This window comes from Pseudochaenichthys georgianus, chromosome 8 (assembly GCF_902827115.2).
Source record: "Pseudochaenichthys georgianus chromosome 8, fPseGeo1.2, whole genome shotgun sequence".
Classification (NCBI taxonomy): domain Eukaryota; kingdom Metazoa; phylum Chordata; class Actinopteri; order Perciformes; family Channichthyidae; genus Pseudochaenichthys; species Pseudochaenichthys georgianus.
In genome coordinates, this window is record NC_047510.2 from 26,024,348 (window position 1) to 26,096,436 (window position 72,089).

Below are 72,089 nucleotides of genomic sequence, written 5' to 3' on the forward strand. Positions count from 1 at the left end.
CTATAGTTATTTGGACTGCTAGCAACTCAAATTGCCTTGGAATTGAAATTGAGTGAAGGACTGAGCACTGTAATTTCTCAGCAGTGTATATTGCAACACCACCAGCTCTGCCCTTACGATCTGCTCTGAATACATTATACCATCAATGTGAATAACAGTGTCAGTGACAGACGGTTTTAACCAGGTTTCAGAAACTACAACAATATCAGGCTTAGCAACTAAAAACCAGGTCTTGAAAACATCTCATTTGGGCACTAGGCATGCAGAAAACCCAATCCTTGCCTACAGCTAAACTCATTCGGAGTTGGCAAATGATGCAAGGAAGCAGAGAAACACTCAGGACCAGGGTTAATGTTAACGTTACCAGAGAGTAATAGCAGTAACAATATTAACAGTCTGGAAGATGATTTTTTCACATGGGCTCTGGACGCGTCGGTCCTCAGGGGGGCGGGGCTGCTCCGATCCTTCGATATTAGCGAGTCCAGAGCGAGTCAAAAGGGCATACGGAAGAGCGCATTTCGTGCCATGAAACGTCAGCTTTTGGTAAAAACTATCCGATGGAGTCAGCGCTCCAGAGGTTCCCCTATCCGAAACATTTATAATGAATGTTATCAAAATAAAATAACCATACCAACATTATTTTTGTTTGAATCTTGATTCTGCTCTGTATTGGCAGGGATTCCCGAAATTGCTATTCTCACCAAAATTGATTAAGCCTGTCCAGAGGTCGACAAGGAAATACAGAACGTGTATAAGAGCAAGTACCTGAAGAAAAAGGTACGTTTATATCTGTAATTCAGTTTTTAGAGAGCTGTAATTAAGGTTGGAATATCATTTTGTTTTACACTGTTATATTTTAACAGCAAATGTTCCTTTGATCAGCACTTTCATTTATTAAATGTCAAATTGTAATATGTAGATTGAGGAGTTGAGTGCCGTGCTGGGTTTCCCACCAAGCTGCTTTCCTGTGAAGAACTACCACTCAGAGATTGACACAAAAGATGGCACTAATACACTGATACTGAGCGCACTGAGACGGATCATTACATCTGGAGAAGACTTTGTCAACCATCTGTAAAACTACATTCTGCTGAGGCAGATCTTGTTGTTATAACTGTTAGGATTTGTCTGTGTTGGTATTTTTCTTGTCCTTTTCTATCTTTGGGTTTCCTGTTTTATTTTGTAAAGTGTTCACCCCCGTTTCCTGCCTGTTTGCTTTCTGTCGGTTTCCCTCTCTGATTACCCAATTGTGTTCACCTGGTACCTATGTGTTTTCTCCTCCCTCCTCACCTGTCTCGTGTTTATGTGATTAGTCCTGGGTGTATTTAAGTGCTGGGTTGTCTGTCTCTCTTTGTCGGGTTGTCTTGTGTGATAACTAAGTTCGTCGGTGAGTGTTCGTTTTGTCTTTGTCGATATAGGTATAGGTATCATAGCATTGAAATAAAGGAGTTTTCAAACTTATATCTGCATGTGGGTCCTACTTCCAACACAAAACCGTAACAATAACAACATGTAACAAGTCTGTCTGGAATGATAATTACATAAAGTGGGCAATCTAGCTTTAAGGTTTTCATTTGCAGCCTGCATGCATCAAATCTATACTATACATTGCTGAGTAAAGTATGAAAAGGCTTTCTTTCTCATGTATTTGAGTCTTTGCATTATGATGTTTTTAGGCCAATCTTGTTTTTATATCACCATGTGAAAAGTCAGTGGGGGAACAGGAATCATAATTACATAAAGTGTGCAATATGGGTTTTAGGTTTTCATTTGTAGTCTGGTATGCATTGTATGTAAGGGATAATGTGCAACGAGGCGAATATTAATGTGCTTTTGCTTCCACTAAGAAAAAATTGTCCGTTCCACAACGTAGACTTTACCAACAGCTGAGACTGACCCAACAACAACGTAACTTGAAATGACGGCATCACTAATCAAGGTTTTCTATCACCGTCCAAGTCTTTTCACATTTTCTTTCCATTAACAAGTGTTTAAAAAATGCCAGAGTTTCAGTGTCAGCCTGCTGCCTGGCACTCGTTCACCAGCAGACATCAATCCTCTGTTTATTTGAATTAAACCACAAATCGAAGGCGAACATATACTATAACATTGTTTAATTGTTTCCCTCTCTGAACATCATAATTGGGCTCACTATAGATTTAAAAAGGCTATTATACATTGTTCTTTATGATTGGCGAAAAACTTCAGAATCTGTATTTCCCGCCCGCCATTGAAATGACAGCAAGTGTTTTCACCCAAGAGGGGCATGGCCTTGTGAAGCGAGAAAATACCCGGATGCGTTGAGTGTTCCGTGTTAACTTCCTGTCTGTCTTGTGTTGATTTCCCTGACGTTCATCTGAAACCTTTCCTTCTCCTGCGCATTTGTTCATTTGTTTTATGAGGACAGTTTAGCCATCATGAATCCCAAGTTTCGTGCCCTAACAAAATATTAAAGTCACAAGTGAATATTCAAAAAGTATTCCATAGTGTTTTTCTGATGGAGAAAACTAACGTTTGTTGTCCAAAACTAATGTTCAATCGACCGGACTTCTTTCTGCAAATTGATATTGTACTCCCTTGATTGTCCTTACTTAGCAACGGTCATGTTATTCGTAGCAGCGGTTAGCGATATACGACCTCTGAAATGTCCAAATTGACCCGTAGAGTTTTGTTGATTCAGGTGTTAATTTGTCTTTCTGTCTCCAGGTTATAGATAATCTGTGCATTAGCAGGAAAAATACTTAATTTCGTTGGAAAGTAAAATGGTTTTAGTCTAATAATTTCATATGCAGACCCGCACCTGTCACTGATTGCAAAGTTTTTGGCTTTGATTTTTGGTGTATATTAAACATGTTACTACAGTACTGTTCTGGTAAAGAAAATAATGAATTTGTCGTCGGTCTCCGTCTATTTATTTATTTGTATTTTTACACACAATTTACTAAACAGTAATTTGTTTGTAATTTTGAAAGAGAGGACATTTGAAGGTATGTATCCATGAAAAATAAAAAGTAGGCCTATGCAGAGCTTCAGGGTAAAGGTGCCCCATTTGAGTCTAGGATTGTAAAATAATATAGGCTAGTGTTGAAATGTAATGTATTTAAAAAAATAAAAAAGATCACGTTTGTGTCAAATAATAATTACGTTAGCATGACGTGACGTCGTCACATGATCTGTTCAACGACTCAGCTGTTGTGATGGTGGCTTCAAGTACCGTCGGAAATCTTGCTACCTAGATGAAAAATATACGAGTTTCCAACAAGGAACAGCTCGTGATTCTTTATAAGATCCCAGCTGATGTTATGCATATGTTATCCTGTGTACAATTATAAATGTATTCTGAAATATCAGGCTACTTATACTTATTTAATTTTTTTCTGACAAGTCTCCCGTTTGTTTTGTTACTGTTGCACCAAAAATCGTGATGATTACAACATTACTATTACATATTAGTATAAGATTTGTATATTTTACCACCAGAATATAATAAAAGATGTATATTTCACTTTAGAGCTTTATAATTTGACGTGTGATATCGGTTTTCCAGTAGAACTGTGAAGTAAAAGCTTTTGAGAAGCATTTGAAAGCAGCATGGGACAAGTGAGGGGAAAATAGGAAGAAATCCACGTAGCCTATTTTACATCGTCCAGCCGTATATGTCCTCAATTTGTATTTAAAGAAACGCTGCTTTCAATAAGGCGGATAACATTATTCATAGTGGCGGGGTAAGGCGGAATAGCCCATATTGGTCCAGTTTGCTGAAAGGGAGAGGACTAAAATGGAGCTGGAAGACGGAGTTGTGTACCAGGACGACCCGGGGACATCAGCGGTGATGTCTGAGCGGGTGTCGGGCCTGGCCAACTCCATCTACCGCGAGTTCGAGAGGCTCATCGGTAAATACGATGAGGACGTGGTGAAGGAGCTGATGCCGCTGGTGGTGGCCGTGCTGGAGAACCTGGACTCGGTGTTCGCGGAGAACCAGGAGCACGAAGTGGAGCTGGAGCTGCTGAAGGAGGACAACGAGCAGCTCATCACACAGTACGAGCGGGAGAAAGCGCTGAGGAAACATGCAGAGGAGGTGAGTTGAATGGAGCTGGGGAAAAACGACCCTAAGGGGAGGAAACAGGGGCTGCTTCAGGTGTTTGTCCCTCCCTGCATCCCCGGATTAATTCACCGTATACACGTGGCTTGGCAGCATCCCAACCGTCCTGACACGGTGATGTAAACAAGGCAGTGTCATGGCTAGCTTAAATGGCCCCGTCTTTGTATTAGCTGTGTGTCATAGTGGGATGGGAGTTCATTCTTCCGGACAAGTTACACAAGTGTTTTTCTAACAAGATAATCCCCTCTCTGTCAAATATATCTTTAACCACCAGCTCGCATTTTGCATCAGAGAGTGAAGTAAAGCCTGTGAGACCCTGGCAACTGCAGATGATGTGACTCAGCTTTTTGGAGCATTTCAGTCTCATAAATTAAAAAAACATACGGGGACAAGATGACAGACAGACAAGCAGTCACAATGATGAGAGATTTGCTTATAATAGGAAGTGCTTCACCCAAGATATACCCTTATGATGAGCATAACCTCCACTACCAGCACACTGCAGTCCTAGCAGGTCACCATGTCCACTCTTCACCAAAACACTTAAGCCATATTATCACCTCCTACATGATCACTCAATCATATATGGCAAATGGACTGCATTTACAAAACGCTTTTCCAGTGTCTTTGTGACTCATCAAAGCACTTTTTCGTATATAAGTCAGCATTCACTCATTAATACAGTGGTCCAGGCTGCCATAAAAGGTGTAACCTGCTCAGGGAAACTTTCACACACCATGTCATCGGGAGTAACTTGGGGTGAAGTATACTGTCCAAGGACACGTTGACTGCAGGATGAAACACAGACTATCCAATTGATAGACTATCTCTCTACCTCACACAGCATCCGCCCATATCAGGCAGAAAACTTCACAGTGAACACAAGATTGTATTCATGATAATGTGTCATCTACACTCAAAGCTGGTCACTTCGCTCCCATTGCCCCGAGGCCAGGAGACAGGTCCCAGTCAAACTTGCAGGTTAATGGAGGAAAAAGACGATGAGATCAGTTTCCCTTACTTAAAGGAATATTACACTCCCATAAAGTTGAGACTTGATATAGAAAAAAAGAAGATATAATAAACAATGGCGATATAAAAATAGCTCTGATTTAATGCAGCAGAGGCTCACCTGCCTGTTAGTCCTAATTATGGTTAAAGCTTAACAAGACATTGGATCTAAATCAACTTCATAGCTTGTCTCATTAGATTCACCATAAATGCCTCACATCTTCAAACTTCAAATCTTCCGTCATTCTTTCTGTTATTAATGTGTACTTTCTGATGATTACAGATTGTTATTTATTCTTACTCCTCAGCCACGTAAGACATTATCATAGACCAGTGGTTCTCAACTGGTCAGGCCTCGGGACCCACTTTTTCCTTTGTCAATAGATCGCGATTCGCGACCCAACATTTAGAACCACTCAAATCTATTCAACAAAAAATCATGCTGTAATATATACGCTTTGCAGCATACAATATTAATTAAAGTGAAGTACAGTGCATATATCCCTTATATCCCTTCACAGAACAAAAGAATGCTTTTAAAAAAGGTTTAATGAGATGATGGAATCAAAGCTGAACTGTGTAACATAGAAAGGCCCACATGCTGAAAACCCAACCCCAGAAGGGGGTCTTGGGGATTCTCCCATATTTAGAAATACTAACATATCAACTACGCATTTTGGTACACTCTGAGAAGAAAATAAATAAATCTATTACTACCCGACATATTAATAATATTTTATGCCATTGTTTGTGTTTCACTTTGTTCTGGCAGCTTGCTGCTCCACACAGAGAGAAGAGTAAAGAGGAGAGAGTCTGTGTGAATTACTTTTAATTGTGGGTAAGGGTAGATAGCTCCCATTGTTCTGTGACCTGTCAATCATCAAACCGGGGGTCATATTTCATTATGTGTTTGCCTACTGCATGCACAGCATTAGAAAATCGGGCCTTCAAAATAAGAAGTTTTCTTCACTCACATCTGCGACCCACTCGAAACGGGTCCGCGACAACTGTTACAAATATGAAATCACGTCAGCACCTGCTGCTACACACACATTATGATGTGGAACACCTTCCAACTAAATGGCTGTATTTTGTAGCAAAAGGCTAACTAAAAAGGGGAATTTGTGTGAGTGTGTGTGTCATATGTCAGGCTGCTTGTGTTTTGACTGCAATGGCCACATTCGTGTGATTTACATGTGTGAATCTGCCACATACACACACACGCACACACAGTGACACTGAAGCAGTGTGACAGCCATGGACACAAACACTCATACACATGCAGAATACCACTGATACCTTAATACATCATCGTTTGTTACAGTAACCATGTCAAATATATATGCACAGTGTTGAGGGGGTTGTCCTGGGAAAGACTGTTTGAATGACCACTCCCCTGAGCAGGAGCGAGCAGGGATAGGCTGAGCATGTTGGAGATATTACTTCCAGGTCATGTGATCCTTTGTCAGAAACAAGCAGAACGGGAACTTCCCCTAGCTTGCATTTTGATTCCTTTCCCCTTTTTTTTTTATTTGCCTTGGTTTGAGTGTCAAATTCTGCTGTCTCAGGCTGACCCTGTCACATTTCCAGTGTAGTGTAGGGTGTCCCCGGCCCTTACTCTTTAGGAGGCTGACTCCACATCAGATTGATTGATTCTTCAAAACCTTCTAGACCATTTATGGCTTTTTGACTCGTAGATTTCTGACAAACATAAAAAAGATAACATTTTCAACTTCTCCTCCCGCTCTGTTATTATTGCTCTCCTGTTTCCATTAGTCTCCATTGTAATTTCGAGACATAGACATGAAATGACACATTGCAAATTACTTCATTTTATTAATGACTGACATTACATTTAATAAAGTCTGAAGCATCCGTCATAACATTAAAAGTAATTCACAGCCTTTTCCAGTTTGCCCTTGCTTCCAAGCCTGCTTTGTCGCTGCTTTCTTTTGTAATATAGGTTATCTAAACTATCAATCATCACTTGATGGCGGAATGAGCTCCCCATTGACATCAGGACAGCAGAAAGCCTGCACATCTTCCGGCGCAGACTGAAAACTCATCTCTTTCGACTCCACCTCGAGCGATAGAATTACTAACAAAGAACTGCTAACAGAGCACTTATATACTAATAAAGGACTGGCTTATCTAAAGCCAGTTGAGTAGCACTTGAAACGATTGGATCTTTGAAACCTGATGTACTTATATGATTCTGTTTTCTTCAAGGTTGTGTCTTCCTGGTCGAATGTACTTATTGTAAGTCGCTTTGGATAAAAGCGTCAGCTAAATGCAATGTAATGACTATGGGGATTGCTACTGATGAGATTTGCTGCATATAAATACATTGTTAATCAGCAAATATGAATACACTATGCTGAAGATCACTTTAATCTTGAGCTTAGTACAACATTGTAATGTAACCTTTAGTAGGACAAAGTGTCAAGAGGGAGAGGGCAGTCCTGTTAGGACCCTGGCCTTCTCAAAGGGACAGGATGTGGACGCTGACACATAAACACCGGAAGGAAACACAAAGGAGCTGGAATATCCGGATGAACGGATAAATCTAGATCCCTTCTGTTTTAATGACAAACCAGACATTTCCTTACATCCACCCCGACAACGGTCGCCTACATGTTGTGGAAATGACGTCACAGTGACACATGTCATCTGGGAAATGATGTAATGCACTGTGTCTAATGCTTACTCTTATTATTGATGAATTTGCTGATTGTTCTTTATCCATCAATAGTTTTAAGCAAATGTCAAAAATAAGTTGAAAATGTTTATCAAAACTTCCCAGTTTTTTAAGGTAACGCTGTCACTTTGTTGAGGAGTAAACCACTGCAAGCTAGGTGTGTGGGAGAGAAAGTCCCTCTGTAGGAAGCTTTGGGATTATAGCCATTTCCATGCATATAAAACACTACAGGAAAAGAAAAAGCCTAATAGGGCTCTTTTAAAACAAATGCATTTAGATGTTGGGTTTCCAGTTTGGTGCCAATGAATCTGACCATGTGTGTTTGTGTTTCTGTGTGCGTCTCTGAGCAGAAGTTCATTGAGTTTGAGGACACTCATGAACAGGATAAGAAAGACCTGCAGAACCACGTGGACAGAATGGAGTCCCACTCGCGGCAACTGGAACTCAAGATCAAAAACTACGCAGACCAGAGTAAGCGCACACACACACACACACACACACACACACACACACACACACACACACACACACACCTGTACGTACTCACACTCTCCCTCGAGTGTAACAGGGAGATTATATGATTTCTGTTATTCAAGTCCTCCTAATGCCAGAGTGCATTACCGCCCATCTTATTGGTAGATTAAGGAATGGAGGCAAAGTGATTGGCTCACACAATATGTCTTCTTAGAAAGAGTGGATTCACACAATGACCGGTCAGTCCAGTGTCTAGTGACAGAGCGACACAAAAAGCTGCTTAAAAATGTGCGTTTTTTCACACAAAGCTGTCGAAGTGAAGGAAATGCCAGCATTAAGTTCTTCCATTGTTAAGCAGAGCAGCCATACGTAGCTGAGGGTGTGTGTGCTCTGAAGAATAAGATCCGTGAATCTACACGTTCATGTGCTGAGTGCTCAATCCACCCTCTGCCACTCCCATTGAATAGTCAATCATTCATTACTGCATGGTGCAGCACGTCAGCTTTGTGCGTCCTGAGGCATCGAGGACAGCGTCCACATCTGATGACGGACAATTACACTATAGCTCAGATTTGTTAGGCACAGAGAAGACCAATCATTTACCAGTTTAGTTTTTTTGGAATCGGTAGTTATATATTCATGTTGTTCTGCACTCCCATTGGGCACAATCTCAATTTGTATCATTATCTGTTCCGTGGGATCAGAGGTTGTGCCTGATGTTCACGAGTTGAGATATAGGACGCTGCTTTGTATAACAGATGGATTGAATCACAGTGAGGCCCTTTAGTGGTTTATGAGACAGCAGTAACGCTTCATCATGTTATCCTCTGACCAAGTAAAAGGCGTTCAATAATCTGATGAGGAAGACATAGATACACATCTCACCCTTTTGGCTTCCCAGAAGATGTGTAACAACATGTTAAATGGACTTTCATGGATAATCAGGGAAATCACACCGTTGGCTTTTCTATGGACTTGTATTACAAATCTAAACATCTTTCAGTGTTAAACAGCTTTTTAGGGTAAATTAATTATTCATTAAATCAATATCATTGGCTTAATGTTCAGCCGCACATTCAGCTTCTCCACTCAGTGATTTGCCAAACGTGCAAAGCACTGATGCGAACACACAGGAGGGATTAGTCTCCACTGTGTAAATCCTTCCTTACTTCACTTCAAAGCATGTCTCCATCCCGGGGTAATGCCAACATCCACACATAGGCAATACATCATCACACGACGTGCAGAAGCTTTGGCTGCTGTAATTGATAGTATCCAGCCTGTATGCTGTATATCCGACTGTCGCAGTAGCTCTCCGCCGGGCTTAGGCTAGACCTGACGTGTTAATAAGGGATTAGGGTTCTTTTCATTTCACAAGTGAGCCCAACATTAAACCCATTTGAGTAAGATTACCCCCTCTGCCTTTCCCAGCCCCTTCATGGTAGAGCAGAGTTCTGCAAGTGGGATATGCACACTTTGTAATGCACTACAATGGTACAGCAGATTTGGAGCTACTGCCAGCAGCTGGCTAACCGAACTTAGGGGACAGAGGGGGAAATCAGCATCTCTAAATCTCATTATTTGTCATGTATAAACTTTGTGTTTTAATGGTTTAATCTGCCACGTCACAAAATGACGAGAAAGAAAACACAACCCTTTTTAAAACGGTGCTTATGACACTTTTGGTTTGTGTACAAACAAGATAATGATGTATTATTTGAATTGAACAACAGTTCATAGACAAAGCATGATCCTTGTCATGTGCCTTGTAAATGAGTCGGCCTATCCTGACCTGGGTTGTGTTCTGTCTCAGTTGCCAGGTTAGAAGAACGGGAATTGGAGCTAAAGAAAGAATTCAACTCCCTGCATCAGCGACACACAGAGGTGAGGACCAAGAACAAAAGGAAATAAATGTTGCCGAGTTGTAATTATTGAGCACCTCCATCAACTGTGTCCTCTGGATCTTTGCTTTGACTTCTGCAGATGATCCATAACTACATGGAGCATGTAGAGAGGATCAAACTGCAGCAGATAAGTGAGACTTCAGAGTCAAGCGCTGTCGGCAGAGTCAGGTAAGACGTTGTTATGCTTCATATTGGATGGGTGGTAGAGATGGGGAAGGTCAAATACTTGCTAACCTCATGAAGACGGTTATACAATTAGAGAGTTGGTTGTGGGAGTTGGAAAATACTTTTAATTACAAAAATAATAAGAGGCTTTAGCTGATGTAATGCTTCCCTATTTGTTTTTTCAGACACTTGGTTATTAGTAAGTGCCAACTTGTAAATAACTGAACAAATGTTTTGTTGACATGGACATCTTTCCCTAAATGCTCTGTACAATAAATGCTCTGCTTTTCAGGATGAACCCTTTCTGTCATGGCTCACCACATACAAGCCAAACCTGTGAACAAGTTCATGTCAATTTATAGTAGAACTTGTTTTTGGGGGCGCTCAAATAATTTTTCACTATTATGTTTCACTATTGAATAAGTTTGTACCAATTTTCCAGTTTAGTTCCAGCAGGAGAAAGCATAGTTTTACATTAAATAGTACTACTACTACTTTTATAGTATTTACAGTATACATATCTTTTTTTAAAGTTTATAAAAAGTTATGGTTACCAGTAAAAGAAAACAACCTGCAAATCAACACACTCATGTCCCTCCAGGAAAGATCGGCCTCTTTCTTTGTGCGTCTTCCCGTCTGCTGGCGGCGCGCCTGTGCTGACCCCCAACCCGCAGGCCAGAGCAGAGACCCCGGGCACCGAGGGCTGGAAGTTCACCGACCCAGCGCGCTCCAACGCCAGCCTCAAGGTGGGTGTGTGGACGCACAATAGGTCCAATAGTATGACTTTTTCTAGTGTTTCTCTTTTACGCAAGGAGTTCATTATTGCCTGCATCAGACGAGTTCAGAGCAGCCTGAAAAGTGCAGGGATTTCAGATTAAAAATGAACTTCAGATATGCAGTTTAGTATAGTGAAAGATACATGATTTACTGTATCTTCCTCCTTATCTGTGGTCCAGGGAATCAGATCTGCCTCCTTTCCGGTGAGATGTTGAATTCTGATTGTCCTCTCTGAACTATCATGATATTGAATACAAAATAAATAAATATGCATTACATTTTTTCATCCCTTAATATTAAGTACTACCTGAACCCTCGCATCATTTAGCAGTTTGATCTAAATGAGCAACATACAATACAAAGATGTAAAGAATATGGTTATGTTGTGGCGATCCAGCACTCACAACAGGAAAGAGTGAAACAGAGCAATCAATAAAACACAAACACAGATATAGCTGATCAGTAATTCATATTTAGTTGTTGCAACAAACAAGCAATAATGGGGAGTACATCAGCTGCTGCCACAGCAGCCAATCGCGGAACTGCCCCCCAAGACCAGAAAGATCTCATGTGCTTTATACATGTAAAACACACACGAACACACACTTGAAACAGCATACGTGGCAGAGATGTTCCAACTGTCATATATGTTGCATCCTCTGAGTTCTACATGATCCTAGATTTCATGACCTTGTTTAGCAGCTACCACACATGCCAATGTATACAACTGCTGGTGAAGGGTTTCAGCTGATTGCCTATAGATGGGCCTCCTTCCAGCAAACTAAATGAACAACACACCGTCCACTATACTGTGGCGTACCATGTGACATTAATGAATATACCAGAAATACGCTGTAATAAACATTATGCTATAACAGTTATAGTCCCTTTTTCTTAGCTGAGCATTTCAAGACATCCTGCCAGTGCTAGAATATAGAGCCGTTTTGGCTTTGGATCCATTTAAAAATAGAGAGCCTTTGATAAGGCTCCGGCGTGCTTAAGCGTATTTCAGTAGGCGTCTGACAAGGCCCTCTCTGTTTTTAGACATCCTCCTCTTTAGCCATTGATGAATATGCACACTTGTCTGTTCTCTTGATGCAGCAGTCGGAGCAGATCATTAAATGTTTCACATGAATATTCACAAACAGAATAAATACAATAATCTACTTGATGATGCAGTTGTAAATTATGATACCAAGCTGTGTGATATGATGTTTATTTTCAGTGATTTCAGATCATGTTACAGTGCCTTAAATACTATCGGAAACAAGTCATTATTTAGACGTTATTATGGTTATGTTCTGACAGATCAAATGAAACCGTTTTCTATGCAAAACCGTGACTGGAAATACATTCGACGTGTGTGTTATGTTTGTATCTGTGGCAGTTAAAACCTGGAGGGTGACTATGTTACTTCATCCCACTGCACAGTCTTTGTTAAAACTGGGACATCAGCTCTGTGGCGCAATGCATGATGGGAGTGATGCCGCTGTACGGCTCGCAGCCAGTCACTGAGGGAAATAAGGCTAGCTGGGGTGTGATTAGTTGTTATGTAATCACTGCTTATTTTTAACGGCCTTTTGAACACGAGTGGCTGTACTATGCAGACAGAGACGTCATACTTATATACCAACATGGATGTTCAAGTTAAAGAGACGACAGGTCAATGAGGTGTTTATGCTCGCATGCCAGCCATGATCTAATCCTCATCCACAATATGTGTCATTTAACGAAGAACATCCCATTAAAGCTGGCATTATAATATCGCTTTTAAATCACTGCTTTTTGTCTCATTAAGGGTTTAATGATAAAGCAACGTCAATGAAAGTAGCACTCAAACTTTGTACAAAGGTCATGGGCATTACAAATACTACTGCTTGAGTGAAAACAAATGTATAAAGCCTGCACCACATCTGACGAATGACCGCCGGGGCTGAAGAGTCCAAGCTTGAAAATAGAAAAATCTGGTATATTAAAATGAAACACAAGTGAGACCTCTTTAGCCACTTCCTATCTCTGCTCAAAGCTACTTTAGCCACTACGCAAACAGACATTGATCAACTAATTGTTTCAGCTTTACAAATGTTAACATTGAACACTTTTAAAGTATATGTATTTTAACGGTGTATCATGTGCAGACAATTATTTACAGAATAAATGAATTAACTTTAAATCTCACACACACACACACACACACACACACACACACACACACACACACACACACACACACACACACACACACACACACACACACACACACACACACACACACACACACACACACAATAGTGCTGTTCCAATCACACCACAGACATGCACACTTTGGGGTGTATGCATCTCTGCTGAACTGCTTCTGCACACGTGAGCTTCATTCTTACTCTTCCCCCCCCCCCCCCCCCCCCCCAAAAGCAGTTGGACTTTATCGACCCCCCAAAGGAAAGGGAGGGTAAGAGTGCGCAGGACTCTACTTGGGGGAATTCAAAGGCACACGGCAGCAAGGTAGTTGGATGAGCGGCGGAAGTGCCAGCGGCGTCTGTGTTTGCGTGTGTGTGGGCTTCAGTAGTCGTCCCCCCCCACTATTCTGTTTCATCATTTCAAAAGCTTCGCCTCACTTTGTTCATTTATAGAACCTCACTTCACAGACCACCTGCGCTAGATGGTGCCACATGCAACCATGCCCTGTATGAAGGCCACAATGAGGTCTTTTAAAAAAAACATCAGCTGTGTCACAGATGGCTTAATTGTTAATCTTTTAAAATCAATACCGGCATGGTTGCATCTGGCCGTTGATTTCGTTTTCTTCTTTTAAATGCATGACTTTGAGATTAAACATGCTTCTTTGTATTTGTGTTTCATTCATGCAGATCTTCAACATAGCAGTAGCGTCACTCATTGTACAATAACATGGCATCATTCTTTTTCTGTCACTGCTGGATTTGTGTAACATTAGGTCTTTAATGAGTGGATTTATATTTCAGTTGTTTCTGTTTACTCGTCTGTTAAGTATTATGTGGGTTTGTGTTGTTTTGTGTACTAGATTTAGATGGACAGCTATGATTGTGGTCAAGTCTAACTTCAGTTAACGTTGTGTGAAGCCCCCCCCCCCAATCTGTGTGTGGGCTCTTCCTTGTCTGTGTTCGTGTGCTAACTCTGTGTTGCTAATGTTTTCTCTCTGCATCTGACTTTGATGTAACTAAAACTTTTGTCTTTAATGTTTAATGGTTCTTTAGCATTTAGTTTTTCAACATCCTATTGTTTTCATAAGATCCAATTTCGAAAAAAAAGAATATGTTTAGGGGATTTGAGGTCGATTTTTACTTGAGATACTTATAATGCTTATGCTCTTCACAATAATAATAATAATAGATTTATTTTGTTAGCGCTTTTACAGGTGCAAAAATGTAATGCAATACAATGTAATACAATTGTAATTGTAATACAATGTAAGAGCTGAGAGAAATTGGACTCTTGTGTTTTGTGTAATGCGTCTGTAGTGAACATCTTACCTTCTCTAGTTTGTGTTTAGCGCCTATATTCAATGTTTGATAGTAAACTGTGTTGTTATGTTGTTATCTTTATTCTGCCAATGTTTTTTGTATTTTGTTTTGTAAACGTGTTGGCCCTGTGTCATTAGACCCGACTCTTTGAATGGCTATCTGTGTTTTTCCTGTTGTTATGACGCTTCTTTTTATTGCAGGACGAGCTGTTGGACTTTAACGGATCCAAGTCAGCCACGCCAGCAACAGCTTCGGACATGGAGCGGGCCGATGGGAAGAGTAAGAACATGGAGGTGCAGGCTGCACCGGGGACCGGCTCCATATTAGTGGGTAGGGTCAAACATCATGCATTAGTGAGAGAATCACAATCATTAGTAGGGCTGCTCGATTATGGCAAAAATCATAATCTCGATTATTTGGGTCAATAATTGTAATTGCGATTATTAAATGTGATTATTCATTGATTTTGAAAACATCCATTTATTGGAGAAAATTTTTTTGAACAGTATGTTTTTAACAGTTGATTACCCTGAACTTTAAGTATAATTAAACTGAAAGACCAAAAAATAAAAAAAAAAAATAATAAAAAAATAATCGTTTTATTTCGATGCCGTTGTTTTCGTAATCGTTGCAAGCCATAATCGTAATCGCGATTTAAAATACGATTAATTGAGCAGCCCTACTCATTAGTCATCCATTAGTCTGGTGGCCTTCATTTAGGTCTCTATATTTTACGACATAGGGGTTTGGCATGCAGTGGGTTTTTTATAACATATTGTTGTTACTAAACCTCCTGATCCTGGTGCATGTTTCTGCAGAGTTTTGCTCATGAACCTTCTTTCCTGCTCTTCCTTGTCTCGCAGGTTTACCTGAAAATGAGGACAGCTCAGATATGCAGGACATCATCGAGTCCACCCCTGAGCTGGACATGGATCTCATTGGATACAAGCCTGGGAGGTAGTGTAGAGAACATGCAGTCCGGCCAGGTTTAAGAAAAGCCTTGGCACGTAGCATAACATCACCTCCTGTTCCGTCTGCTCTTCCAGTACTCCGACTAAAGGCATTGAGAACCTGGCGTTTGACCGAAACACAGAGTCTCTGTTTGAAGAGCTGTCGTCAGCGGGCACTGGCCTCATAGGGGATGTGGATGATGGGGCCGACCTGCTGGGTGAGTCACAAATGCATTGAAATGGAGTCCTGTAAGATCCTCTATAAACAATACATCTGCTTTGTGTGGTATAGTCTTTATGAAGTATTTTAAAATCACTGAATTATTTTGAATGTCTTTCTCAGTTTTATGAGTATTTAATATATTAGTTTTTATACAGTTTTGAATGTTTTGAATGTTGTGTGAAGATTCATGTAATGGTGATTTGTTGAAAAGATTAAATGACATCAGGCCTTTTCTCAAATTAATCATTTAAAACTGTTTATTGTGTTGAATTATTGAAATGTTTTACATAGAAATTAACTGAATAATAACTGTGAATAATTCTGAAACATACCCATAAGGCACTTTTACCGACACTCTATGCTTGACTAGCAGCTGTTGCTCTCCTGATGGTACAAGTTTAAAACTCATTGTAACTCCAAGTCTGCTGTTTGCTACTATGCTACACCACTTGCTTTGGTTCAGCTGTTATACGCATTGTTAGCCATGTACCCATGTTAACATCACCTCTCTCTCTCCCGTGTCTCATCCTCTGGCTTTTGTCCATAAACCCAGTGGAGTACTCTGGTGTGTATGACCTCAAACCTTTCCATAGTTTAAAACCTGTGTGATGTCCCTTTTGCCTCTACTCATGAATCACTTTCTGCCATATCCATTGCTCAAAGCTTCTTCTTCATTATGTTAATCAACACTATGCAGACAGTTGGTTCAGTAATGTGACGTTTACATGTTTTTAGCAGCCTACTAATGGCAGTTTGGTGCATGGATGATGGAGTACAATGCTTCCTTTTTCGGCCTAACTTTTCTTTTTACAGTTTCAATTATTTTTGTTTTCCTGTTTTCCTTCTGTGCACTTCTGCAAATGTCTTATCTAACTAGCTTTAGAGACCCAGCAGCATCTTTAGCTGGTGGAGTCAAGAGCTACACGTTTAGCTCTGGCTCCTTCCTCATTTTGGTCATCCCACTGTCTCACACTATATCTGCATCTCTCTCTCTCTCTCTCTCTCTCTCTCTCTCTCTCTCTCTCTCTCTCTCTCTCTCTCTCTCTCTCTCTCTCTTCCTTGCTCTTTCCGCCTGACTTGGATTGCATGGTTTTCTCAGACCTTAGTTTGATTGGTAAGACCCCACCCACTCTATCCATCCTTGTCCTGTCAGTCATGTGACATGTGCTGTGGGTTTGTGTGTTTGTGGTAGATTAGTGTGATGTGAAACCTACAGTGAAAAATATCTCACTTGGAGATATTTCACATACTATGTAGTGTCTTGTTTGATTTCCACCCTTGTATAAATAGTCTGTAGTGATGCATATGAATCCGTAGCGTTTATGTAGTTGTTTTTTTAATGTAATACAACTCAAACTAAATCATCGTCTCTGTTCAGGTATGGGCCGGGAAGTTGAAAATCTAATTCAGGAGAATTCACAGCTGCTTGAGACAAAGTTAGTACATTCACTTTTTGTATGCGATATCTTCTCAATCATTCCTCGAACAAGTGGAAAGTATTTTACGCATGAATTATTTTATTTTTTTTGTGTCCAGGAATGCTCTGAACGTGGTGAACAAAGACTTGATACTGAAGCTGGACGAGTTGACCTGTGAGAAGGAGATGCTGCAGGGAGAGATGGAGGCTGTGCTGCAGGCCAAGGCCAAGATGGAGGACAAGAACAGAGAGGTGGAGGAGGAACTCAAAAAGTAGGTCAACCGTCAGCAGGAAGCCAATATCAGCATATAACAACTGGGCTAAAGTATATTGTAAATGAACAGAACTGGATTCTTTAATTGGATATCTTTCCCTACTTTATTCTTTTCCTGTATAAATGGTGTTTTCCAGAATACGACTGGAGGTGGAGGAAGTGAAAAGCAAAACTAAAGAGGAGGAAGACGTGAGTTGTTTTTGTCTGCAATCAAAGATGTTATTGGGCATGGGACCTTGACTATCCCAGCAAAACAGTTCTTAATTCATCAGGACATTATCCAAATCATTATCAAAACATCTAGAAGATTCTTCAGATGCCAGTAAAACACTGTGATGTCTCTTAACCTGACATTTGTCATGAAACAAATGGTTTAATTGCATCACAGATACAGTAGAACCACACATCTAAAAAAACAATCGGAAATGTCTCAAGTCTAAATCATTTGGTCCCCCTATAAATAAAGGGTGGATGAATAAAATAAAATAGCAACATTTAGTGAGTCTGTAGCAGATGTTCAAGATGTATTGTAATCCCTTGTTGATAAATGTGTTTCTGCGTCGTCACTCACGTGTGGGTTGTATCGTGTTTTGCCACAGAGCGATGTACCGACCGCTCAGAGGAAGCGCTTCACCCGAGTGGAAATGGCCAGAGTGCTGATGGAGAGGAACCAGTACAAAGAGAGGCTGATGGAGCTGCAGGAAGCTGTGCGGTGGACAGAGATGATCCGGTACAGAATCAACAGCCTGCACATTTACACACGTACATCATGATATTAAAGTTTACACTAAGGTTATTATTGGAGTGTGATCACAGACTGTGGTAAAGTGTCTTACACTCATAATGACTTTTCAACACATTAAAACTGGTTTCCTCATTTTGCTTTTGTCTTCACTCAAATTCATCAGTGATCAAACTGACACTATGACCATGAAACATGATTATAATATTTGACGGAATTAAACAAAGATGGTGTGCTTCTGCCCAAAGGACTCATGCAACATGCCAAACAGGTTTCATTCTTTTTCAGACGCCCTCAACTTGTGTGTAATGACCCTGACATTTGGTAACATGATATCATCTTGTCTTTTCTCCAGGGCCTCGAGAGAAAATCCATCACTGTCAGAAAAAAAGAAATCCAGCATCTGGCAGTTGTAAGTCCTCCCAAGTGTACTGTTTCTTTCTTTCTTTAACCATCTTGATCAGGGCTTTACTTTGTTGACAGTCTGTTGAGGTCAACTCCTCCTCTATTATGTCCGTGCAACTATTCAAATATATGTTTCTTCTCTCTTCCTGGGATGTGCTGTTGAATTGGCAGCATTAGGTAAAGATGGTTTAATAAACATTCACCCAGCCAAACCTCTCTTCTCCCCCCCCCCCCCCTTGACACAGAACTGCTCCTCCATTACAAATGGATCCACCTTTGATGTGTCTTTATCCATGACTTTCTCTCTCCGTGCAGTGCATCAGTTGTTGTTATCAAACATTGCTCAGACATGACTCTCCTTGTGCCCCCGGGCTTTCCTGCCTCCCGCCTGCTGTGTGCCTTTTTTTATTTATGTTTTCCTACTCTGTCTGCTCATAGGGAGCTCCAGATGGCCTGACTCTGCAGCAGGCTGAATACATGTACACGATCTGTTTAAAGTCACCTGCCGATCAGGATGCATTTTAATTAGAAGGGATTTTTAATACATTATGTGTCTTTCTTTTACTCGGCTTATTTTAGTTGACATCATTAGGCAAGGCAAGGCAAGTTTATTTATATAGCACTTTTCAACACAAGGCAATTCAAAGTGCTTTACAAAAAATGAAAGACATTAAGCATTAAAAAAGAAAAGCTAATAAAATAAAGAAAAGCTAATAAAATAAAAATATATTGGTTGAAAATAACCAGCTAATACCTCATGTGTTATTTGATTTGACTTTCAGCTCAATTGTCCCTCATAAACTGCTGGAGAAGCATCATTGCTCAGTTATCATTAGAAATACATATTTTTAAGGATACATTTTCGTATAATCAGATCATATTTCCCCACTCATGTTGATAAGAATTTGGAAAAAATATAAATTGAAGGTACATTTAGAACGGAAACAAATATGTGCAATTAATTTGCGAGTTAACTATAGGCCTCTTGCAATTCATCAGGATTCAATATTTGACTCGATTCACAGCCCTGGTGTTGCGACATTGTTTCGATATTTCTGCATGATATAGTTGATGTGGAAACTATGATTCAACTTCCATTATGAAATCATTAATTCAGCACTTTCAGAAACTGCCACGTTTATTTGATTTGTTTATTTGAAACTTGCATTTACACATGCTTATTATACGTGCCAAGTGTAAATCTATCTACTTTGACACTTGAGATACTGGTGACACTTGGTGCTAAAGAAACAACTGGGTTAGTGCTAAAAAACATTGATCATTTCACAGTTAGGGAAATGTGATGGGAAATGTTTAATTATTCCAGAACTCCCAGCATGCATTGTACAGTACATGTTGGTGTCACTTCCTTGGTTGTCTGGTTGGTTGGTGACCCCCCCTCCTTGCTTTGTCCCTGCTCTCCTGTCTGCTCTTGGCTTTCTGTAACTCTGCCACCTGCAGCTTCAGCAGACTGTTTAGCTCCTCCTCCAGTTCCCCCACCATGAAGAAGGTGGAGTGCCAGTCCATCATGAAGTACAACGCCCCGGGCGGCATGGTGAAGAGGAGCAGCACCTTCTCCCAGTTCCCCACGGAAAAGTCCAAGACATTCGACTTCCTCAATGAAGAGTGAGTCAAATAACTGAGTTATGTGTAGACCAGCTTCATTTGGAGTTTATCGATCTGAACATGCTGAGGGAAATTCAGAAAAAGGCCCAATATGTCAAGCGTATATTAACATAAACCTCAAAAAGGTATAGAAAATCAATGATTATATTCCAATTAGTTGAGATTTCTAAAGCAGTGCAAGCAATATAGGTTTGATGTCCTTCATAACTCATCCCAGATATATTTCTAACAATACAGGGGGTCCGCGGGGTCTTAAAAAGTATTAAAAGTTGATAAATCAATTTAGCGAAAATGAAGGCTATTAAAAAGTATTAAACGGCATTTTTTCAAGGTATTACATTTTGTAGCTTGTTTTCAATAAGTATGTAAATGGTCCAAAGAGGTTGTATTCTACAGTGTGCCTGAATGTAGTCATGGCGTAGGTGTGTAGTGTGATTCTGTGTAGTTTATTTATGGCATCCCGTTGGATTTGACGTCGTCTGAACAAGACATCGCGCGCTCACTGCTTGGTAGCGCCGGTTGTTAAACAACATCGTTACGGGGAAATACAAGTCTGCATCCAAATGCTTGGAAGATAAGGAGGAAGGACAATCAATACTGTATATAGTCAATGTGAGGTGAAGTGTGTCGCCAATGCAACCGGTTAAAACTCCAAGTGGCGATGAGATCTTCAAATGTATGGAAAGGGTCTTAAAAAAGGTCTTTAAAGGTCTTACATTTGACTTCAGGATGCAATATGCACATGTATCTCCAGCATCTGTAAGCTAATGACATTTCTCTATCTTTGCTCTTCTTGTAGAAAGGACCTGTGCAGCTCTCCATCCCGCAAAGAGCAGAAGAGAGCTCAGTACCGACAGGTCAAGGCCCACATGCAGAAGGAGGATGGACGAGTCACGGCACACGGCTGGAGCCTGCCCAGCAAATTCAAGGTAGGACACGAGTCACACAGGAGGATCTATGGCTTTTCTTCCTCGTTGTATAATTATTATCATTCTAGACCGTGATTTGGTTTGGTTCAGTTTTTACACTTTCTTTAAAAAAGAAACATTCATTGAAGTTGTCCACCAGATGGTGCTCCACCTTTATAAGATTAGACGTACAGTATGTGTAGGAATATTTGTTGTGTCCATTAAATGTACACTCTTGAATGTATGTGTCGTTTCTGTCTTCTGTCCCTATGTGGGCTCTGTTCATGTTAATGCCAGTAAATGACGTGTGCCACACTGGCCTAACCTCAGGCAAAATAAAGAGGGCCCCTCCCTTATATACAAACCATCCCCTTGAAATCAGGAAGTGACTGATTCTGATACCAAGACGTTTTAGGTATGACTGATGACGATTAAATAGACGACATGTAGTTTTTAAGACAGGTCAAGTGCATTGCAGTGCGAGCCATCTTTGCCCTGAGCCTCTTCCTACTAAACCAAGAGCTAGTCCTTGCACAGTTTAAAAAAAAAAACTTTGAGTGGATACTAAACACAAAAAACACATTGGTAATTTTATTTAACCTAGTTCCTGTAAAAAACACCTTATTTGTCTGTTTCCAAAGTGATGTGTAACAAAACACACATCGGCATAGAAAGCATGGTTGGTTACTGAAATCAAGATGTGTGGATCACGTTGCCTTTCTTTCTCTAAATGTGTGTGATAATGTGTTTTAAAGTCTCATGCCTTTGCCTGTGCTTGTTATACCCTGACAGGTAGCAAATGGTGGACAAGTGGAGAACAAAATGAAATTGCCTGTACCGGTATACTTGAGACCTCTGGATCAGAAAGATGCTTCTATGAAGGTACACACGAGTCAACAGCTTAACGCTTTGATACAAGCAGAATACTGTGAATCCTTTTCTTGATAACCCTGACATGTATCTGTCTCTGCTCCCCAGCTGTGGTGCGCTGCGGGGGTCGACTTGTCCGGAGCGAGAACGTTACCGGAGCTCGTGAAGCAGACAAAGGGTTCTCAGAGTAGCCTGAACCACTTGGAGCAAGAGAGCAAGGTAAGAGTAGGTGATCCAAGAAAGAGGCATCACATTAGAAAGCTATCTTTCTTACATTTTGGTTTAAATTCTGTTGAGTCTATTTGCTGATCTTAGTGTTTGTCTTTAAGGATCCGGAGAAAGGGGAGAAGGAGCTGGTCCTCCAGGACGAGACGTCCAGTCGGGTGTGGGTCTGCACCAGCACCCACTCCTCCACCAAGGTGATGGTGCTGGATGCCAGTCAGCCCTCTGACCTGCTCGACAGCTTCTACGCCTGCAACACACACGTCGTCTGCATAGCCAGCGTTCCAGGTAGGCTGAGTGATTACTTACTTATTTATTCTGTTTTAAACATTTATGAGTGAGCCCATTGAGGTCAAAATATTTCTTACAACAGAAACCTAGCCAAGGTAGCAGCCATACGAAATCACGTAGATATACAAGAATAACTATTAAAACTGAAGAATAGCTGTAAGTGGCCTCTCAAGAACAACAAACAAATGCCCTTAAGTTCATATATGAATACAAATGTTTCTAATTGCAGATCTGTTTGTAGATTATTCCCTACTTTTAGGGAAATGCCCATTTTTCCCTACACTGGTCAAAACTTTATTTGTGTTAGTGTGGGATGGATGATTGGTGATGGGATGGTGATTTTCTTTGTCATCACTGAACATCCTCGATCAGCACTGAGTTCTGACTGTGAGGTCCTTTGTGTTTGCAGGCGTGTTGGAGACTGACTATACGGCAGCTGAGGAGGTACCTCAGGACTCGGAGGCTGTCCAGGGTGACAGGGTGTCTCTTGCCGGCAGTGTGGCCAGTGTGGGCTCTGCGGGAAGCGACGGTGCCGTGGCAACAGAGGGGACCACCGCCATCCCGCAGACGGCCAGCGTAGGCGTCTCCGACCAGCCGGCCGAACACAGCGGCATCTCTAGCTCAGGTAATTCAAAACAATGCTTAAAGAGGGTCCTTCATTGTTTTACTGCTTGCATCAAACACTATAGGGGCCAACAGCAACAATGTAAGGATCCACAAGGGGGCAGTATCACAGTGCTCGTTAAATGAATAGATCTTCTTTTGATAATTCACAAACCTCTGATAATATTCAAAATTCCAACTACATTTGAAAATGATAATTCCGTAAAGAATAATGGGATATTGTACTTTATCTTTTGTTACCTTCCTATGCTAGTTGTGTGATGATATTCTATGTATTCTACCTTGTTTTGAATCATTTGTTTTCCCTCAAATATTCTTATTTCATGCTGATATCACAGTTTTATCTCATAGAATATTAATTACTGTGCCTATAGTGCTGAAGATGTAGTCTGTGATTTACTCCTGTTAACATGCTCATAGCTAAATACATGATAACAATATATTATACCAGGGGGAATTTCCGACTCAAACCTTCCTGTATTATTTGTTTGACATCTGATTTACCCGCTATGCCCACAGTTGAGCTGTCCAGAGAGGCGAGTCCAGCAGAAGACGGCGTTCCCGCTGCAGAAGAGGCAACAGAAGCCACGGAGGCTAACACTGGTGTGGGCGAAGAAGGAGAGGAGGAGCAGGAAGCGGATCAAAACCAGCCGGGAATCTACACCGAGCACGTGTTCACCGACCCACTGGGGGTGGGACCCACTGACTCCCCCTCCGCCGACTCACAGAGGTGAGCAGCAGTGATCTTGTTTATCTTTTCTAAAGTTTGGTGGATTTAATAAACTTGCCGTCAGACTCAACAGGCATAAAGACTGAAGGTTAACAGCAAGTATGGGATGCAAAATATATATTGTTTATATTCAACAGCCCAATCGGTTAACATGTGCGTGGAAAGGACGCAGGCAGTGGTTTTCTGAAATTCAAAGTGCTTCCTCGTCCAGTGTGACCCCGACATACCTTTCCTTTATGATTTGAACACTTTTAAAGTACTTTTTAACTTTCTATTAAGAGTTGATGTGCTTAAATGGCAGTGCATAGCCAGTGGTTTTACATTCAATGAAATGTTTCATCCCTATTTATTGAATTGGTTCTTCCTTGGCCCATACATACTTTTCCCTCTAACTTAGTTTCTTGGAAAATCAGCAATGTTTTTTTTTTTGTACTCCTGCTTACAAACCAAAAGAAAAACATACAGTTACAGTTTTGTATGAAGTAAAAACACTTGTGCATCTTCTGCCTGCTGATCTAGGGGCTGCGGGTACGACGGGGAAACCTTTCCAGAAGAATCGGAGCCGTCAGACGGGGAAGTCCTGAGGATGAGCAGCGCCCTGCCCACCATGTGGCTGGGAGCTCAGAACGGATGGTGAGCAGCAGCGCAGACATAATAATAATAATAATAATAATAATAATGCTTTATTTATATAGCACTTTTCATACAACACATGCGGCTCAAAGTGCTTTACAAAATGACACATCACAAGTTAAAAATTAAGAAATTCCCCTCAGATTATTTGTTAGGAACTTTAAAGGTGCATGCAGCAAAATATAACATTTTATCAGGTTAACAAACACAAGGAGGTGAAAGGTATGATAATAAAATAAAAATGAAATAAATACAGATTTCTCTCCGACAGATAAGACACAAGACAACTGAATCGATGCAACAATATAAAACGCCATAAAACAAAAAAAAATAATAGAGGGCAGCGGCCAAATATAAGGCGGGCGCTCACACAACAAATATTACGAGTGCTTGTTTTAGTGAACATTAACAGTGCTTTTTTAATATGTGACTGAAGATCAGGCTTGTTTTAGTCCAGTTGTTGTTGTTTTTTTGGCAAATGTGTCCACACAGTTATACTTCCAGCTCTATTTTTACAATCGAGTTCAATAAACCCACTCCTGAGCCATTGCCGCCCTCTGATCAGCCTTTGTTGTCTCTCTGTCTCTTCCCTCCTCAGTCTGTATGTGCACTCGGCTGTGGCTCGATGGAGGAAGTGTCTCCATGCCATCAAGCTGAAAGACTCCATCCTCGGCATAGTGTGAGTACACGTGTCGTTTTTCACAGACAGACACACCAAATATAGATTGGTACATACAGGAATAAGTGTGTGAACATTGTGTGTTCCTCTCTCTTTACAGGCATGTTAAAGGGAGAGTCCTGGTGGCTCTGGCTGACGGGACATTAGCAATTTTCCACAGAAGCATCGGTGAGTGGGTTAGCGCCCTTTGTTTTCTCAGACAGCATGCAGAAATATGACCATTTGAATATCCTGTAGTCTTCTCAGGTTGATATAAATATACATGGTCCATATTGTCACAGTTCATTCTACTATCGTTCGGTAAATATTTGTTAAGTTTCAGCAATTTGAAGAAGACAAATCAGAAGTTTTTATTTGGTAAAGGAGGTAAGCCTCAACAATACGATTCATGTTGGAGTGTTAAACCCAAAGTCCAGTAAACATAATCAAAAAAATAAATCTGAAAGGGCAGCGCATCCCAGTTGTTAACGTCAAGGAGGAGAAATGACTTTTATTCCATCGGTTTATCGGCCAAAAAGACAGTGCATGATTTGTGTCTTCTTGACTTTAAAAACTGGCATGTGCTACTCTTTAAAAAAAAAAAAAGTTTTATATATATATATATATACCGAAAGAAGTAATTTCTTATATACCTAAAGAAGTCATTTCACAGTTTTTAAAACAGTGTTTACACTTTTGAAGATATTAGGTTTTATCTTCTGATGTTATGCACCAAAGATCATAAAGTATTTGTGTTCCTCCCACGCAGACGGTCAGTGGGATTTAACCAACTACCACCTGTTGGACCTGGGCCGGCCTCACCACTCTATCCGCTGCATGACGGTGGTCTACGACAAGGTGTGGTGCGGCTACAGGAACAAGATCTACATCATCCAGCCCAAGGCCATGAGGATAGAGGTACAGCTGTCAATATATTACTTAAATCTCACTCAAAACAGAATATTGTGTAACGTTACTTCTAAAATATGTTTTATAGTGACATATATCCAATCCTACAATATTATAACAACACATTCTCATCCTGTCGTGTCTGAGCAGAAGTCGTTTGACGCCCATCCTCGTAAGGAGAGTCAGGTGCGGCAGCTGGCCTGGGTGGGGGACGGTATCTGGGTGTCCATCCGACTGGATTCAACGCTACGCTTGTTTCACGCCCACACCTACCAGCACCTCCAGGACGTGGACATCGAGCCCTACGTCAGCAAGATGTTGGGTACGCACATTTTATTCTCCTTACCAGAGGTGGGAAGTAGTGGAGTACAAATACTTCGTTACTGTACTTAAGTACATGTTTCTGGTATCAGCACTTTACTCCACTACTTATTTTTCTGACGACTTTTTACTTTTACTTCTTACATTTTGAACACAAATACCTGAACTTTCTACTTCTTACATTTTGAACACAAATACCTGAACTTTCTACTTCTTACATTTTGAACACAAATACCTGAACTTTCTACTTCTTACATTTTGAACACAAATACCTGAACTTTCTACTTCTTACATTTTGAACACAAATACCTGAACTTTCTACTTCTTACATTTTGAACACAAATACCTGAACTTTCTACTTCTTACATTTTGAACACAAATACCTGAACTTTCTACTTCTTACATTTTCCAAACAGCTGGTTCCTTTAGTTTGAATGTGTGTTTGGTGGCGTGATCATTATTATTTAGAGTCATTGCGTGCCTATTGATTTGAACACGATCCGTGTATCCATCATTTCCTGGTCTTCTCTACAGAAGAGGGACCAATGGAAACGTTGTCATGTTGCCGTTGTTCAGCATGGAAACATTTATTAGCTAACAATGACATTATTGTTCTATTAATATAAAGGGAGGTTAGGTACTCTTTAAGACAGTTGGTAGTTATGGGTACTTTTTACTTAGGTACATATCGAAGCCCTCTTTACTTTTACTTGAGTAAAGAACTTTAGTCAGTACTTTTACCAGAGTATTTTTAAATATGAGTATCTGTACTTCTACTTGAGTAAAGGATGTGTGTAGTGTACTTTTGCCAACTAGTTACGTCCTTCAGAAATCCCACATGTTTGTTTTTTTACATTCTTGTTATTTAGAAAGCAGCATGTGTATATATATATATGTATGTATATTTCAGGTACATACAGATCTTTAAACGGTCTTTCCTCAAGATCACATGGAGAGAAACAACACATAAGTGTGTGTTCTGTGTGTTGCAGGCACGGGTAAACTGGGCTTCTCCTTTGTGAGGATCACAGCTCTGATGGTGTCCTGCAGCCGGCTCTGGGTGGGAACAGGAAACGGCGTCATCATCTCCATCCCGCTGTCTGAAGGTATCGCACACCTGCACTTTAGTTTTCAGAAGGATTTATTTTAAAGTTAATGTTCAAATAGGTATGAGTATTTACGGAATACACGTGTGTGCTTTATGAACTGGACTTCCTGTGCAGTTCGACTAAATATCCCTTTCTTTTAAAGAACTTGTTGTTTTCTCTTTCCTTCCAAATGATGTTTGACTTTTGAGAAGAAGCTGTTGTTTTTCATTAATTTTAAGTGTTGGCAAAATGTGACAATGTGCGAGTTATAATTATAGAAACAATGAGAGCAAATGAACACAAACCTACAGGCAGCTCTGCTCACAGCCCTGCTTTGTCTTGTTTTAAGGATAGGAAATCAGTGTCACGATAAATATGTCTGTGTGAGTGTGTGTTTGTGCTTCCTCCCACATATGTCCTTCTTGTATTATATATAATACAATAATATCCTTCCTTTCCTGCAGCCAATAAGACAACGGGAATAGTGCCAAATCGTCCCGGCAGTGCTGTGCGGGTTTACAGTGATGACGGTTCAGACGGTGCCGTGCAGGGCAGCTGTGTGCCGTACTGCTCCATGGCTCACGCCCAGCTGTGTTTCCACGGACACCGAGATGCTGTCAAGTTCTTTGTCACCGTGCCAGGTAAGCAACAAGTGCAAGTGACAGAAACTGTGAACAAAACTGCATAATTATTAACCATAAACCATTGAAAATGGCCTGCAATGTGCATCAGATAAGGTCTTACAAACCAATAGGCAATTTATTTATGTTTGTGGAGCTGCATCGATAAATACAATCTGATCAAATCTATTCTGCAACTATTTTGAATAATGGTAAACATCTGCAAGTTTGTTGCAACTTCTCACCTTTTAATCATTTGTGTTTTTTCGCAAATGAAATATCTATGGGACTTCCACTGTTTATCAGATCAAAGACATTTGAAGACGTTATCATGGATGTGTTTTTTAACTACTTTGACATTTCATATGATTAAACAAGAAAATATGCACATGAATTAATCATGAAGACAGTTGATCAATTCCAGCATATAAGCACCTTTATAATGCAAATGATCCTGTCAATGAGTTATGCTGGTTATGGAGCAAACAGGGCAGATGCTTTGGGATTATAGCTTCCTCATTACTGTCAAAAGAAAACTTACTTTAATGTCTTTTTTATTAGTGTGATTGTTTTTGTTTTTGTGTCACAGGTCAGGCGATGCCCCCTCCCGGCAGTGCAGATTCGGGCTCTGATGAACCCCCCTCTGAATCCTCGGACACAGCAACCTCTGAGCCCAAAACCTTCCTGGTGATGAGTGGAGGAGAAGGGTACATTGACTTCAGGATGGGTGAGTATGTCACAGCATTAACGAAGTGTATACACAAGTTGCATTTCCTTTTGGTTTAATCCTAAATATTAACGGTTGTATCAGAATCTACTTTAACAATAATGTTTACTAGACTTCTTTCTGACTTAAAGGTCACCTATTATGAAAAGTCCACGTTTTTATGTCTTTTCTACATCAACATGTGTCCCCTCTGTGTAAAGAGATTCTGAAAGTTTCAGGAAAAGAGATTCTCTTTCTTTTTGTCCTGATCCATTTATATAAAAACCTGTCTGAAAATGAGCTGATCAGATTTTGGCCACTTTATGATGTCATAACGATTTGTTGGCTTGTGTAACCATTAGCCAATCACCAACAAGGTAACCTCCCCCCCCCCACCTTATCACCTGAATCTCCTCCTAGAGCACCATTGTGTTCTTTGTAACCAAATATCTCTCAGAGGGGCGTGGGGAGGGGCTCCTTATTTTCATCTAAAGTAACAGACAGAGAATCAGCACTTTGGAAACAGGTCTGAAACAGAGGGGATTATGGGACGCTGCAAAGATCTGTTTGGTGTTTGGAGCCAAACACTTCAGAGACATGTTTTGTATATATCTGAGAGACCTTTAAAGCTAATTTAGCTGATGCATAGAGACTACACATCTCCACTGTTATGCCGTTTGATTGACATATCGTCCTCCTCCCCTCTAGGTGATGAAGGCGGGGAGTTGGACGGTTTATCAGAGCCAGCAGCCAGTCAGCAGTCTCCGCCCACCAAGGTCGAGCGGAGCCACCTCATCGTCTGGCAGGTGTCAAACTCTCACGATTGAAGAAATAATAATCACAGACTGTTGGGCCACCCACCGAACCCCTGCATGTCCTCCTCCAAGTTTATAATTTGATATTACTGATTGTTTTTAATGCCCGAGTAGTTGAATACTTTGGTAAAAAAAACATATTTTTAGTCCATGTTTTGTACAGTTTATTCTTTATGACTTTGAATGAGTTGTGGTGAGGCTTGTGTTAACTTAAGGAATCCGTCCGAGTGTTCCCTGCTGCTGAGTCGCATGTTGGAAAAGCCGGTGCACTCTGGGAAAAAGCTGAGTTGGCGCAAAGAAAGCGGTGAGCATAGTTTGATCAGGTAATGAATGGAAGTTGTTTGTTTCCAAAATGTTAAAAAAGGGATCGATATGGAAAGTAAAAGGGAAAAGCGCTTTAAAAAAAAAAAAGGGAAAAGAAAGTTGAGCTGAAGTATATTTTATATTGAACACATAGAATTTTACATTTGTAAAACATGGTCTGTGTGAGCTTCAGGTGTGTGTGTGTGTGTGTGTGTGTGTGTGTGTGTGTGTGTGTGTGTGTGTGTGTGTGTGTGTGTGTGTGTGTGTGTGTGTGTGTGTGTGTGTGTGTGTGTGTGTGTGTGTGTGTGTGTGTGTGAGAGTGTGTGTGTGTGTGTGTGTGTGTGTGTGTGTGTGTGTGTGTGTGTGTGTGTGTGTGTGTGTGTGTGTGTGTGTGTGTGTATGCATTCGATGAGCATTTTTATTATCTTAACCATTACGGCTGGGCGTCAAAATATGTTCCCTACAAGGTGTGTTTTCTAAGGCTGATGACTCTACTGTATGGTCTGATTACCAGAAAGCAGCTTGCACGTACCAGTGGTAAATTAAATGTGCTTTTGGTCAGCAAAAGTGCTTAAACATCTTGAGAGGTCGTATTAATATTGAATGAAACCAAGTCCTATTGGCCACTGGTTTGTTTTTAATCACCTAAATAATGTCTTAGCAGTTTGGGCACTGCTACTGAAAACAATAACCATCTCACTGTAGCGCAGGTTAGCATTAGCCTGCATGGGGGAAACCATTTCAAACTATACTCCTGTTTGTCGTGTTAGGGAAAATCTGTCCGTGCCACCAGCTTGGTGCTTCAACTCATTGGCACTTTAAAATGTAAGTTGATGTTTGGAAGAACACTCATAGTTTTGTACTCTATAAACCACTATGTTCTAATCATGTGAAGGAAACAAATGTACAAACTTGTAGCACCCCAGTACCCAAAGGACGAAAGAAGAAGCACCGTGAAACTGACTTATTATTTTATTCATCATTCCAACCTAAAACGTATTCAATAATTTAAGGGTGTGTTTTCAGGGTGTCATTTTACTGGGAAATAAGCTTGAATAATGAAATCTGACTAAACGTTTTTTGTGTGGCACCTTCTAACGGACATGCGCACAGCACTAAAGGGAGACTTCCTGATTGCTTCATCATTCCTTGTTTTGTTGTTACAAATGCATTTGAAGGACTGGAAGGCAATTCATTGTTTGTGTTTTGTATTCATGCGTAAGACACTTTTATTTGCAAGATGTCAATATTAAGCATTTGTTTTTATATCTTAAGTTGGACCAAGATTGGTTTTCAGTCCATTTTAAAATAGTAACTTTCTATTTTGTTGTTGCCATTCCAGTATTTATTTCCTTTGTTGACGAGCCTACCTTGGTTCAGAATGTAACTTTCTACATGAGCAAAATAGGCTATTGTAAAAAATAATAGTCAGGTGGGTTTGAGTGATTGTTAATAATGGACAAATAAACAATATCAATGTAACCATGTTGGACATTTTTGACAAATCATGACATAAAGTGTGCAAACAATAGTTTTCTGATCAAGATTCATGTACTAAGCTATGCATGTTTTGTTTTTTGTGTATTTTCTAAAAGAGGACACTGCTATGTTTTCAGCTCAGTCTGTGTATTGCCACCGTTTTGGGTGGAGTTTGTGTGTACAGTACATGTGTACATGTAGGAGTTTGAACGCAGGACACAATTTCCAGTGTGTGTGTGTTTTGATTTTGAAATGTGCGGTGTATGTGTGCTCACTGTTTGTCCATCTGTAACACTCCAGAGACTGGTCACACTAACCGGGCGCCTCTCTGGACGCCATAACAGTGATTCCTCCTGGTCAATGTTTGCTAATACAGCATCATAGCCTTATTTTTAACAATCTATTAAACTCAGTTTCATGGAGACATTTCTGTTATCATGTGTTTCATTGAAGTGTGTCGAAGGTGAAATGTTATGTTTGTTCTCGGGTTCATATTTTACATGTTTGAATGTTCACAAACCAGAGGCCTGCGTCAACACAGTCATACTATCTGATATACTTTACTGTGGCATGCTATGCTATGCTATGCTATGCGTTCTTTATGATGTTTTTTGACATACTATAAAAAATATTTTGGGCATTTTAATGGATTTTTTTATGGGACAGTTTACATATATTTGAGGTTCAGTTTATCTACACCTGTAGGCAGATAACAGACAACACACTTTTCAGGCCGGTCGCAGCGTGCAGATCCACCCTTATTTATTATTATTTTATGACCTTTAATGAAATACTGTGGCTTTTTATGGCTTACTATACCATAGCCTTTTATATGGATTTTTAAAAACTAAAAACAACATGACTTGTTTTATAGAATACTATGCTATGACATGACTGTTGGTTATTGGTAGGCGCTCCAGAAACCCAAATGTATCTGCACAAACACAAATGTTAGTGATGATGAGGTCTTATGAACACAAACATTTAGTGTTTTTGTCTTTTTTAAAGGTTTTGATCAGGCGGAGCTCTATTGGGAAAAGAAGATTTGATAAACTTTCTTGCACCAATCAAGATTTGATCCAGATTGAAGCCATCTACCGAATGTTAAGAATTTAATATATACTACCTTTACAGACAAATCACAATCCTATGGTAAACTTATGACATTTCATCATAAAAGGAAAAGTTGAACATTCCACTGTTCTTCCTTCAATACATCCTCTGTAACTGGATAGTTATGCCATTTACTGGGTGTCTTATGTGCTTATCTGAAGAAATACTTGTGACACTGTAACTAAAATCCATCCCACTACCTACTGTACAGGCCTAAGGACGAACACTCAGTTCAGATTTTAAGATAACTCATTGCTTCAACTGACAAGTCACATTGTAATGCTAACAATTTAAAAACACAAGAAATGTACCCATATCACCAGCGGATGGTGCTATAGGTTCATTTTCCAAAATGGAGTGTCCTCTCAGTTCCACAGCGGTCACATTCAGATAAGATTATCATCTCGGTAACAAAGGACATAATGCCTTTTGTGGAATGTCAGGCTTCATTGTGGGGCCAGGCTTTGCTTTGTTCCATCTTCTCGTTACAGCTTAAGTAAACTCATGTGATTATTAGGTTACACAGCAATCAAATAATTAGTACAATGAATGAAACTTCCACGCAATATGTTCAACATTTGCTCTCAATATTCAATATAGCATATATAAACTGTTTGAATAAGATATGCTTGTTGATACCCAGGATGAGGAAACACTGCTGCTAAATTGAAGGTGGCAACACGGACATATTGTCTCAGTCAGCTGTGCTCATCTTTTCTTCTGCCGGTAGGAGGCTGTGTCGCTCAATGCTGCTGTAAGATGCAGCATCACCCCACATAACAGTTTCCATCAAATTACATCACAGCGTAAAGCCCACCTCCGTCCCTCCATCCCACCTCACCCACTCCTCCTCCTCCTCTTCCTCCGCCATGCGTGGGCTGGCGGTGAGGCCTGCACACACATACAAAGAGCTTTCTGACGTCACAGAGTGAGTTGCAGTCCAGATGGGGGATTCTTAAGACTCTGACATGCCAGGCATGTGCTGCATTTCAGCTTGGATGGGAGTACTGATCCTAGCTTCCTGTGTCTGGTGGAGGGGAAGGGGACAAAAAGTACTTTCAGTTACAGATTGTAGATCCATTTTTAAACAGGAGTTTGAAAGCCTCGGCTGATGTTGCCATCTTTAGATTCAAATGCAGGGAGACCTACAGTTTGGATTATCCATTTTATAAAGATGAAGCAGCGAGATTCAACTTGTATGGCTACTTTACATTAATGTTGCAGGGATAAGAAAAACAAGTTTAAATGTGCTGTGTCGCTGCTCTTTATGCTAACTGTTTAGCATTGAGCTTTACAGGGACACGGATAACAGTAACATGTGCCAACAGGCCCCAATATGTGGAGGAGAGTTAAACTGTTACTCCCTGATGCCCTCTGTGTGTCACCCTCTGTCTTCAGATCCATAAAGCCTCGTCAAAGAAAAACGATTATGAGGAGCCTTGCTCTCTGTTGCTCAAAAAAACCATACTTCACAAGGAGGTCCCTTTTGTGTTCTTTCTTAGTTTGATGAAGTGGGTCTTTTCATCTATGGTTCTTAGCTTGGTACACATCAGTGACATGAAGAGAACTTCAAGGAGAACAGGAACTTCTCTCCAGAAGAAAAGAAGAATGAGTTGTTGTTTCTCTCATAACATGTGTTGTTGCACCTTTATGAAAGCTTTAATGATGCAGTTTGTTTATTTTGAAGGAGGCTGTATTCTTAAATAGCTGTAGCAGTTTGTTGAGTCTTCTTGGCTAGTGGTTAAGCAGGCTGGGTGAAATCAAAGTGGGGAAGGGGAGAAATCCAAGAGGTCTATAAACAGTTGTTGAAACGAAAATGGAAAGGATGAAGTTAAGAGAGAGAGGGGGCCCGGCAGATTACACTGGAGTGGAAAATACATATCAGGACTCCCTAGGGAGTGCAGCTGGAAGGCTTGGTCAACAACAAGTGTGTGTGTGTGTGTGTGTGTGTGTGTGTGTGTGTGTGTGTGTGTGTGTGTGTGTGTGTGTGTGTGTGTGTGTGTGTGTGTGTGTGTGTGTGTGTGTGTGTGTGTGTGTGTGTGTGTGTGTGTGTGTGTGTGTGTGTGTGTGTGTGTGTGTGTGTGTGTGTGTGTGTGTGTGTGTGTGTGTGTTTGTTTGTTTTACATTTACCCAGACTCAAAAGTATTCTTCCTGCATTCTTGAGGAGAGAGATAGTGTAGTATTTTGTTTTTATTTAGTACATTTGAATTAAAACATGTTCATAAGTCATGAATATGAATGTAACACTGAGTTTCTGAACACAGTCAAGGCTCTTGTTCCTGTGTTTACATTTCCAGATTGCCCTCTGCTGCTTGTTATAGATACAGCAGCTACAGTAGCACAAAGTCACATTACTGCTACACCAACAGAGTGAAGCTTTTTAATCTAGAAGATTATAATATTACAAATGTTTTTCTTTTACATCCAAAAAATGGCAGAAAATGAGCTTGAATGGCCTTTAACTCTTATAATGAGCCACAATGTCCTTAAAAATAGCATTGGTGTCTTTTCCTTCAGAATACAACAGAACAGTATGTGTCTACAGTGTTTGACCATAAATGTGTGTCCCAGTGTGTGTGCACCTACGATGGCGTGTGATTCAAAAGCTTCCCCCGGCCCCGGTGAGAGCACCCTTGGCCCTCCCATGGAGGTGCGCAGTATTTCACCGTGATGGGCTGGGCTAAGCATTTCCTGAGCCAATACAGCACCGCAACACAGGCTTCTCAGAGCGTGCTTTGCACACCGTCAACACAACGCCAGCCCGCAGGTGAAGTCTCATCACCGCTGAAATCTCATTAGCTGAATATAAAAGTAGACAGGCGAAATGGGCTGTTGGCTGAGGTGTTTGTGTGAAGGCCTATTTATAGCAAATGACTAAAGTGCTGAGGGTACTGAAAGTGGGGACACAGTTTAGTGAGACACCATGTGCTAGCAGTGAGGCAGAGGTCATACCTGTATATGGGTGCAAGCCAGTCAGATCCTCGTCTTTCCTCTCTCTCTCCTTCTCCTTTACTATATTTAGGTACAGCTTTTGTAGTGTGCGGTCTACCCTTGTTTGCAGAATAGGAGGAAACCTGATTCTTATGTCCACCCTGCTGCCCTCTTTCTCTTTCTGTTAATGCTGAATTTGAACTTTAGATGTTAGAAATGGGTTGTTTTCCCAGCATTTGTAACTGGGTGCATGTTTTGCATCCACGTAGGAGAAGAAGAAAAAAACATATTAGGCGCGTATAAGAGTTTAAATATCTTATATGTTTAATAATTTAGCATCTGCAGTATGTGTGTGCCGCTCTTTAAATACGTGTGTGTTTGTGAGTGACATCACTGCCCAGCAAGACACGACAGTCGGCCACAAGCAGCAGGGAGATGTGGGTAATATTACCCACATCTCCTCCTTTATTTATCCCCTCTGCCCAAGGGTCTGGTTACTCTTTCATCGGTGACGTAGCCCTGCTGCTCTCCTCCTCCCTCTCTGTCTCTGTCATTTCTTTTTGCACTGTTGTGTTTCTGCATGCAGGCAGCCACTGGAGGATTTTAGTCGAATCAGCTTCTCTTTTGAATCGTATGATTCATAGGCATGGTAGTTATGTATGCAGAGGCACTTAAAGCTGTCATGAACAATTCCTGACAATAATCACACTTTTGCGATCCAGCTTTATATCTAAAAAAGCATACACTTCTTGGTGTGTATGGGTAGGATTTTGCTTTTAAGCATGAGTACATTAATGGATAACCAAGATGCCTATATAACCCTATGCCAAAATAAATGTTTAGTATATCCAAACGAATACATTTGCATTATTGCTATAGAAAAGGAAGATCAAAAGGACTACACTGCCTGATTTAGAAATAGCGATGTATCCACTAGCCGTTAGCTTAGAAAAAATACTTAAAACAGAGAGAAAAGATCTGTCCAAAATGTAACTGCTAGCAACTCTCATATGTAGCATAATACCATCACACAAACAGGGAAAGTAAATAAACCTTTTTGATTTGAAAAATAGTAGATTATGTCCAATCCTTTGGATTTAATTCCAAAGATAACATGACAAAGTCAAACTGCATCTTTCTACAGGGTAATGGACAAGTTGGTGTAACACTAAAGTCTACGCTCAGATAGTTTCCTGTGAAATGGAAATGGGTTGTGCTTCTGCATACTGTATAAATAATTAAGCCGTTGACATACAGGTGACTCACAATGTGCCCAGCGGTGCGAGGCTGCCACTTCCTGCTCATGTCCCTGATGTCTATCCTCCACCAAACTCCACTTCTTTTTCAGGCTGTTCCACAACTCCCTCCCTTATTTCACATCTCCTTGTCGTCTTTCATCATCCCCCGTCTCCTCCAGCTCTCCAGGATCCTTTAGACCCCCCCACAGAGAGGTCTCACTGTTGGGCTACATCCTAGCTTTTGATCCCTCAGTGTTGTATTTGATGAAGCTCCACCCCGGGCTCTGAGCTGCACTGACCTTTCCCATGGGCCCTCCCATGCCACGCTCATCTGAAGACCCTGGAGAGAAGCCCATGGAAATATTGACATATCCTATCATTCAAAGGCAGCTGACAGATCTTTAGTGTGTGTGTGTGTGTGTGTGTGTGTGTGTGTGTGTGTGTGTGTGTGTGTGTGTGTGTGTGTGTGTGTGTGTGTGTGTGTGTGTGTGTGTGTGTGTGTGTGTGTGTGTGTGTGTGTGTGTGTGTGTGAATATGTTGTTAGTTACCTGCAGCCTAGGGGTCTGTTTCGAAGTGATGCATTGCTGATTAAGACTGATTAGTCTGGATCTCACTGACGTTTCTTTCCCCATGGTCCTAAATCTCTAAATGCATTGGCTCCGTGGATGAAAGGTTAATTAATACGACTAATGTACTGAATGTAGGGCTACATTTGTAATATACAATTAAAACATTTCCAGCTAAAAATGACCTTTAATGAAGTACCTTGATTATACAGTTGCAAGAACAAGTATGTGAACCCTTTGGAATTACCTGGATTTCTGCATAAGTTGGTCATAAAATGTGTTCTGATCTTCATCTAAGTCACAACAATAGACACACACAGTCTGCTTAAACTAATACCACACAGACAATTATATGTTTTTATTGAACACACCATGTAAACATACACAGTGCAGGGTGAACCCCTAGGCTAAAGACTTCTTCAAGAGCTAATTGGAGTCAGGAGTCAGCCAACCTGGAGTCCAATCAATGAGACGAGATTGGAGGTGTTGGTTAAAGCTGCCCTGCCCTATAAAAAATACACACCAGTTTTGAATTAGCTATTCTTAAGAAGCATTGCCAGATGTGAACCATGCCTCGCACAGAAGAGCTCTCAGAAGACCTACCATTAAGAATTGTTGACTTGCATAAAGCTTGAAAGGGTTCCAAAAGTATCTCTAAAGCCTTGATGTTCATCAGTCCACGGTAAGACAAGTTGTCTATACATGGAGAAAGTTCAGCACTGTTGCTACTCTCCCTAGGAGTGGCCGTCCTGTAAAGATGACTGCAAGAGCACAGCGCAGAATGCTCAATGAGGTGAAGAAGAATCCCAGAGTGTCAGCTAGAGACTTAAAGAAATCTCTGGCACATGCTAACATCTCTGTTGACGAATCTACGATACGTAAAACACTGAACAAGAATGGAGTTCATGAGAGGACACCACGGAGGAAGCCACTGCTGTCCAGAAAAAACATTGCTGCACGTTTGAAGTTTGCAAAAGAGCACCTGGATGTTCCACAGCACTTCTGGCAACATGTTCTGTGGACAGATGAAACCAGAGTTGAGTTGTTTGGAAGGAACACACAACGCTATGTGTGGAGAATCCAAAGGGTTGCAACTGTATGTGCTTTAGCTTGGTGACGCAGAAGGATGCCACACGCAGAGTCAGTTAATGCTTGTCAAAAACAGGAGGTCCATAGAAGAATCAATTAGCAGTGCAAAAAGTAAGTCTGTTTCATGTTCTCCAATAATCAGTTTAAAACATACTGCATGATCAAGTATAGATGGATATAATTCAGTGAATGTAAAGCTCATATAATCAGTGCTCGAGGGAAAGACTATTCACACATTTTCTCAACTGAGTTCTGGCACAATTAAGAGTAATTATTACAATTTCTATATCATGACTTCTGTTTGCCGATATATATTATTTGAACATGCAAATGTATATTTGAACATAGTGCAAAGTGAGACATCAGGCATGTTGATTCTGGTTAATTATACTGTGCCCTGTAGGGGCTGTTTATTCAGTACAACGTGTTGATAAGTGAAGTAGTGACCCGACTAAATGTACCCTTTTCCCTGCCAGGACAGAGGGATAAGCAAACCATGATGTCAAGGTTACTGTAAGACAAAAACACAACAACATTCCCTTCAATATTTTTCTTCTTTTATCCATTTTATGTAAAATGTTTGGTGTATTTAATGTTATGATGATAAATTACCCTCCAGGGCTCATCTTAGGTCGCTTACATTAGATGTTTTCTTCTTGTGTGCACTAAATGTATTGCATAACAGATTTCCTGTTGTGAAATGTGTCTTTCATAAGAGCTGTGATGGATGTTTTATTTAGCTGGTGCCAAAACAAAATACATTTTGAGAATCACATTTCTACAGAGTAAGATGAGAAGATGGTACCTTTGTACTTACTCTGTATATATGGTAAGAACAAAGGCACCACAGTTTTATAGAGTATGTATTGAATATTTCTTAGGATTTGTTCTTGGCTGGGAACAGTCACTTCCTGTAATCTCCACTAGTTGCCTGGCAACTGGCCTTATTTTGTGTAATGGACCTGAAATGGGGTCGTGGTGCTCATGGTCACTGGGAATTTCATTATTTCTATTGTTTGTTAAGGAGCAAAACTGGACCCTGATTAATTAATTTACTAATTCAAAAATAGGGGAGGCTTCAGCCAGAAGTGGATGAATCACATTTTATTATATGGCTCTCTATTAACCTTACTTCATTCACTGTTGTTCGGCTTTCATGGAAAGGTGTATAATATAATGTCCAATGTTGAGTTGCCACACACACTTAAACTCACATTTCATTCATGTGCTACATCAATGTTTACTACTGTGTACTAGTAATGATCTGCAAAATGTATATTCTGTGCAGTATCATGTTTTTTGCAATATCTTATTTTCATATGTGCAATAATTGACTTCTGCCACCCTCCCATGTTATGTTTTTCTATGGCTATAGGCACAGAGAAGCGGCTCTTCAGTTATCTGCTAGTCTGCATTAACTCCGCGACCTCTGTTGAGAAAACAATACAGTTTGGATTTCACATTTCTGGGGACCAAATGGAAAGGAAAGCGAGGGCAAACACATCGTTAATAGAAATCCACATTTCCGTATAATCTTCTATAGTGTTAGAGAAATTCATTACACTGTACTGTATTTAGATAAAACTGCCTGAAACGCAGAACATTGCTGACTGCATTTTCTATATATATTAAAAAAAATGAAGACATGATCATAAATCATCAAAAAATAAACACAACATACTGTGTGCAATGTGTTACTTTGTTCACAGCATGCCAGAAAAACTAAGAGGATAAAATATCAGCACCACTTTTCGCCCTGTCTGCTCTGATTGGTTGGCTCGCACACTTGATTGGTATACAGTTTAGGGATGTCCCGCCCCTTGGCCAATCACTAACAACGTTTTTGAGCACTAATAGAAGCCTGAGTGTAACTTAGTGATGTCAGGGAACTTTGAGATTTTAGCCTTAAAATCCCAAAGTACCCTGATATTATACAATTGACATGCACACAAGCCTATATAACCAGGGGTGCACATACCTTTTTTGCCCTGGTTCTCAAAGGAGCACCTGGAGATGTTGCTTGGTGCTCATCCTTAAAATGAAATAAACCGTAACTTTTGAGCGGGTCTTGACTTTATTTGTCAGACACACGGCACTAAACACACATGCAAAGGTGAACACAGAACACACATGCAGAGGTGAACACAGAACACACATGCAGAGGTGAACACAGAACACACGTGCAGAGGTGAACACAGAACACACGTGCAGAAGTGAACACAGAACACACGTGCAGAGGTGAACACAGAACACACATGCAGAGGTGAACACAAGACACACATGCAGAAGTGAACACAGAACACACGTGCAGAAGTGAACACAGAACACACGTGCAGAGGTGAACACAAGACACACATGCAGAAGTGAACACAGAACACACATGCAGAGGTGAACACAAGACAACATTAGCACGACCAGTAATCCTACAAGCTGTCATCACCTCCTGACTGTTCTCTTTTTTTATCTCTCCAGTTTTAAAGGATATTTTTGGTTACTGTCCTATAGTATGCATTGGAATGATTTCAAACCTGTTTATCCCAATAATTATAAAGGAGTGCCTTTGAAATATGTGTTTACATAAATTGTGACCAAACAGTTTGAACTTAGACTAAAGTGAACTAAACACTCAGAGTCCTTTACCTCACTGAGCTGTAGTATCAGCCTCTCAGTCTGACTGGAGAGGACTGTCCCTCCACATCATTGTAGAAACATCTTCTTCTAACATCCGTTATAGCAGCTAGCACCAGATTCTAATAACAATAACGCCGGTACCGGGCGGGCGGTGCGCCCTTCTCTCTCTCTCTCGCTCACTCGCATTTTGGCTGTGAGCTGCGGGCGCCAGATAAGCCAACATCCTCCATTTTCATCACGTACAGCCAGGGCAAATGAAACGTGTAACCGGGGTGAAAAGGGTGTTAATTACTTAATTATGAATGTTGTTACATCAAGGCCGAAAATTAGGATGAGCCCCAACGGTCAAAAATGTTTTTTTCCCTCCCAGAACTGCCAGCGCAGCGCCTCCCAGATCTGGCGCCCTAGGCGAACATCTATAACGCCAGTGCTGCGGGCCGACCCTGAGTTCATATGCAACTCGCACATATCTTTCTCTCTCTCTTTTCTCTTCTCCCTTCTCTCTCTCCCTCTCTCAATGTTAGTACGCAAATGCTCCTTTTTTCAAATGACCCGATGCTCTTTTTTTGGCGCAGGTGCGCATGCGCACCAGTTATGTGCAGTCCTGTATATAACACACTACAGGAAAGGGGAAACCCCCCAAAAGCACTATATGAAAAGACCTATGGCTCCCACTCTCTTGTCTGCGGTAAATACAGTAGGCTATGTAGCTGGAGTCAGCAGCTAGTTAGCTTAGCTTAGCACAAAGACTGAACACAGGGGGAAACAGCTAGCCTGGCTCTGTCCAAGGTAACACAATCTGCTTACCAGTACATCTAAAGCTTACTAATTGGATTCTTGTTGTTTTACCACAGGTTTCATGCCAGACTATTTCTTGGCCGTCACCAGTAACTTCCTAGATCCTCCTCTGGTTGCCTGGCAACTGGTCCCAGCTGAGAAATACATGCTGTTTCCAGAAGTTTCTAGTCTGGGTTAAGTCACGTTAATGAAACACATATGAGAGTGGCATCAATGTTTGTGCTGCAAACCTAAAATAAAGGTTGAAAAGTGCACAGAAAACCGAACCTAGATTGTTTAAATTAAGCTTTTGGGGAAATCAGGTAAATCTAACTCACTAACTTGACAGTCACAGTATCCGGATTCACTCAACTGTCCGTCACTGATGCTTCCTGATGATGATGGTTTTCCCTTGTTCTCCATCTGATGCCTGCACTCTCTGTGTTTTTACTGTGAGTGAGCAGAAAACACTGTCATAGATGTGTTCCCATGACAACATCCATCCAGTATTAGCAACATGAAGTGTCAGGGGTATTCTGTGTGTGTGTGTGTGTGTGTGTGTGTGTGTGTGTGTGTGTGTGTGTGTGTGTGTGTGTGTGTGTGTGTGTGTGTGTGTGTGTGTGTGTGTGTGTGCGCACGTGCGTGTGTGTGCACGTGTGTGTGTGTGTGTGTGTGTGTGTGTGTGTGTGTGTGTGTGTGTGTGTGTGTGTGTGTGTGTGTGTGTGTGTGTGTGTGTGTGTGTGTGTGTGTGTGTGTGTGTGTGTGTGTGTGTGTGTGTGAGAAATAGAAAGTTGATGTGGGTGGAAGCTGTTTTAAATGAAGCAAAGAGAAACTTGGACATAAATGTGAGGGAAAGGTGACATGATAGAATTATTTTCTTATAAATAAAAAGGAAGTTGAAGTGTTAAAAAGTACACATATATATTATACGATGAATTATACTTTCATATGCAACTTATTTTCCAATATGTTCCTTACCCCCTACGAGGGCTCCTTCTATTCATATTCTAACAGAAATTGGAAATTCAGCACAGATGAATTTATGGAAACAAGAAACAAGCATGCAAATACCAACCCTGTCTCCTAAAAATTACGTTCCCACAGAACTAAACTGCATTCTCAATTACGTTTAGCTAGAAACGTATTTTCTCCCACGTTACGTTAGTTATGAACGTATCTCAAATACGTTTATTTTCTACATATCTTCTAGAAACGTATTTTCTCCCACGTTACGTTTGTTATGAACGTATCTCAAATACGTTTATTTTCTACATATCTTCTTGAAGCATATTTTCTTCCACGTTACGTTAGTTATGAATGTAACTTAAATACGTTTATTTTCTACATATCTTTGCCATTTATTGTCTTGCTTATAATAATGATAATTAGTTATTTATAAATATCATTTTAGAGCACACCTTTGAAATCGACAATCGGGCTCGATATATGGTTAAATTAAAATCAGTAGGCGAGGCTGTAATTTCGCCAGCTGTTACTCTCATGAGCGAGGCAGAACATAATAGTTTTAACATGCCAAAAAGCTGCTGTGTCGTTTATTGCACCTCAAACATTAAAACAAATCCAGAGTTACGTGTTTCTGTACTTCCTCTAAGAAGAAAGGACAGTAACAGAAGATCTCTGTGACTTCAGGCTTGATCGCCGTTCAAATGACAGCGCTGGTTTCCCCAAAAGTGGGCGGGGCTGTAAAGTGAAGTAGATTTACTCTCTATTATTCAAAACCATTCTATTTATTCTAACGTAAATTACATGCCAGTGTTTTATCTTTTATTTATTTGTTTTTATTTTAAATCGTATAATGTCTGACTTTTTTCCGTCTGTGAGGAAAAGAAATGGGGCTCAGAGCCTCAAAATACTGAAATCTGTATTTTTTAAAATCTTTTCCTTCTAATTTATTATTCTTTTCTAAATAACACACTGTTATTTACTCAACAATAACACACAATTATCCTTGTTTTTATTTATTCATTTAATTCTATAATCTTGGGCTTTTTAGCCGTAAATAAAGTCACCGGAAACAGACGGGACATTTTGAGCGATACACACCACAAACCCACTAAACTGATTACCCAAGATCCTCAGCTTGAAGCTTTTTGATTGGATGTTTTAGCCGCAATGCACGCTGGGATATGGTGTTGATATGATATGGAGATATGATATCCGACAACGAAAAATAAAATAATACCTAATTCAGAGTGTGCTTGCTTTTCTCTTTGGAAGTCATCACATAACGGCATTGTAATACACGGTTCGGCTGCATTAAATATTACACATCTGCCGTAATTCTTTATTTATAGAGAGAGACAAACAGGAGAACTGCTGCCAAAACTGAATACTTGACGTGGATCATAAATATATCAACAATTAAACAACATCTTCAATTTCTTTTCACAAAATACGTCTCCTTGCAGTATCAATAGTAATTCGGCTGACTTTTATATTTGATCCAATTGGTATATAGGTTATATTTACACCATAACGGTGCACAGCTGATAAAAAAGGACTTGTAGTTTTTAAAGATATTACTGATTTTCTTTGAATATAAGAATCTAAATACTGAGTTGAGAGAATAGTCAGGGGATTTGGGTGATGGGAGACACATCTATGGAATCACAATTTCAATAGCTTACTATTAAATGACGGATAGCCTATGCCTTTCTGTCTGTGATGTTTTACAAATCAGATATTAATGTGTAGAAGTAAAACAAGAGAAATAGTACAGCAATATCCTGTAAAATTATGTAAAAACATGAATAAAACTACACATCTTCAGATGTTATACATAAGTGTCTACACTAATAATACACAGTTATTATTAGTGTGCTGTGTGTACCTTGTGTGCACCGCCTAGTGGTTAAAGCATGTTATTGAATTATTTTTGTTGAATAATCTTATTTGATCAAAACAATATTAAGAGTACATACTTTCATAGGGGGAAAGTAGAAGGTCAATGATAGAAATATAGAATATAAAAAGTCAAGAAGATACTAAGTGATCTCTACAATAAAACAGTTTAGTGCTGGATGTACAAAGATATTAATAGGAGGATGTGCAAAACAGAAAAACGAATGAACCTTTATTAACACATTAAAAAATACTTTAGGTTAAGATCTTCTTTTAAACAAGAAAAAAGCTCTGGGGGTATCTATCTACAGATTAATATTAAGCCTGACAAAGTACTTAACGTCTAAAATATTGCTTTCCTGCAATGTTAACTATGTTGAAACACTTATTTTAAATGATATTATACACATTAATTATACTCTTATGTATGTAGATAGAATAAGAAATGTGCAGAATATGACAGTTTAATGGTGGAGGTATACAGTACACACATATTGATAGATGTCTGTTGAGGAACCTGCGACCCAAGTTGTGTATAAGATCAATACACCTTAGAAAACCTTGAAATCTTGAAAGGGATATGCAAAATATCCATTATACAGTTTTTAATTAACTATTAGTAGAGAATAACGAGTAATGAATATACTTTATAAAGATCTGCAGATAAATGTTTAGTCTTCTCAAGCACCAACTATCAAATATCTCTCCTGATTGTTGGCACTTGACAATCACCTTCCCTGAATTGTATTCAGGTGTAACTAAAGTCTGCTTTAAGGGTTGTTTATATTCCACATCATTAATCAGAATCTGCAAAGTAACTAAACTAAATGTAGTGGAGTAAAAATACCAGGTTAACCTCTGAATTGTAGTGGAGTAGAATAACAAAGTAACAATGAGCTGTCGTGTGGGTATATATTAATGCTGCCCATTATGGATACAAGCGATTTTCACCCATTTAGTAATTACATGTTTTAAATGTGTACACACCAATGTGTTTCCTATCGCCTAAACCTCCAGGGCTGTACACAGTTTAATACTGTCAATTTCTACATTTGGGAAAAACGTCTTTTAAAACTACAATTCCCAGTAGAGACGTGCCATAGAGAACATGTTGCGAAACACAATAGCCAGCATGTGTAGTTCTGGTGGGGCGTTCGAGTCCAGTTTTGAATAGTCTGCCGTGGTTTCGTTCCATTTCAAAGAGCTTGACGCTCGGCGTAACCTTGGCGCAACATCACGGGGTTTGTCAACGGGACTGTAGTCCCAAACGATAGCTGGGGATTATGGGTAGTGTAGTGTCTTGGGCCATCCTAAATCTCGAAATGTCCCGTCTGTTTCTGGTGACTTTATTTACGGCTAAAAAGCATGCTAAAATGCCCAAGATTATAGAATTAAACGAATAAATAAAAACAAGGATAATTGTGTGCTATTGTTGAGTAAATAACAGTGTGTTATTTAGAAAAGAATAACAAATTAGAAGGAAGAGATTTTAAAAAATACAGATTTCAGTATTTTGAATCTCTAAACCCCATTTCTTTTCCTCAAAGACGACAAAAAAAGTCCGACATTATACGATTTAAAATAAAAACAAATAAATAAAAAGATAAAACACTGGCATGTAATACGTTAGAATAAATAGAATGGTTTTGAATAATAGATGACAGTAAAATCTACTTCACTTTACAGCCCCGCCCACTTTTGGGGAAACCAACGCTGTCATTTGAACGGCGATCAAGCCTGAAGCCACAGAGCTCTTCTGTTACTGTCCTTTCTTCTTAGAGGAAGTACAGAAACACGTAACTCTGGATTTGTTTTAATGTTTGAGGTGCAATGAACGACACAGCAGCTTTTTGGCATGTTAAAACTATTATGTTCTGCCTCGCACATGAGAGTAACAGCTGGCGAAATTACAGCCTCGCCTACTGATTTTAATTTAACCATATATCGAGCCCGATTGTCGATTTCAAAGGTGTGCTCTAAAATGATATTTATAAATGACTATTATCATTATTATAAGCAAGACAATAAATGGCAAAGATATGTAGAAAATAAACGTATTTGAGATACGTTCATAACAAACGTAACGTGGGAGTAAATACGTTTCTAGCTAAACGTAATTGAGAATGCAGTTTAGTTCTGTGGGAACGTAATTTTTAGGAGACAGGGTTGGCAAATACACACACAGTGCACACACACAACTTGCTAGCACGGTGAAGTTGTATCAGTCTGAGAAACCCCCGCAGACCGGTCCTGCTGGATGTGTTTCTGTTGTTATTTGCGTCACGTCCAGCTCAGTTCTACAAGTGTTGCTATGCCACAAGCATTTCCTCACTGAAAACCTTAAATAAATCTGAATTATATAAACAATGAACATTTTAAACAGTGGATGGGGAAAAGCTGATGATATAACATCACATTAGGTTGTTATTTTGTGTTTATAAAAAGAGCTGAACGTAGGTGATGGTTAGGTACATTCCTTGTGAAATAAATGGTCTTGAGACATGTGTCCGACAGCTGTCAGCTCAAGGCCTGAAGATTTACCTTACACTGTATTCAGCACCTCCCGGCTATCTGTATTTGGCATGTTCTCCTTCACTGTAGGAGTTTCTAGTCTCCTCTACTTTTCTGCTTTTGCAGCCTACAGCCTTCACTCCTTGCCCATTCTTGTTTTCATACCTCAATTACACAAAAAAACCAAGATATTCAAATGGCTATATCTGTATATCTTTGGTCTCCTTAAAGCTCTCAAAAAAAAGTGTTTTCTTCTTTAACCCGCAACTTTTGAAGACCATGCACATCTTCAGATTTGTAATTTGGAGATAAAATCTCTCTGAAACTACAATTTATAAACCCTCCCTTCAGGGACGTGGACCGTATTTCATGCATGTCAAACTAAATGAATCCCTGCTCTCTCAACCTCTTTCTCTCACTGACACATTTGAAATACAGCAACAACGGCTTCTTGGCTTTTACTGAACCCTACACACACAACTAAAAGACATACAGCAGGGCAAAGGGGAATTACATTTACTAATGTATCTGCCAAGGTTGAGATGCAGTGGTTGAACATGACTGCCTGACCTCTGGGACGCTCCGCTGGAACATCAGTCTCTTTCATGACAGGTTGAGGTGAAGAACTGGTTCATCTTGGCCAAAGGGGAGAAAAGCATTTTGGAGTGCGCCAGGCTTCTCTTTTTTTTATGTGACATAGTACCTTGGTCTTTACGAGGGTGGAGAGTGCACATCATAGGATTGATGATATACTGGAAATCAGTTAGTGTGCTTGAGAATAGCTTAATGCAGTTATTTGAAACTTAATTATTGGTGATGACAGACTTAATTGGATTATGTTAGAAATGTGATAGACTGATGATGTAGCGTTTGTGTTCAAGCCAAAAGCCCTAAGAGGCATGAGATAAACATATTTTAGTATTTACTAACCATAGAAAATTCATGGGGTAGTTGTGCAAGTCAGAGTATCATGGCAGAAATGAATATTACAACAACAACCGCTTGATAATGACAAGTACATTTTTCCACCTGCCAAAGAAAGAAGAAGAAGAAAAGTGCCTACAATTAAAAATTAACCTATTTTACATATGAGAAATAAATAACATTTCCCTGTCCAAAGAACACGTTTTTAGCTCGTTCTTAAGTCACATAATACAGGAGAGAAATCTATTTGGAACAGACATCATGTTCTTTTGACTAGCCTCTCTTCTCATAACAATACCCATGGTACAAACTATATTTCCAATACACATGTCGACCTTCGCCAGCCTCTTTCTACAAAACCGTACGATTGCACTGTTTTTCCCCTTCTATCTCTCTGTAGAGTTTTACTCGTCCTCCTGCTGGCCTTTTGCACACTGCCCTTTCAGTAAGCTGTTGGGTCTGAGAATGCCAGTGTTTGTGGAGCTTCTCATGCACCCAGCTGCGGGGGACACTTCTCACCCTGAGGGACTTTTCAGCTCTCTAGGAATGTAAGAAGCATACACCCATTTGTAACCTTTTTCAGGGGGCGGCTGAGCTTTGAATGTGACTGCTCCTCACAATGCTGCACCAGTGATTTTAGTTTTCTAAAAGGATTTGTCTCTTGAACTTCAGAGGAACGGCTCCTGTTGGTGTGTGCAGAAATATGCTGCAGTAGTGTCAATGAATAACACCTTGATTGAGAATCAACAAGATGATTTAAAAGCTAAAACCACTTATCGATAAGAGAAGAGGCGTGACCTTTACATACAGTTTGCCAATGTTGTGTTGAAACCTGTGTGCGTTGTGAGCTTGGATCTGTGTTTATACAATCGCTGAGGGCTTGTCATGTCACGATGCGTGTCTCTACCTCAGCTGTGAGCCTTATCACTCTGTGGTTGTGCAAACTTGTTTTGTTATGAAGCAAAGCTTTGCTGTGAAGCCAGCTAAGAAACACACAGCATGGTTACAGAGCATTTTTGACAAGACTCAATATTCCCAAAAGTGATACTTATAATACAACGATGTAGAAATACTTAATACTAAGAATATTATTATTATATTGGCTATGGCATAATGAGATCGTTGGAACTGATGCAATAACGTGTGAGTATAGCTTTCTGTGTCAGTGTGCAGATGCTTTGTATGACTTTAGTTGGCTAGTTTAATTAATGCAGTAAGTTAATTTGGTTCCCAACCTCAGAGTCACGAATAATGAAAAAGAATAGAAGAAAGATGAGCAAATGTTTTTCAGTTGTATAGGCTTGTTTTGAAATATTTACTTTGTTTGGGAAATTCTTGGGTACTTTGACCTTTCAAAGATTGATTGTTGGTTGAGCAACATCTTGACACCTGAAACAAGACAGGACACTGTTTATAGGTCAAAGGCCAAAAGTGAGTCATTGATTGTATTTGTTATAATGCATTGCATTTCGACTCTTATCATATGGTTGTTTAATGAAAAAGCATCATCCGTCAAAAAGATGTAGTGTTGCTCAAAAGGAAAGCATTTCCCTCTGCAATGTATTTTAGACAAAAATATATCATAAAATAAATATACTTATATACTATTTATAGGGCTGCTCAATTAATCGTATTTTAATCGCAATTACGATTTTGGCTTCAACGATTATGAAAACAACATAATCGAAATAAAACGATTATTTATTTATTTTTAATTAATTTTCTTTTTATTAATTTTTTTTCTTTTATAGTTTTTTTATTGGTTTTTCAGTTGAATTATACTTTAAGTTCAGGGTAATCAACTGTTAAAAACATACTCTTCACATTTGTTTATCAATGGATAATCGTTTTTAATAATCGTGATATCAATTATTGACCCAAATAATCGAGATTATGATTTTTGCCATAATCGAGCAGCCCTAACTGTTTAGCTCCTTTTACTGTGAGTTAATGTATTTGGTTACTTCCTGTATTAATAACAGACAACATGAAGTGAACTGTTGTCAGCGGACTTCATGGAGGTCTGTAGTCTGTTGATGATCAGGATCTCTAAGTGATCTTAGTAATGCTGAAACCTTGACGGTTTCCTCTTTGAAAACATACAGTGCTGAATGACAAAGACTTGCAAAGAGTCTAGATATATACTTTTTTAATTAATTCCCAAGGTAAAAGATTGTTTTCTGTTCAGACATGGCTGCTGTGAAGTAACAAGAAAGGGAGAGAGGAAGGTTCAGCTATCTGAATTTTAAATGCCAGATCTGTGGGTGGTTTATGAAAGAGATGGAGAGAAAACACCTCACTCCTGTAAAGGTGAAGGAAGTGTTTTGTTGCTGAGAGTTTGCAACTTTATCTAGTACTCTTTGTGTGCATGTTTGAGAGCCGTTGACTCTTCCAGACAGAACCGTGCTAATCAGCTGCTTAGCTGAGGTAGATCTTTGACCAGTCTCCTCCTGAAGGAGAGCGGCTGAGGAAACAGACTAGCTTTGGTTGGGTATGAATAGCAAAGCTTATCTGCCCAGGCTATGGGAACCAGCTAGCTGCAGGGCTAAGAATATGCCAGTTTGGTGCTTTGTGTGACAGCCGGAGAGCTGCTCTGCCGGCAGGGCGCTGACCCACAGTGGGCGGGATTTAGGTCAACTTGACACTTTCTGCAACCAAAGCTAGCTAAAGCTTGCACAAAGAGAAGAAGGAACACTGGGAGTTATTTTGGTGTATGTGCAAAGCAGGAGCCGTATTCACAAAGCGCCCTAGCCAAACAGAAAATGTAGGTTTTCCAAAAATGTCCACTTAAAGGTGGGGTATGTAAGTTTGAGAAAGCGGCTCGAGATACGCTTTTTGTTATATTCCATGGAATGCTCTTAACATCCGATAGCAATGAATATCTTAAGTGCTTTGACAACAAATCCATAGAAGAAGAATGTCATCTGTGGAAGCTGTGGTACTGTAAAAAGCACGACCAATCATTTCAGCCGGCCCGGCTAAAGTAACTGGATGGCCTACCTGCCTGTCAGCCTTCCATCTGTGCACAAACTTATCTCGTGCCCTCATTGGTCATGTGCGTGTTCGTGTGTGTTGGAGGAGGGGCTCTGTAAGGAAGTGGCAGATTTGTTCCGGTTGTGTATTTTCAAATTCTAGGCACTCGAGCTGGTTTCTCCAAAATGACCTACCCCACCTTTAAGGTTAAGATTATATCCTGCTAAAGATAAAAGTTATTCGTGAAAAATCTTAGAAAGAGTTTATAAGGTGAAAAACTGTTATGAGTAGGGAACATGCATTTTTAAAGGCTTAAGAGTTTGAAAAGCAAATGAGGAAAAAGCAGAACAAATACGAGGTAAGGGGAACTATTCTCAAAGCTCATTAACAGTAAATCAATGATGCAGATTAAAATAAAAAAAGTACAGGTATGGTTAATATACAAGAGCAAATACAAATAACAAATACTGTCAGCATGTGAGTAATCTGCTGCACAAGTAGGCCTGTGTTTTCAAACATTTTGTGGGCTGCTTATTCACAGAGACCTTCATTACAAGAAGAAGTAGCCTTTTTTAATCCCTTTTAATTTAATAAATTAAATGCAGAATCTGTGTTTATACACAGTGCAAATGCACACAGGCATCTTATATTGAAAATGGTTCAATAAGTGTAAACCAGAAAATGTACTATCTGAACTTTCAGTGAAAACATCGGCCATGTATTTCTTTGCTGTGCCTTTGCCTACAGAATCCCAAAGCAGTATTGTTTATTAATAATGTATGTGCAGTGTTCAGAAGCGCTGGTTGTGCTCAGTGAGGTCATATTGTCTTTCACAGTGTGTTCGGCACAATTTGCAGACGAGCATTTTTTACATCTAAAGGGAGCCATGTCTGTGTTTTTGCACTTTTTTAGCTCATTTGCTATAAATCAATTTGCTGACTAAATCCCTAAGGATACCATGGTAATTTAGATCTGTGACTTTTGTGCCCAATTGTTATATGAGAAGCAGAGATTTCAACTTCCTTCGTAAATTCCTTACGGTTGAATTCACCCAGTTTTTTTTTGCCAAAGGGAAAAGGCTCATTTCGTGTTCGTCTTGCATTAGAAAGGCTGCAGTTCAAGATTGAAGGGCTACACACGTAATAGTCTCTCTCTTGATGAACTAGTACTGAACATCAATACCCGCAGTGAGAAAATCACTACGCAGCGACGCTCAGTTACTCAGAAATCCTAACGGCATATGACCTTCAGTCGCCACCCCCCCCAACCAAAAAACATGTTGGTTCTAATTGAATCCTGTCATCCTGCACCTGATACAAGAGCATGCATTTCACCCCATAACCAGTCACTGTCCATAAATATTTCATTCTCCATTGACTCTCACTGTCAATACTCCTGATACGTAAGGGGCCGTTAAAATTCATGAAGGGTACGAGTGCATAGGTCAAAGAGCACCATTCTAATAAGCCCCGCGGACATGTTTTTAGATAAGAACTGCACAGGATTTTGTGAGAGAAAACCCAACCCGTGCCGGGAGCATCATCAATTTATGTCTATCACATTTTTTTAAACATGAAATGCTGTAAAACCTTGAATGAGAAGCACCTCTGGGCAAAAATGTGTCTCATTTCATTTCATTTCAAACCTTTATTTATACAGATAATTCCCATTGAGATCATTGATCTCTTTTCCAAGGGAGACCTGCTCAAGTAGTTCCACATGAAACATAACATAAACAGAACAACAAAAGGACATCATACAGCATCATTTACATAATTATCCACATAAACCGGTACCAATAGCTTCCGATTGAGTAGCATCCAACCGAGCTTTAAAAACATTTAGTGGCACCAGATTGTTCAGTTTCCATTTAATTTGCAGACTATTTCTATTTCTATTTCTGCTTCTTCTTGTGAGTCTGTGCATGGATATGAGAAATGACCTGAAGTGAAATGACAGCGAGTGGAACAGGATCCATAACACTGAAATATAATAAGAACTGTGGTTAATTTGTAAAGATAGCGATGGTAGTTGTTGGCTGATAGCTTGACCTTTTAATGTGCCAGGTCACTACACACCGAGAGGCGTTAGTAGAGCTATTAACGACTAACTAAGCTCCACCCGTCCTCAGATTAGCATCGGCCAGGGTGCTTAAGAAATAATCAACACCAGAGAGAGGTGGCTTTCTCTCAGACGGCTGCATCTTCTCTATCTTCTGTCTTCCTTTCACCCGTCCCCCAATCTTTTCTGTCTCCCCCTCTTCTGTATGTAGAATCATACCTTTCTGATTTCCATTGCTATTTCCTAAACAGATCTGTTTCTTTGTCCCCGTTGTCCTGTTCTCTAACTAGCAGTTTCCTTTTTTCCTGTCTCCCCTCATCCTCTACTCATTGTTTTTTGTACTGCCTTCGCTCTCAAAAAGGCAATATCCTCAAGCCGAGTGATCTTAAAGAATCCAGACAGATTGGAACACAGTGTGACTGAGTAACGCTTTCTCTTGTCCTCTTCATCGCAGTCAGGCTTACTGTAAGGACATCTTTTACCCTTCAAAAGCAGTCGTTATCGAGCAGTGACAGGAACGCAATTTAGAATGTTAGGATAATTTTAGCAGCAATGAACACATTTGCGAAGCGCCATGCAAGTGTGAAAGACAAATTCCAAGTGTGAACGAGTAATGCTGCAAATGTAATGTTGTAAAATCGCCCATCTGAAAAAATACTGAAGAACTGAAATGACTTTTGATGAAGAACATTTGCTTCTGCACTAGCCGCATTTACTTATTTTCTTTCCTGCAGACAGTCTGCATTTATGTGCTATGTTGACAAGGGAAACATGAGGGGGAGGCGGGTCGCTGCGTCAGTAAATGCCATGACCAGGTCGCTCTTTTAATTCAGTTCACATTAGCTGTTAGCCTGCCTGCCTGTTGGTGACGTGAGTCTGCTTGTGAGCTAGAGGAAATATGATGGTGTAACAAAGCAATAGGTAAAAAGGTAAAACATTGATGTTATGTCTTTTGTAAAGCATTGAGCCCAGATATATTTGTGCATTATTGATACTGGAGAACAAAATACAGTATACTGGAGAACAAAAGCCATAATAACAGAGTAATAATGCAATGTGATGCTATAGTTATGCTCAACTCAAAAAGCATATCTGGCATCAGGTTGCATCACTTTGCTGACGCTGTCCATTCCAATCTTCCTTTTAAACGCTCTAACTGGCGCCTTGCAGAGTGCAAACATTAGTAAAACTGATTACATTTTCACTGACTCGGAAAACTTTTGTAAAATATGTTGCCAAAGTAAGTTTACTTTTAAATTGTCCTTCAAATGTGTTTGACTTAATAAATGTCTCGTCTAAGATTACTTATTGAAAATACAAATGTAATTCCTCCTTTAAGAACATTCAATAGTGTATCCTGTCATGCGATAATGCAGAACAATATTGGCTAAGATATGAAAATAATGAAAGAGGTTGCACTGGCCTCGAAAACAGAAGTCGCGCATTGAGGACTCACATTCAAAAGAGTCAGTTTCGAACCAAGAAATACACATTTTCAAGTCTTTCTGCAATATATTCCAGGCGGAGGGTGCAGAATACACAAATGCCCGTTTCTAATTTCCGTATACGGGCATCTGGCAGAAAGCCTAAAGAAATGCTGGGAACGTAAAGGTATTGTCCAACATTATTCTGTGCTAGTGAAGGTACATACTGTAGTGAGTATGAGAGCAGAGGATATTGTCCCTTTGTATATGCAGTGTCCATTTCAGTGTGAATTTCAGCCCACGCAGATGTGCTGACGTCAGAGGCTGGAGACTGTAGAGCTCTGTCAGAGGAGGGAAGCTGTAATAGAACATAAACATGCTGCTCAGTGTACAGTCAGTCATGTTAAGATGCTTTTTTTTTTAGATTTTTATTTTACGGCACATCATAAGTCTCGCCCCAACACCTCGCACCCTGAGGTGTCAGAGCTGTGAGTGTTTTATGACGGTCTCAGGGGAGACTGAGAGATTGGATGGCTCGCCCTAATACCGTGAAGGTCACCATGTTGCCTTTGTGAACAGGCATCAGACTGTTACAAAAAACTGTGGATTGGACAGAGTCTGTCACTGTTGTTGCTCGGAGATACACAACAGAAATAGCCTGTTGTGTGCAGAGTGTTTATTAATGGGTTGTGTTGAGAGTGTTTTTCCAGAAATGTTCATCAGCTGTGTGCTGTGGGATTTATGCCACCCCTGTCTGAAAGTGCCCTCACCCTGTGCTTTATGGCACTGATATGAATCAGAGTTGGAGTGCAGAGAGCATATGGAGTGTAAATATTCTGTTTGTCCAGCGCCTCACCTACGGTATAGCCAGCCACTCACTGCAGCTCATAGTATTAGGCTAGTCAAATGTATAAGCTTAACACACAGTGCCTTTAAACCCTACATATTTCATACTGCATAGAATTACAATTTAATCTAGACGACATGTGTGATTATAAATGATAAACACGGCTCTATGATGGAATTCCACCAATGAACAAAGATTGAATTATCAGTCGTTGGACACTAAATAACTATTTCCACAGTTTATTCATTGCATTTAGGTGACTATTTCAACAGGTTTTTGTACGCACTTTGCTAACTATTTCAACCGTTTAATGACTTGCTTTCAGCTAACCTTTTCAATAGTTTATATATTGCTTTAAGCTAACCTTGCATTAGTATATCCCTCGCTCGCATTGAGCCATTTTTCTCAGAAGTTTATTCATGGCTCTTGCTTACTATTTCAATAGTTTTCTTCTTGAAGTGAGCAAACCAATTAAAAAGGTTGCTTGCTAACTATTTTACTTATTCCGTTTGGCTTAAGAGTTCTCTTTTTGCTATCTCATTAGTTTATCCCTTACCTTCAGACGTTTCAACTGTTAATTTAGGAACAAGCATTTAACTGCTCCAAAACATTTAATTACGTTTTATATTCATACTGCTTGATCTGCTTGAGTTTGGTTGATTGGCAGCTACTTTGATTGCAAATGTAAGCCTAACACAGATCAGCCCCACACCAAGGGGGCCCTGATGTACCTGGTAGTGAATTACTAATATGCCAATACAATGATGTTATCAAAGGAAGTACGATTGGGTTTCAGACACTAATGGTAACAAACCGGTAATATTACTGTTGCTCAGCCTATTGTTTTGACATATTGGTAATGTGCCGGTATAACTTTATTTTGCAGTGTTTTGTTGTTACATTATGTATTACTGTGTCATCAACCTCAGTAAAAACAATGCCGGCTGTTTGTTTGGGGTTCCCGGAGCTGCTGTCAGATCAGTGAATCAGAACAACACCGTGGTAACACTGTTGCTAAGTGATCACTGGGAAAGGCTGCCCAGGACACCACAGCGATGACCACATGTCACCAAAGATGTCACACAGCGAAAACAAACAGAACGATAAACCATAACAAATATAAGACACTCTGGAAGCTCTTCATTTTGATTTCTTTATTTGTTTGAAGCTAATATCGCAATATCTTCTGATTTCATGGAGGCAGTCTTATCATTTGTTGTGGAGGAGGTGAAGGGCAAGCATACCGTCTATATGTTAAGGGCAATGTTAAGCTTTTATGTGGGTGGGAATAAATAACGTTTAAAATGAACATTACAAATCCTTAGCACAGATGTATAGCTCTGGATGATCATGATCTTTTTTGCTCTACCTACAGAAAACAATGACTTTAATATAATCACTGGCTGTGAACCAGTATAAAGGCTGGATTGGTAGATTAAAGAACATCGAGCTTAAACCCAGGAGAACATTATTTATGTCCCCTTTTTGTAGGCTAACTTCTGTACTTCAAATAAGCCAATTTATTGTGTAAATGTAACCCTAACCAAGTGGCTTTGTTGTTTTCTGGAAAGATGGAAGAGAACATTTGAAAAGACTACAAGCTAAACATGACTTATATTGGCAGGAGCTTGCACCAAAATTGAGGAAGAACTTTTGTAATGTGCGTTAAGAACCATTTCATGGGGATGTGTTGCAATAAAAAGCTGCATAGTCACATCTGCCATTGTAGTACATTCTCGCAACATTATAAAGTCCAAAAAGACAAAAGCATGTCTTTTAACTCTTCTGGTCTTTGGTCTCTTGCTTTCTCTTGGGAATCTTGAGGAGACTAGCACACAGACTTTGATGGGAAAATATGAGTCTCTAGCATGTGTGTACCCTGCTCTCAATTAGAGTGCTATGTTACCACTGAGACTTGCATAGGTGAAGCAAAACAGGTTGCACTAAATGAATTTATTATGCAAAAACAAAGTTGGAAAAGCTCTTCATCTACACACCAATCTTGTTATCTTTTGATCACCCTACAAACGTGGCAAATTGAACCTCTGACAATCCATTCAAAGATACATTTGTAATCCCTTGATGTGCGGCCTGTAACACCTCAACTGATTAACATGTCTATGGCTGCTGGGGAATATGAAAGTGAGGGGAAAGAAAACACTCGGATCACTTCAACTGCACATATAAATTGAGACATTAAACTGCCAGGTCGTGTCCCTGACATCAGAGACGGGTAATTATAATTCTGCCTGGTGGTGTTGCACCCAAACACACACTCTCAAACACACACACACACAGTCAGTGTTGACATCCACTGAATGATTAGTGTGAACAATTGTCAGTGCATGTTGTGCCCTTCAAGGAGTCATTAGTTCAGCTCCATGCACCACCCATTACCCATCAAGCGAGCAAACGTTGATTATGCATCATATGTGTGACAACATGCAGTAGTACAAACACGTGAACACACACATTGATTGCATATGATCATTTTCAATTACAGCAATGCAGTCACATCAACATGCTCTATCAGGCGCACTCCAGTTAACATCCTGGTCAAGACCTCGACATCTCAAAAGGAAAAGCCACTTTCTTAGATTGAATCATAAAAAGTGACGGATGGCATTCGGATAGAAAAGCTGCTTTAATCTTAATCAATATGAAAACCACTGGCAATCAATAAGTTGGGTGGCACATTTCAACGTGTGCTTTTGACATGTCTTGTGTGCAGGAGATAGAATTTATCTTATAGCATTGATGCTATTGTATTCAGGTTGGTCTCATTTGGACATAAAAACAATGCTGTTGAAATACAAATCAAACTAGACCTTAAATCCAGATTTGTCTCCTTCCTCAGTCCAAAACACAAGTTAATAATTGCTGATTTTGTTCACCACATGTTATCGTGTTGTGCTCAGGCTCTGTGTTCATCTAAAGCTGATAAAAGATACTCAGCTGCTCTCATTGCTGACCTGACTGTTTACTTTTCCTTTTTTTTCTTCCAAGCCCTCATCCATCCATCTGTCCCCCAGTCTTTCCTCAGCTTGAGAATAAGAGCAGATGGAAAGGGAGCGTGCTGCCTGATGCCAGGTGGCTAAGCGATAGAGGGAGGGAGGAAAAGGGAGAAGGAGGGAGGGAGGAGGGGAGAGAGGAAAAGCCAAAGTGTACTCCTGCGATCACGGCACAGCGGTGCAGTCCGCTCTGACCTGTGATAAGACGGCGGTGACCCTTCCCTGAGCAGCCCCACAAAATAATGTGGATTTTTCCAGACCTTTGACCTTGCTTGCAGTGGATGACTGAGAAATCACCTGATGTTTTCCCTTGTCTCTTTTACTCATTACATTCTCAAAATGTTATTCTTTCCTAGTCTTAAAGAGCTACCCTAAAAAGAAAAAGCAGCTGCTTCTCATAGCCTGTACTCGAGTGATTTCATACTTTTACAACACTTTCCCTTGTTTCATCTAATAAAGCAAAGGCATGCCCCATGATGAATAAAACATGAGATGGATGTCATGGCTAATTCTGACTGCTGGCTTTCCCTGTCGTCTAAAGTTAACACACTTTACTCTGCTGTACATTGTTAGATGTAATGCAGTGGATTTTCATGAAGGTATTTTGTCTCGACGCCTAACACCAGCCACTTCCTCTAGTGGAGGATCAGGCAAAAACCCACACGCAATATCTGCTGAAACCGACTCTTTTGCCCAAGATATTTTCCGGGTTACATTAGTTGCTTTGGTCCAGTTCATACAATGGGTTAAAGTTTACACTTTGTGCTTGTAGAAAGGTTGTTTATTTACCCTGGCCTGTGCATGGAGGTGAGGAAGGCCGCTGGTTATTGAGGCTGCCAATTGAGAACAACCTGGCGATGCAGCTCCTCCCTTTTACGCACTGTCAACCCTCACTTCAGGACATTGGCAGCAACTTTGTGTGTGTGTGTGTGTGTGTGTGTGTGTGTGTGTGTGTGTGTGTGTGTGTGTGTGTGTGTGTGTGTGTGTGTGTGTGTGTGTGTGTGTGTGTGTGTGTGTGTGTGTGTGTGTCTGTGTGTGTGTGCACGTGTGTGCGTGCGTTTTAGTTTAGAGGGAAGACTATGCCAATGCCATGAGAAGTGATGCAGTGCCCTTTGGAAGCGGGCCCGTTAAGGAGGGAAACAGAACATGTACCAGCAGGGAACAACTTCTACTTACATGGACTTGTTTAGTCAACTGGGGCACTTGCTGTTATTTACCTAACGATAAAATAAAGATTCATCTATGTGGAAATTGCAAATGCAAACATGGCAAAAATAGGTATGGCATTTGTTTCACATTTAAAAGCTTTACAGGCAGCTATATAATTGACTATATAGAGCAAACTAATTCTTATTTTCTCTAACCAAATCAACTGTCAGTTCTACATTTGAATTATGCAAATCCATTGTGCAATTTATGAGTGAGATGTTTTTTTAATTAATTCTTTGTGACACTATTTGTTCCAAACAGCTTCTCCGTGTGTGTCTGGCAGATCAGGCTTCCCTCCCACCTTGCTATTTCAAATGTTTGATTTTCAGATTCAGTATTTGCAGTGCTGTTACAGCCAGTGTATGCGCATAGTTTACTTTTTTCAGGACTTTGACAATTTGTTAATGCATAAGGCAAATAAATCCAACACCTACATCAGAAAGCAGGCCTCCTGAAAACGAACGGACTGGGTTGTATTTGTGGCCTGTCCCTGTCCCTGCCTCCTGATACAAACTCTCCCTGAGGACAGACATAGATAGCACTGTCACTTCTAATTCAGTGTTTTTTTCTTTTTAGACAAGTTAAAAGTCATGTTCTGTGCTGACATGAATCAGCATGTTCCAGATAACAACAATGCAACGGAATAGTCTGCAGGGAAACACAAATAGAAAAATAAACGTGTAAAAGCTATAAAAACCATACAATGTTCTCAAACTAATAACGCATTAGATGCAAACATTATTTGATTTCTATTTATTTATGGGAAGAGGTTTAAAGGCGAAAAAGAAGCGGTGCATCCATTTACAGCGTGATGTAACATGATTATCAGTCTTTTGAATCAACACTGGCCTGATTTTGAGAGATTAGAATTCAGAGAAGCATCAACATGCAGCCTCTGTTTTCCTCAGCGATACAACACAGATTGCTGGGATAGTCATGCCAACCAATTAGAGATAGAGAACAGGGGATTAGGATGAAAGGCAGAGTATGCGAGGTGAGATGGTGGGTTGCATGTCGTGATGGAGGGGACAGATGGCTGAGGAGACAAGCTAGCGTGTACAAGATGTACAACAGGAAGGAACATCTCTGTCACAGAAGTGAGTCTCTGGAAGCCCTGCACACATAAAAGGAGTAGGTGCATTTTGAGGGAGGATTATATTATGAAATCTCACACATCGGTGCATCCTAGGTCAAAAAGCCTTGCAATGGGAATATTACAGAATTAAAGGAAGGGAACAGAAAGCTTGAATCCCGCCCAAGATCACATTATTCGTCGAGTAATACATGTTTGAGATGTCAAAGTGAAAATGTGACGAATACTTTAAATAATGCCTGCAGTCCAATTAGCTGTTCAACTTCCCGAGAGCTATTGTCCATGCTAGGTGACGGCAGAGCATACTAAGTGGATCAAATAAACCACTGGCGTAATTTGTGTCACCTGTGCTTTTCTTCACAACATGACTGCTATTCTCTCATGAGCATATGTTTCCTCTGAGTCAAAGCAGCATAAACATGTACTGATGCACGCGAGCTAGGAATGTTTGCTTACACAGTCTACTATCCAGAGATAAAAATGCAGTCAGTCAAGTGATTTCACAGGAAACTACGCTGGCCATGCTTATTGTAAATAAAGAATATGAGGAATTGTCGTAAAGTTATGTATTTAAAATATTTACACATACCTCAGTGTTTTTGATGGTTATTTGGTGGAACATTACAAAGTACATTTACTAAAGTACTGCATCTGGATTATAATGACACTTTGTTTTTTCTTACTTTTCTGAAGTAAATTATTTGACTACTAGTTTTCAATCACTGTCTCCTTTGGTATTAGACTCAGGCGCTTTCACAAGCAAACTTGTAGTCCATTTCACAGGATGGACGACACACACAAGTCGCAGGTTGCAAGTAATGTTTAACGAACACGTGAAGCTAAAGAGTGACGCTGGCCACAACTTTTTCCAGCTCTTTGGAAAAAAGGTAAAACATCAACTAAATAAATAGCTGGCCATGCTTTGCTGCATTGGATAAATATAACAAAGGACACTCACCTGAGTATTGAACTTATGTGCTTTAAAAAAAAATACTTAGTTATACTCCAGTTAATGATAGATATTCTTCTACTCCACTACATTTTGGAGGCAAATATGTTTATTCACTCATTGTCACTATAGCTACTTTGTACTGTACATAGGCATGCATACTACTAATCTACCTTTTATTTAAAAGTAACTAAATGTGGCTTAACATCGTATGTATATATCAAAGTTAAATACAGAATATTATTGTGAAAAGAGGCATACTGAGTATTTTTATTTTTGAAACTTTTTCTGATAATACTTCTACTCAAAGGTGAGGTAGGTAATTTTGGAGAAACCAGCTTGAGTGCGCTAGAATTTGAAAAAACACAGCCGGAAGAAATCTGCCACTTCCTCACAGAGCCCCTCCTCCAACACACACGAACGCGCACATGACCAATAAGGGCACGAGATAAGTTTGTGCACAGATGGAAGGTTGACAGGCAGGTAGGCCATCCAGTTATTTTAGCCGGGCCGGCTCAGATGATTGGTCGTGCTTTTTACAGTACTACAGCTTCCACAGATGAAATTGTAATGGAATATTTCAAGAGGATAGTATTTCCACTTTTACTTAAAGTGGACCTATCATGCAAAATGCACTTGTGTACGTCTTTTATACATGAATATGTGTCCCCAGTGTGTCAGGGAACTCACCAAGTGTCAGAAAACACAACCCTCTCTCTCAAATCTCTATAAACGGGGCTGCAACGGATCTGATACAGACTGATACAGATTTGAAAATTCTCTGACGTCAAGAACGAGAAGCTCCGCCTATATGGGCAACTCTCCACCTATCAGGAGGAGACAGCCACGGCCATTGCCGTTCGAAAGCGCTGGAGACGCTGTAGTACATATGCCAGGCCTGTAGGTGGCGCTGTAGTCTGACACAAAAGCAGCGAAGAAGACTTCTCACAGATTCAGCCCTTGCAAAAACAGGGCTAAAAAAAGAGCAAATAGAGCGAAATGAGGCATGGCTAAAATGCATGATCTGTTTGGTATTTTGAAAAAAAAAATTCGCAGACATGTTTTATATAGGTATGGCCCTACAATATATTATTCAAATATAGCTTGATAGGTCCACTTTAAGTAAAGAGTACTCATTCCACCACAGTTTGGTATTTTTCCAGCTTTTGGGCCTCGTATTGTTTCTTTGACTCATCAACATCCCGGCTACTCCGTCATATCTGTACTGATTGAGTGCAGCAGCTGAGGATGAACCCGTTCGGTTCGTGGCAGCTGGTACATTTCTCATGCTGGATTTGTCTCATTCATTTTATCACCACTAATGGAAGGCAAGAGTGACGAGTGAAAACATGTATTCTCCTTTCCCTCTCATTTGAATGAGTGTGGCACTACTTCATTCACCATCATTTTGATTTTGCCAACCTTAATAAGCATTATTCCAGAGCAGGCTAGAAAGGGAAAGTGGAAATTAACCACCTGACCACACTGCCTCTCTCAAGAGAACCCCTGAGGGAGCAAAAGAAAAACAAACATATTGAAAGATATCTGAGAGGCCATGGATGATTAACTCCCCTAACAACAACATGTTCTCTCCCTCACTGTCAATGGCCTCATTGTGAGGGTCACGTTGTCTGCCAAACACACTGATGGTATAAGTGTCTGTCATCAGAGGAGGAAGTACTTAAGGTTCACTCAGATGCAGCGGGAGGGAAGGAAATTAACGGTTACTTTTACAAAATAAAGTTGGTTTTTGACACTTTTGCATCTGCCTGAAATTAAGTTGTCGGATCAGATTACCTAACTGTGTCCTCTAACTTTAGCAGCAAGTAAATCACAAATACCTGGCCAGAGAACAGTTGTTAGGGTTTGTGACAGACAGCTGTGGCAGACAAGACACCAGACTGTTTCAACCAATCACAGCGAGGGGTGGAGATGTGTTTCTACCCGGCAACAGACGCAGAGGACTCAGGTGGGCTGACAGAACAGCCGGAGAGGAACTCAGTCAGCCCCTGTCTCACCATGTAGGTCATGGTACATGTCGATTGCTGTGACCTTAGGCCCAAGGAGGAAAAACACTTGTCTCCCTGAAACTATCAAAAAAATGCTTTTAAGCTCTGATCGGAGCAATAGCGTGTAAAGGTAGTCGCTGAATTAGGCTTCAGCATTTTCAATCGGGCTGATGTGTGTTTTGCATTAGCCGTGTTGACACAGCAAAGAGGGTAAAGGAGGAAACATGAGGCAGCAAAAGTACATATTGCAGCACATGAGGGACCATTATTGAAAGTGTCAGGGAGGGAAGAGCGAGTAGTTGTGTTTGCACAAGCAGTTTTTCTCTTACAATTGGCCCTACAATGCAGTTTTGGGAAACTTGGCAGGGAGACTGGCAGAGTGAATGAAACATTAACACTCCTCAACCTTTGTTACTGCCAAAGGAATTACAGCTGGACTGAAGACAAGGAGACATCTAGTACATGCCTGTGTTCTACTGCAACTACAATGTGGGTTCTGTTTGTGTCCCTGGTTGCCCAACTACTGCACATCTGCACAGACTAAAGGGTTGAAATGTAGAAAAAAGAACATCTTTCTATTTGCTTTCACCACCAGTTCACCCTCTCTTCCTTCACATCTCTTAACAAGAGTCAAAGAAACCCAAAGCACCCTCTGGTATAATCTTGTTTCTGCTACAGGGTTTCAATTATAACTCTGAAGTTTTCTATTGGGTTCACTTTTTGCGAGACATTCTCCCATTACAAAAGGGCTTTACTGCATGCAGAACACTTTGTCCTTGAAAATAAAGCTCATATGTTGTGCACGCCAGCATATTACCTCCTGGACCATTTGTTTTTGGTGTTGACACCTCTCTAATGCTGAAACTGTAAATCACTGAGCGAGGGTGACAGCGGTGACATTACCAATTCATGCAATAACGGAGATTGCTGAGTACACACTAAGAATATACAATCTAAACAATATACATTTTGCAAATTATATATTTTTTTCTACCATTCATGATATTGCATAACTCCAAGCAATGCAATCACACTTCATCAACACCACGTTTTTTTAGTGTCATTAGTCTATATACGATCTGTGCATTTGCAGTGCAGATTTGTTTTAATTCAGCTACAAAGTTAATGCTTTACACTTTGTTGTCTCAGCAGAAACGTCAGTAGCCTTACACAGTAACTACTACATCAATCAATGATACTTAGGGACACTTTGCTGGAGCAGATACAGACAGGAATGCAAGGATAGGATGAAGCAGGATCAATAGCTCAGAGGACTTTAGTGGGTAACAAAGAAACTTGGTTGGGTGATCGACCGATCCATTGAGAAGAAATTAGAAACACTCCCATAGTTGGTCCTACTTACATTGGATTCCACAGTCTGATCACGGACCCAGTGCACTACATTTTTCAAGCATATCTTTTGTAATTTTCTAAACGTGTGGGCGGCTTTCATCGTGGCTGCCATTTGAAGGTGTGGACACAGTCATGGTCTGATGTACATACTGTATGGAGTTTAATTTGGATCTTTTTAGATTTGATAGATCTAAAACATCTCTTGGGATGGATTTTGTTCGAATAATGAGCTTTGCAAACATTCACCAATGTCGTACTACAGTTGGACTGCAGATTCTTAGCATGCACAGCGGTAACAGAATATGTTAAAGCTTCCCTTAAGAACATAAAAAGATAATTTGTCTGTGGCTTTCATGGGAGCCTGCCTGCAGACCTCCACTCTCAGGACACCTTCACTGTCAGGACAGGAAGTACACGCTAAGAATTCATAGTTTGAAAGGTAACACAGGGTGATTCATTGATTTACAAATGGTGATTTTCTGGGTGAACAATTCCTTGGACAAAAATAGAGTCGAAGTTGGATAGAAAGAGATTGAGTAATTTCCCAAATGGAAGCTTGATATTTTGTTGACCCTATGGAGACTTTTGCCTTCATACCGTTTCCTTAACAAGCTCCCGTCATAATTACTAAGAGCACTTGCAACTTGTCATGTGGACGTACACACGTTTTGTTTCGGAGCGCTCGCTGTAGCTGTTGTTCTCCTCGGGAAGACAGTCTCCACGTATCTGGTAAAGCTAATCATGTCTGGCTACTACACTGTGGATTTGGAGGAGACACATGACCGTCCTCAGGCCAACAGTGGACTGAGTTAGCTGTGAAGGGGGCAGGGTAATTGGACATTGCAAATGGAGGGGAAATGTAGTGGGGAAAATTCAGCCAGAGCCAGCGTCACTTTATCACCAACATTTTTAGATAGAGTGAAATGTGTTGCTGCAGTCTTTCAATATTCAGTCAAGTGTCAGGACACAAATGTTTCAGTACAATAACTCATCAACTGCACAAGAGCAAAAACAGCTGCAGGCTGCAATCTGGATATTCCAAAAGAAGCCCGGACAGACAGACAGACTGTGTATCAGAAATAATTGACGCTATAATATAGATTGCTGCCTCAGGGCTTCGAGCACTGAGTTAAGCCTGAAATTAATTGGAAGGCAACATTACTTGAAAAGGCTCAAATGCTCACATTTATGGAAATGAGAACACTTGTGTCACCCAGTTAGTTATCTAGGAATAACAAGTAAGTTTGACTCTTTAGATGCTGGCTAAATATAAACAGCGCAGCTTGGAGTTCTCCTAATCAGGTTGTGAGGACTCATAACTTCAATAATAAAAACAGGTCTGTCTAAGGTGTTGCACAAATTCAAAGACTCGTGTGAATGTGGAGGCGGCGGCTTCTTTATCCTTATCCAAACACAGCATAGGCCTGAGCTTTAGCTGTATCCTCCACACACAGCACTCCTCAGAAGAAAATAGGTGTCGCGGAGGGCCACTTCCTAAAATGCCTCCCAAGCACAGATCCTATCCTTGACTTGCGCATATTTCACAGTTTAAAATGGTAACTTAGAAGAACTTTGATATTTAAAATTTGAGAGGGTGTTATCATGGCAACAAGTGCTCCTGGAGACTCCTACTGTAGTGGGAGATAACAGTTTGTTGTGTTACTCATGAGTACTTGGACAGGTGTGTATTTGTCTGACTGATTTATTTAACTTTGTTAGTGTCGCAAACACGCAAGTTAAAGCCTCAAACTTGTATAGGTGTGTGATTGACCAAAATAAAGGTCACATTTGAAGACAGACATGGTCATGACGTTTCTTGTTGACCTTGTTATGATGCTCTTTAGCCAGAATGTATACAGGTTGTCTTTTAGAACCGTAATAACTGTAATGTTATTTGCAGCGTGACTGGTGGATGTGAATCAAACAACGTCATGCATGTGATGCTCCATCTAAAATGAATTCAGTGATGACACATTATGTTTTTAAGTTTGAATGTATTTGTTTTATCTATTTGATTCAACACATTTGTTACTACTGCTTTGATTAGCCAGGAAATACTGAAACACAGCGTGCACAGCCCTTAGCTGATTTGAAGTCCTTTTGCCACGTATTTATCGAGGAGTAGAAGCATAACGACAAGACCATCAGTTCACTGAAAGAACCAGTGTCATTGCAGATGCTGAATGTCTCAGTATAGTGAAAACAAGAAGGGAGGATTATTTTGGATACTTTTGCAAGCACAACCTCATTTACTATTCAGTGTTTCTGCGCAACGTCTCTGTGGTTTATGTAACCAGACGTGTTGATTCAATCTTCCTTTGAGTGTGTAACAAATGGTCGCTTGTTATGAGGACATTGCAGTCAAATATAATAGGTTTTTAAGAATAGCATCCTGACCAAAAAAAAAACTGCAAATGTGCCACATTAGAGTGCCACAGTTGCTGCTTAAGAACCCCTTAAACGTTGGGTTCAGAATTAAGACGACTCCTCAGGTGCCTTGTTGGCACTTTAACAAAGCAAAAGGCCTCTAAATACAGTATCAATCAATCATTCAATCAATCAATCAATCAATCAATCAATGTTTATTTATATAGCCCAATATCACAAATGTTACATTTGTCTCAGTGGTCTTCACAGTGTGTACAGAATATCAGTATGACAATACGACACCCTCTGTCCTTAGACCCTCACATCGTACAAGGAAAAACGTCCTGCGAAAACCCACAGTTTAAAGGGAAAAATGGGAGAAACCTCAGGGAGAGCAACAGAGGAGGGATCCCTCTCCCAGGACGGACAGACGTGCAATAGATGCCGTGTGTAAATTGAAAAGATAATACATTTGCAACATAGGTAGTCCAAATGTTTGGAAATGCATGTGTGTATAATAGGAAGATGAATCCACGAGGATATCCATCCAGGACCGATGATCCAGGACCACAGCCACGACTCAAGATCCAGGGCTCGCGATCCAGGACACAGGACCGCAGGATCCTCCATGACTCCGGATCCCGGCGTATATAGACACCAAAAAGAAAGACATTTGGGGAAGCTGGGTTAATCGGAACATGAGAGTACACAGGTACAGACAGAGAGAAGGAAGAAGTAAGATGTCCCCCGACAAACTAAGCCTATATCAGCAAAACTAGGGGCTGAATCTAATCAGCCCTAACTATAAGCTTTATCAAAAAGGAAGGTCTTAAGCGCACTCTTAAAAACGGATACAGCATACTCTTGGATGCCTCGAGTGCCCTGAATTATTATATATTCCTGGAGGGCAATAATGACTCTGCAATTTCCTCTCATCCAATGCCCATGTTGGACCATCTCCCTTTCTGCCTGTGTCCATGCCTGTCACACAGCCTTTATCCATCATGTAGAGGAAATGGTAATGAAAAGCGAATAACTATATGTGTTTATATACTATGTTGAGATTTACAACCTTGTCAATGGGAGGGTTGCCATTTTCTCTTTCATACACTTACTGTAGGTACGCAGGCCTCGTCACAGCACATTTTGCCAGGGTGGGGGATCATCCTTGCTCAGCTGTTTTACCTGCTGCTGTTCACTCACTGTGGGTAGAGGGTCAAAAGGAGGTATCTTATGTTAAGGGATGCTAGAAAAGTGTAATAATATCTGTACACGGTGTTGCGGGAGCCATGTCCACAGAGATGTGGGCGCTATAGCAGCAGCAACACACTGCAGGATTTCTCATCCATTTTAATGGGGTCGTTATCGTCCTTGGAGACAAGGTGGACTGTGATGTAATAAGTGATCTGGCCCGGGCCGAGGCGGTAAATGAAATAATCTCCGGGATGAATGACATTGTCAACCCATGATGATACGCCACAGGGCAGATTATGTGGACTCCGTATCCTCCCTCCAAGGACATTGTGGTGTAAGCACTGAACATCATCAGACACTGCTTTTATCGGTGCACTCTTCTGTCACTTGGCATGTGGTACTCTGTAGGTGTGTGTGTGTGTGTGTGTGTGTGTGTGTGTGTGTGTGTACACATATAACGAAATGAATGAAAGGTGTCTAGGTGGACATTTCACTGGGAAGATGTTGTCCTTCACAGACAGTGCTGTACAACGTGTAGCTTTTAAATCTTTTAAATCTTCCGCACAATGAGAAGCACATGTAAATAGAATTTGAAGGATAAAGCCTCGTTTTTTCCCTCTCTCTGCATTGATCATTTCTCCTCCAGCCTGTTGCTGAAAGCCTGTCCTTTCAAGACATTTTCTACATCGCCGTTGTTCTTCTCAACCACTCAAAGAGTACATACGCACTATGAAAAGATGTGTCTGATGTGACCCTCTGCGAGGTAACATGAAGCCTGTGGCTGTAACCTAGGCTACGGTAAGTGTTACTGAAGGTCTCTTTTCAGCTAAATGAAAAAGCATATCCCTCTTTAGAACAGCTTACAATCCTTAACTTGTTGTTTTTGTTTCATATTTTGGCCTACAGTAAATCATGACTATCAAAAGCTAATGTGACTCAAAAAGAATGTTGAATCATCTTCAAATGATCATTAAGCGGGATAAAAATTGGAGATTTATTTTACTTCACAATTTGTATTTATGTTGCTTATTTTGATTATTCTGGCGCTGCTCTGTGTGTGACAGAAACCCTTCTCTGGAGGAGATCATAAGGTGTTATGACAAGAGGTGTGACCCAAGTTTGTGCACTTATATTTGTACATAAAGCATAAACATTGAAAATAGTGAGAATTCAATTTGCGCATACAGTGTTAACAATGGAAACAATGTAAATGTGATTTAAAACAAACAAAATAGCCCCAATAAATGTTTTATTTGTGCCTGACTGAGGGGAAAAAGCTAATGAATAAAAAAAGGCAAATGCAATGGATACAGATTTAGGAAACAGGCGGATCTAATGAACAAACATGTATCCTTTAAAATGTGCTGCATTTGGATGAAAGCTAACTAATGTGTTGATGGTTTCAAACAAACTCAAAGTTAACCTAGTATTGAGTCAGTGCTGTGTTGACCCACACTGCATCACATTGTATCCCATTGTTTTTTAGTGGGTACTGTGTCATAGTGAAGAGAAAGAAAATCCTAATATGTTGAGTTATAGAGCATCAGGTAAGTGCCAAGGAAGGGTAAAGTAAGTGTGAGGCTGAGCAGAGAGAATGAACCTCCCTCAGCAGATCTGTGCACCAGGTGTAGAGAGCAGCCGGCAGATGAAGTGCAGGAGGGACGGCTCCATCATGCACACTTTAGGCTACCACTGGCCGCAAAATCCTGGATGAGCTGTGAGAGCTGGGGGCTGTTCTCTGGACTGGAGGAATGAAGTGCTTCAACAGGGCAGTGAGCAGAATCACTGATGGAAACCAGGAGTAAAGTTCAAACTTTTTTAAGGTAACTTTTCAGAAAGCACATACTTTATCCAGATTAGATAATATGTAACTCTGCAAAGGCCTAAAGCCAAAAGTTCCCTCGAAAAAGTTTCTCTCTCGAACACTCCTCCCCCTGCCTGAAACGCCTCGATAGGACTCCTTTGTTTACTTCCGTAACATAATGACATCATGTAACCCTTGTGCTTCTATTGGCTAGCGCTTCAACACATAAGAGGCTTCTCAATACTCAAATTTCCCCTCCTCGACTCCCCTCCTCGACTCCCCTCCTCGATACTTAGACCCGCCCACAGGAGATGCGAGCGGAGGACCGAGGAGGGGAACCGAGGAGAGAGGAGGGGAAGCAGCAGACGTTTAAAGAAATGAGAACTCCTCTCCTCTGAGCGGTCATATTAAAGCGACGTCCGTTCATTATTACGTGGCAACAGCTGCATCAGCTGTCGAGTGTTTTGTCATATTTTATAATCTCTGTTTGATCAGCTGAACATTGTTCCCCCACATATTTACTTTGAATTCATTGAGAGTGCGGTATAATGAGACAATAACAGGCTACAGATGCGGACACACACACAAATATATTTATATAAATATATGCAATTTAAAGTATAAGAGCACTCTCATAATAACGTAACACAATCAGAGACTGGATATATCCCCCCCCCCCCCCCCCTCTCTCTAGTCGCTGAAATGGGGAATTGAAATTACGGGCCAAAAGTTGTATTTGCAATTTAAAAGTAAGCAGAGGACACCAAACCAACTAAGACCTGTCTGTCCGCCGCATCTGCGCACACACTGTACCACACACACACCTACACACTGTACAGGACACACCTACACACTGTACCACACACACACACACCTACACACTGTACCACACACACCTACAGCTCCTAAAGCATAATCAGGCTACAGCCGTTGTGTATTTTATTATGTGAAGCACTAAATGGTTTTAGAAAAATATCGACTCTTTGTTTGTAGATATCTACTAAACTAAAGCAAATAAAGAGAGTAGGTCTGTTATACTGAGTGATATATATTTTACACACTGCTCTGCTTTCTGCAGGACCTCACAGCTGTTCTCACTGTAAACATCACGTTGCGATGAGAGCAGTTTCTAAAATAATATCCAGGGGATGCATGCAGAGCTGTCATTGGCTGAGATAAGTCCGGCCGTGTGTCACGCCTCCACCGTTCCCGGAAATGCATCCGCGGAGGAGCCGTGGAGGAACCATCAGTGTATCCTCGGTTATAGCTCCTCGACGCTCGATCCTCGGTCCTCGGTGTGCATTTAGAGAAATGAGACGTCCTTCAAAATGGCGCGCTGAAATTCATTTCCGGGTCACTACCGGAGGACCGAGGAGTCGAGGAGTCGAGGAGGGGAAATTTGAGTATTGAGAAGCCTCTATTGTACCTGATAGGCTAACGGCCCGTCTACACAGCGGCGTACGTTGAAAGCTTCACCATTCACTTTGAATGGGGTCACTTTTCGCCGAACTGCATTGTGGGAAGCGACGCGGAGCTTTGCTGGCGTGGCTCGCTGCAAAAGTTGAGCAATGTTCAACTTTTTAAGCCTCGGCAGAAGCGTCAGCCAATCGAAACATATGCCAGTACAAGCTCTAGCCAATCAAACCGCTTCATGTGATTGGTTGCTGGTCGAGTTTCAGACACGCCCGCCGGCAAGCTTCAACGCACG

The 72,089-nt window shown here is 40.4% G+C and overlaps 1 protein-coding gene across 5 annotated transcripts; it reads left to right on the plus strand.

The window, feature by feature from the left end:
- The first annotated feature begins 3,600 nt into the window (after positions 1–3,600).
- Positions 3,601–31,871, plus strand: spag9a (sperm associated antigen 9a). Of its 5 annotated transcripts, none has more exons than XM_034089499.2 (31): positions 3,601–4,078; positions 8,162–8,282; positions 10,099–10,169; positions 10,269–10,357; positions 10,956–11,100; positions 13,544–13,633; positions 14,832–14,961; positions 15,495–15,588; positions 15,678–15,799; positions 16,358–16,369; positions 17,183–17,240; positions 17,341–17,493; positions 17,633–17,684; positions 18,095–18,225; positions 18,593–18,649; positions 20,104–20,268; positions 21,068–21,197; positions 21,969–22,058; positions 22,155–22,265; positions 22,376–22,556; positions 22,969–23,184; positions 23,703–23,913; positions 24,433–24,546; positions 25,145–25,225; positions 25,326–25,393; positions 25,974–26,122; positions 26,264–26,435; positions 27,427–27,540; positions 27,987–28,163; positions 28,732–28,869; positions 29,557–31,871. In XM_034089499.2, exons 1-31 carry the CDS (start codon positions 3,779–3,781, stop codon positions 29,673–29,675), a joined length of 3,861 nt encoding a protein of 1,286 aa, XP_033945390.1. In that variant the 5' UTR covers positions 3,601–3,778; the 3' UTR covers positions 29,676–31,871. The 5 variants fall into 5 exon arrangements, with proteins under 5 accessions (XP_033945390.1, XP_033945388.1, XP_033945391.1 ...); XM_034089497.2 differs by lacking the exon at positions 16,358–16,369 and adding an exon at positions 16,904–16,918; XM_034089500.2 differs by lacking the exon at positions 16,358–16,369 and adding an exon at positions 16,904–16,918 and having other exon boundaries at positions 13,547–13,633.
- The last annotated feature ends 40,218 nt before the right edge of the window (positions 31,872–72,089 follow it).

Excerpts from the sequence above, each read along its gene's own strand:
- spag9a (XM_034089497.2), top strand. The coding sequence starts at position 3,779 with ATGGAGCTGGAAGACGGAGTTGTGTACCAGGACGACCCGGGGACATCA. Across the intron at positions 10,170-10,268 it reads TGCATCAGCGACACACAGAG|ATGATCCATAACTACATGGA; the intron begins GTGAGGACCAAG and ends TGACTTCTGCAG. Across the intron at positions 24,547-25,144 it reads CTGGGAGCTCAGAACGGATG|TCTGTATGTGCACTCGGCTG; the intron begins GTGAGCAGCAGC and ends TTCCCTCCTCAG.